The sequence below is a fragment of the Molossus molossus genome, unplaced genomic scaffold (genome assembly GCF_014108415.1).
Source record: "Molossus molossus isolate mMolMol1 unplaced genomic scaffold, mMolMol1.p scaffold_m16_p_17, whole genome shotgun sequence".
Taxonomy (NCBI): domain Eukaryota; kingdom Metazoa; phylum Chordata; class Mammalia; order Chiroptera; family Molossidae; genus Molossus; species Molossus molossus.
In genome coordinates, this window is record NW_023425352.1 from 68,086,980 (window position 1) to 68,152,063 (window position 65,084).

The following is a 65,084-nucleotide window of genomic DNA, read 5'->3' on the forward strand; positions in this document are numbered from 1 at the left end:
TTTTAGTTTTTCCCTGTTGAGTATGATGTTGGCTGTGGGTTTGTCGTATATGGCCTTTACTATGGTGAGGTATGTTACCTCTGTTTCCACTTTGCTAAGAATTTTTACCATAAATTCTTTTTACCATAAAAGGTGCTGAATTTTTCAAATGCCTTTTCTGCATCTATTGATATGATCATATGATTTTTACTCTTTATTTTGTTTATGTGGTGTATCACATTAATTGATATTTGCAGATATTGAACCAAACTTGCATCTCAGTAATAAATCCACATGCATATGGTGTGTGATCTTCTTAATGTATTACTAAATTTGTGGTGCTAATATTTTGTTGAGGATTTTTGCATCTATGTTTATCAGGATATTGGCCTATAATTTTTCTCCTCTTGAATTTTTTGGAATAGTTGGAGAAGGATAGCTGTTAATTTAAAAAAATATATTTGGTAAAATTCACCTGTTGGAGTGTTGTTTTTATTTTAATTTTAATTTTTTATTACTGATTTGTTATTTTTAGTAGTAATTGATCTGTTCAGATTTTCTGTTTCTTCTTGAGTCATTCTTGGAAGATTGTATATTTATAGAAATTTATTTATTTTGTCCGGATTGTTCAATTTGCTGGTATATAAGCATTTGTAGTGTTTTCCTATAATTCTTTGTATTTCTGTGGTGTCAGTTGTCACTTCTCTTTCATTTCTGACTTAATTTATTTGGGCCCTCTCTCTTTTTTCTTGATGATGTCTGGTTAAAGATTTATTAATCTTGTCAATCTTTTCAAAGAACCAGCTTTTCGTTTCATTGATCTTTTGTATTGTTTTTTTTAGACTCTATTTTATTTATTTCTGCTCTGATCTTTATTATTTTCTTCCTTCTACTCACTTTGGACTTTGTGTGTGTGTGTGTGTATGTGTGTGTATATATATATATATATATATTTTTTTTTTCCTATATCCTTTAGGTTAGATTATTTATTTTTAAATGTTTCTTATTTCTTGAAGTAAGCCTGTATTGCTACGAATTTCCCTCTTATGACTGCTTTTTCCATGCCCCATAGATTTGGGTAATTGTGTTTTTATTTTAATTTTTCTCAGCGTATCTTTTAATTTCTTCCTTAATCTCATAGTTACTCATTTATTGTTTAGTAGCATGTTTTTATCCCCTCCATGTGTTTGTGTGTGTGTGTTTTTTTCTTGTATTTGAATTCTAGTTTCATACCATTGTGGTCAGATAATATGCTTGATATGGTTTCAGTATTCTAAATTGACTGAGACTTGTTTTGTGGCCTAACATGAGGTCTATCCTACAAGAAATGTTAAAGGAAGGGACTCTTTTTTTAAAAAAAAATATTCCCTTGAGGATATTTTTCCATTTATCTTCAGATAGAGTGGGAGGGAGAAAGAGAGAAAAAGAAACATTCCTGTGAGATAGACACATCGATTGGTTGCCTCCCATACTACCCTGACCAGGGCTGGGGTCTGAACTGCAAATGAGGTATGTGCCCTTGACCGGAATCAAACCTGAGACTCTTTGGTCTGTGGCCGATGCTCCAACTGCTGAGACAAACTGGCCTGGGCTTAAAGGGACTCTTTAAGAAGAGGAAGAAGGGAAAAAACCCACCATAAATATGAATAATAAAATGGCAGTAACTATGTACCCATCAATAATCACTTTAAATGTAAATGGATTAAGTGCTGTAATCAAAAGACATATGGCAGCTAAATGTGCTCTAGAAAAAATGTATATTCTGCTGCTTTGGGGTGAAATTCTCTTAAAATATCAATTAAATCCATCTTGTCTAATGTGTCATTTAAGGCTACTGTTTCTTTGTTGATTTTCTGTCTGGAAGATCTATCCATTGATGACAATTGGGTCATAAAGTCCCTTTCTATGACCATATTACTATCGATCTCTCCCTTTATGTCTTTCAATATTTGCTTTATATATTTAAGTGCTCCTGTATTTGGTATATAAATGTTTACAAGGGTTATATCCTCTTGGTGGATTCACCCCTTTATCATTATGAAATGTCTTTTTTTGGTCTTTTATTATAGCCTTTGTTTTAAAAGTCTATTTTTGTCTGATATAAGCATTGCTACCTCAGCTTTTCTTTTTGATTTCCATTTATATGAAATATCTTTTTCCATTCCATTACTTCCTGTCTATGTGTATTGTTTGATCTGAAGTGGGTTTTTTGTAGACAGCAAATGTCTTGTTTAAAAGGTCTTGTTTACTTGTTATTTAGCTACTTTATATCTTTGGATATATTCCATTTCCATTTAAAGTGGTATTTGATAGGTACATAGTTATTGCCATTTTATTATTCATATTTATGTTATTGTTTTCCATTTTTCTTCTTAAAGAAGACTTTTTATTTTTCCCAATATTTTGTTCAGATAGAGTGGAAGGGAGAGAGAGAGAGGGAGAAACATTGACGCGAAAGGGACACATCCAGTGGTCGCCACCCACACAACTCAACCAGGGCCGGGGAAAAACTGCAATCGAGGTACATGCCTTTAGCGGGAACCGAACCCAGGTCTCTCCAGACTGCAGGCTGATGCTCTAACCACTGAGCCAAACTGGCCAGGGCAAAGAAGAACTTTTTTTTTTTTAAATGAGTTTTTTTTGTTTATTTTTTTTATCCTCACCCAAGGACATTTTACCAATTTTTGTACAGATAGAGTGGGAGGGAGAGAGAGAGAGAGAGAGAGAGAGAAACATCGACGTGAAAGGGACACATTGAGTGGCTGCCACCCGCACGACCAACCAGGGCCGGGGACAAACTGCAACCGAAGTACGTGCCCTTAGCGGGAACCGAACCCGGGTCTCTCTGGACCGCAGGCCAACGCTCTAACCGCTGAGCCAAACCGGCCAGGGCCAAAGAAGAACTTTTAATGTTTCTTGTAATACTAGTTTGGTGGTGATGAACTCCTTCAGGTTTTTTTGTTTGTTTTTTGATATGGGAAGCTCTTTATCACTCCTCCAATTTTAAGTAATAGCTTTTCTGGGTAGAGTAGTTTTGGTTGTAGGTCCTACTTTTCATTGCTTTAAACATTTTGTACCAGTCTCTACTGGCCTGCAAAGTCTCTGTTGAGAATTCAGCTGACAGTCTTATGAGAGCTCCCTAGTAGGGAAATAACTGCCTTTCTTTTGCTGCTTTTAAAATTCTCTCTTTGTCTTTAATCTTTGGCCTTTTAATTATGAAGTGTCTTGGTGTGGGCTTCTTTGGGTTCATTTATTTGGGACTCTCTGTGCTTCTTGGACTTGTATGTCTATTTTCTTTGCCAGGTTAGGAAAGTTTTCAGTCACTGTTTCTCAAATAGCTTTTCAATTTCTTGCTTTCTCTCTTCTCCTTCTGGTTCTCCTATGATGCAAATATTGTTACACTTGATGTTGTCCCAGAGGTCCTTTAAACTATTCTCGTTATTGTATATTTTTTCTTTTTGCTGTTCCACCTGGGTGTTCTCTGCTACTTTTTCCTCTAAATCACTGATTTGATCCTCTGCTTCATCTAATCTGCTTTTTGATTTCTTCTAGTGCATTTTAATTTCAATTCTTGTGTTCTTCATTTCTGACTGGTTTTATGGTTTCTGTCCTTTACTATACTTATTATCTCTTTTTTGAAGTTCTCACTAATTCTTTGAGTATCCTTATAATCAGTGGTTTGAATTCTGTATCTGGTAGAGTGCTTATCTCCCTTTTAAATAGAATTTTTTTCTGGAGTTGCCCTGTTTTTTATTTAGGACATATTTCCTGTCTCCTCATTTTGGCTGCCTCTCTGTGTTTGTTTCTATTAGATAGATTTGCTATGTCTCCTAGTCTTCAGATGGTTCTCCAGGTTGATTGTTCTATAATTTGTTGTAATTTTGAAAGTGATCATGGGAGAAAGTGCGCATTTACTCACTCCACCGTCTTGACCAGTGTAAAAGATTCATTTTAAAAAGTGAAAATATAATCTGTACAAAAGCTAACAGTATTTGCTTCTGGGAGATGCCTTGTCTCTTTGATGTCTCTCTTCAAAATAATACTAATATAGTGAGATAGGAGAGGAAAAGAACAAAACAAACGCACCTGCAGACTACGCAGACGGTGGCCAGGAGCTGCCTGAGAGGGGAAATGGGGCCGGCTCTATGCTGCCTGAGACGGGGAGCCCTCACCCTGGAAGCTGGAATTGAGGGAAGACCCTGGAGTCCTGAGTGGGTCTCAAATCAAGGAATGCAGTCTCCAACAAGAGCACTGTGTTCATTAGCTTGATGCCATAAATTACCGCAGACCTGGGGGCTTAAACAACAGACATTTATTTCTTCACAGGTCTGGAGGCCAGAAGTCCAAGACCAGAGTGCATCAGGGCCTGGTCCGAGGCCTCCCTCCTTGGCCTGTAGACAGCTGCTTTCACCCTGTCTTCACATGGTCGGCCCTCTCTGTGTGCGTGTCTCTGGTCAATTTTCCTCTTCCTTGTCATTACTCCAGACATTTTGCACTAGGGTTCACCCTAAAGACCTTATTTTAACTTAGTTATCGCTTTTTCTAAAAAAAAAAATAAAATTTTTTTCTTTATTGATTTTAGAGAGCAAGGGAGAAGGAGAGATAGAAACATTGATGAGAGGGAACATCGATTGGCCTCTCTTACATGCCCCTCACGAGGGACTGGGCCCATGTACGACCTCTTGGTGCATGGGTCGACACTCAACCACTGAGCCACACCAGCCAGGCTAACTTAGTTGTCTCTTTAAAGAGCTTATCGCTAAAGATGATTACATTCTGGCTTGTGGGTGTTAGCACCACAACACATGAATTTAAGAGGACATATATTAGTACAGGAGAAGCATAAATTACCATATGGATAAAGCATCCAAAACAAAGTTAAAAGACAAATGACAGACTGGAAGAAGTAAATATTTTCAACATTTATAATGTACAAATTTTTCTTATCCCAAATATATACAGAGTTTATATAATCAATAAGAAAAATGTAAACAACCTAACAGAAAAATAGACAAAGAACACAAATAGGAAACTTACTGAAAAGTAGTACAAAATAATCAACATATAAGAAGATTCTCAACTTCATTTATCAGTTTCATGCAAACTAAAACAAAATGAGATATTTTTCATCTATCAGATTGGCACAAATAAAAAGACTGATACTAAAAAATCTTGGCAAGGATGTAAGGAAGTGGGAACTCTTTTTTTTTTTTTTTTTTTTTTTAACCTCACCCGAGGATATTTTTCCATTTTTTTGTACAGATAGAGTTGGAGGGAGAGAGAAGGGAGGGAGAGAGAGAGAGAGAAACATCGACGTGAAGGGACACATCAAGTGGCTGCCACCCGCACGACAAACTGCAACCGAAGTACGTGCCCTTAGCGGGAACCGAACCCGGGTCTCTCTGGACCGCAGGCCGACGCTCTAACCGCTGAGCCAAACTGGCCAGGGCAGGAAGTGGGAACTCTTGAATGTGCACAGGGCCCTGGCCAGTGTGGCACAGTTGGCTGGGCATCATCCTGTGCACCAAAAGATTGCGGGTTCAATTCCTCGATCCCTGGTAGGGGGCATGCAGGAGATAGCTTTCACATCCATGTTTCTCTTTTTCTCTCTCTCTCTTTCTCTCCCTCAAAATCAATTTAAAAAATCTTAAAAAAGTAAATACTAACAAGGTAGCATAAATTGTAATGGTCTTACTGAAGACAGAACTTATAAAATTTAAAACATTCATTCCTTTAACCCAGTGTTAAACTTCTAGGAATCAATGTTAGCAAAATAGTTGCACATATGCTAAAAGATCTATACATAGGAGGACTTTTCTTTCTCCTGTAAATGTCCATTCAATGGACGAGAAGTTAAATACTATTGTACACATAAAATGAATACAATATACACATTAAACAAAATGAAGTAGTCCTACATGTACTGAGATTAAAATAAAGATCTTTAAGACAAAGAAGTCAATTCTGGAACTATATTCTAGTGGACCCATTTAATGCTTTTATTGGTGTGTATTTCTAAAGTAGACATAGGTAAATGCAAAGACAGATTTGTGAACATGTTCACCAAAGTGGCCAATAGTTATCTCTAGAGGGGGTCAAAGGTGACATTCAGGAGATGGAGGGAAATTGTTCACCTTTTGCTTTGTATCCTGTGTATTTTAAATTCTGTACATCCATAATAAATATAAATTTGTGTGATCTGACAAACACATGGAAGAAAAGAAAGGTGTCTACTTCTGAAGATCATTTGCAAATCTTCACAGTCACTGTCTTACCTTTTTAGTCTTCTGAGAATTGCAGCCATCCACCTGGGAGCCTTGATTGCCCCAAATGTTTGCTTTAATCAGTGTAATCAGCAGAGCATCAATTAGGCTGGAAGGCCTGACAGCCCTGCAGGTCCCCACAGCAGTGGCTCTATCCTTGGCTACCCTACCCAGCCCCTTCAGTGACTCAGCTTCCCTTCACTGGGTGTGGCTCTCTCCCTCCACAGCCCTGTGTTTTCTCCATGACTCTGAACACCACTTGAGCAAATGGGAGTCTCTGGAACCTTTTGATTTCCTAGGGCTTTGCTTCTGCCTGCTGCCCATGTCTCACTCTTAATCTTTCTTAAGTGGCTCATTAGGGGTTCCAACTAGTAAGCTTTCTTGTCCTTTTTCCTAACCTGCATCTCCTCCTTTCCCCCAGCTCCCTGAGTGGTTCCACCATCCCCCAAAGTCACTAAAACCAGAAATCTGTGAGTTATCATTGCCCCACCACCCTGCTTGGTTCACCACTAAACCCTGAAGAGTTAATTCCTAAATGTCTCTCAAATCTGTCTGTCTTTCTCTATCTCTACTGCCAGTGTATACCTGTTGTCTGGATATATTTTCGCTCTCACCTTTTACCACTCTGTCTTCCCTCCAGTTACCAGAGAAAGTTTCTGAACAGCAGGCCTGATCATTTTCTTCAGCAATTAAAATTTGCTGGTGTCCCATGCCTACTGAATAGAGTTCAAACTTCTTGACATGGTATAAAAAACTGGGTCCCACCTGGATGAGGTCACCAGTCCCTTGTACATATCCAGGCAGTTTCCATTCCCCTAGGCCTTCATACAACTCTGCCTTTGCATATGGTGCTTTTCTACTGGAGGTATTCAGTGCACATGTGTTATTTTTCCACCCCAGTATTCACTCCTATTTCTTGTGGTACCAGCATCCTTGAACCATCTGCCTTGCTACTCAATCCATGTGTTTCAGATGGGTGACTCCAGGCTCCTTCTCCCCCACTTCAGGCCAAGCCAGATCATTTAGCTTCTTTTTCTCTGGAATTTCAATTTTGAATATCATAAAAGCCTTGAAGAGACAGTCCATTTCTGGTGCAGCCCTGCTTCTTGAGAGTAATTCTTCAGTTTTCCTCTGATTCTGTAAGTTGTGCTATAGATAACCTTCCTATGAACGTTTTTGCTTGAGCTAGCCAGAAAATTTTCTTGTGCTTTTAATCAAAGAACTCCCAATGAACCCTATCTTTCTGCATCAGACAAACTCATTTATATTTATCCTCTGGGATCCAAGTTAAGTGTCCCTTTACTCATTCAATTATTTATTCAACAAATATTTACTGAAAACATACTATGAGAAATGCTGGGGATATAATTGTAAATTAAACAAGTATGGTTCTTGCCATATGGACTTTAAAATGTCTCAAAATAAACAACTTTTGGGTGGAGACTTTAGGTGCAGGGGGTAGAGTTAATCATATTCCTCTGTTCATGGCACCCTATCAGTATTGGTATGGGCAATCAATTAATTACCTCTACATCCCCCAATCTTTTCCTGCCACAGGCAACAATATTAATGTGCTTGATATTATTTGAATATTTTCTTGTGGAATGTATATTGTTTTGTAAGCATGTACTTTTAATTAACATGAAGAGTATGACATTGCATGTTTCTTTTGCTTTCCTAATTTTCTTCATTAAGCATGGTTGCATGCCTGAAGTATTTGAGATGAGATAAAGGGTCTTAGAAGCAAATGTAAAAATTTTGGCTTTTATTTTGGGTAATGAGAAGGCATTTGAGGGTTTTGAGCAGAGGGGCAACATGATTTGAATCAGTGTTTTACAGGGAAAAGTTTGCCTGCTGTGTTGAGACTAAAATTCAGGGATGCAAGTGTGGAACAAGGAGGCCAGTCAGAGGGTGGTCTGTGATTTGAACCACAGATGTATGTTCCTATATGTTCCTACATGAAGAACTCCTGTATATAAATGAGAACAAAAATCCAAGAGAAATACAACAGAAAAAGCCCCAAATTAAAAAGAGCATGAGGTGTAAATCATTGATAATCAGAGAAATGTATTAAAACAATAATATGACATTGCACCTGTTATTCTGGCAAATATTAGAAAGCTGGACACTGTCAACTGTTAGCTGAGTTATAAGGACTTGAACATCCTCTTGCAAGTTTCTGAAAATGTAGAACCAGGCAGCAATGTTACACCCATTAGTCCAATACTGTATACACTTACCCATGACGTAGCAATTCAGCTCCTAGTTATATATTCCAGAGACATTTCTGCACAGGTACAGGGAGGAAATGTACAGAAATGTGTTCATTGTAACATTGTTTGTAGCCACAGGGAAGTGAAAGCCGCCTATGTTTCCATAACTGGGACAATAAATGAATAAAATGTGTTTTAGGCTTTGTGATATCCCCACTTTATATGCATTATCTCATCTTTTCTTCAAGATAGTGGGACTTTTAATAGCATTCCGTTTTACAGACAACAAAACGGAAACTATTCTCCCGTCCACACAAACGGCTGCCTATTTTCTGGGACACCCTCCTGAGTGTTCGGACAGGGCCTGGGGCCCCGGGCTCAGCAGTCGGTCGGCCCGAGGGGATGGCCGGCCCTGCGGTCTGCAGGGTCCTCTGCGCTCCTGCCCGGGAGGCCTGGGGCCTGGGCCGTCAGCACCACGGACAGCGCCGCAGGCCCGGCAGGGGCGTGGTGTCCTTAGAGACGTCACGCGGCAGTCTCGGGACCGCCGGCGCCAAGTCACGTGACCCAGGTAACCGGCTGAGCGCCGCGCACCTGCGCTCGCCCTCTAGCCCTGCAGCCTCCGGACCACTCTGCCCGGGAACCCCCCGGCCGGGTGAGCGCGGCCGCCCCTCCCCCGGGCCCTTTCGCCCCTTCTTCTCCCGCGCCTTGGGAGCCTTCTGCTCCCGGTCCCCGGGTCCTGGGGAGCTGCTGCCCGCAGCCTTACAGGGCCCCGCGGGGAACCGGGACGCGGAGCGAGTGTGACCTTGGCTCCGGCCTTGGCGGATCGGGCCTCCTCCAGGACCCCCAGCCTTCGCTCAGCTCGGGCCTGCAGGCGTGCTTTGCGGAAAGGAGTGACGCTTAGGAAGGGGTTCAGCAGCAGCCAGGGTTCTCCAGCAGGCTGTCCACGCTGCCTTTTGCGGTCTGGTGCGGGGCCTGCCACTCTTAGTCCCTTCAAGGGGCAGGAACGGCGGAGAGCCACAAAAGATGGGGAGGGGCCCGCAGGCGGCTTCAAATCTCAGGACCTCGCGGGGCAGAGGCCTTACAGATGGTTTTAACCATTGTCTCCATTCACAGATGGGGAAACAGAGAGAAAAGACTGAGAACTGATTCAACTACTCCCAGGGATAGGGGAAGAGGAGGGATGGGTTTACTCAGAGGTCCCAGCAGGGTGCAATGACAATTAACCCGACCCCAGGGGTCCCATTCTGACACCCCTCCACCGTGGACCGCTCTGCAGCTCCTCCCTGCACAGGCCCTAGCTTATTGGCACAGGCCCCATCTACTTTTGCACTTTGCCCACCTTAGAACTTTAGCGCGGGCCCTTAATCCCTGCAAAGAAAATAAGTACACCCCCCTTTGCACTTGGCATCTGCCTCCGGGGCCTTCTCTTGGGTTCAGCAAACTAGAGTTGGGGTTTATTCCTGAGAAAAGCCCACCCAGTTCTCAGAATGTGAGTCCAGGCTCTGCTGCCCATCTTCAGTGCCTTGGGGAGGGCCCTGCCCCTCTTGGGATCTCTGTTAACTGATTTCTGTGTGGGGCAATGGCAGAGCAGTCCTCACCAGGACAGTGCAGACGGGCCTTGTGTGTGGGAGGATGAGTGATTGTTCTGGGGATGGTATGATCTCTTCTTGGAGACCCCATCCCCACCCCCGAGTGGCCCAGAGCAACCTGCCTGGTAGTGCCTGGGAGCTGGGCTGCAGGGGATGTGGAGGGTGCCCAGCGGACTTTGCTACTGCCTTGGCCTATGGAGGTAGGACCTGGCAGGGCGGGCAGGGTGCTGGCTCCAGTCACTGAGGTTGGCTTTGTCTCCAGCCCTGCTGCAAGGGGGCAGGGTGGCTGGCTGGCTGGCTGTCTTCCTGCCAGGCCGGGTGAAGGCCACAGCAGTGTCCAGTAGATGGTCCAGAGAGTTCCTTGTTTATAAAACACAGTGTTCCTGCACCAAACCAGGCTGGGTACAGCCAGGCTTTGTCACTGTCCCCTTGAGTTGTCCCATTCCTCTGAGGAAGTAGGGGCCAGGGCTGGCAGAGAGCACCCCTGGCTGCACCCTTTGGAAAATGCATGGTCGAAACGAAATCTGGGTTTATATCTTGACTCCACAGTGAGGAAGGGCGCAGGTCTGGAACCACACAGAGCCCTATCACTCGCCAGATTAGCCTTTCTGTGCCTCAGTTTCCCTGTTTGCAAGTGGGGCTGATCCTAGTGCCCACCTCACGAGGTTGTTGAGTTAAATGAGCACTGGACCTTCCCCCAAATCAGTGCTCACTGTGTGCTCTTATTTTTATTCCTATGATGGGTGGTCTTGTTGTTGGTTTCAGATGGTAGAGCTTTGTGGGTTGTTTGGATTCTTCTGATATCCCAGGCCAGTGGCTCCTGGGCCAGGGCAGCCCTGCATTTGCTCAGACCTCAGGGCCAGTCACAAGTAGAGCAGCGGTTGGGACTCCATGCCTTGATCCCGACCCTACAGTTGGAGAGGTGCTGCTCCAGGGAGAGCTAGCCCCTACTGGCCCTCGCTGTGGGGCCTGGCATCACTGGCTGGTGGGGCTGGGCATGTGGTCCGAAGCTTTAGGGGCTGAGCACATGGGAAGGCAGTTTGGGGCACTTGGCACTCAGGTTCCAGCTGATTCCCACCTCCTTCCTGTTCTGGAATATATTTTTTCTTTGTAATTTTCTTCTCTTTAGACTTACTACTGGTTTCCCGAGGAGCCCATTTCCCCTTGCTTGAGGAGATCATCTCCCCTTCTCTTTGGCTCATGTGAGTTTGGAGGGAGAGACGGAGATGGCAGGCTGGGAGGGCTGTACCCTGTCCTGCCTCGGGGCCTGACCGTTTGTAGAAGGCCCAGCCAGATTGTTCTGGTGACTTGGTTGAGCTGATGCAGTAGGAGAAGGGGCCCTGTTGGTTGAACATACCAGGCTGAAGGCCCATTGGCCTATTGGGAACCGGCTATGCCCCAGAGGCACATTTTCTGGGACTGGGGGGTACAGAGGGAACCAGGCTCCTCCTGCTTGTGCTGTCTCTGGTGGGGTGGCTCTGGTGCTGGGCCCTGCTCGCAGGCTGGGATTTTCTAGGCAGAAGAGTATTAACAGTATTCAGGGGGTGCTGTTCTATGTCCAGGCAGTGCTGGGCTGGGGCAGAGGAAGGGGCTCTGCTCACAGTTGTGGGGGTGGGGGAACAGAAGTCCAGTGTAGGAGGAGATGGCAAGGTCTGGGGCAGCAGGAGCCTCAGTGGGCTGTCAACCTCCAGCTTGCTCGGTAGGGGTCCCTGGGGGCTCTTAGGGATTGGAGGAGGCTCCTGGAGCTCCTGTCCTCCGGAGGGTGGAAGAAGCTCCCCACTGTTAGGATTTTCCCTGGGAAAGGACAGGTGACGTAATGGGGTGAGATGAGCTCCAGGCTCTCGTTCTCTCCATCCTGGGTGCGCTTCCAGCCTGTGCACCCCTGAGCTGTTAGCTCCTTTGAGTGATACTGATGTGAGTGTAAGGTCTGGGAGGGTACGAGAGCCAGAGCAGCTGCAGCTGAGATGGGCGTGCGCCTGCCTTCTGGTCTACCCTGCCCTGGTCCCTGGAGCCCTTCCCTTCTCCGAGCCTCAGTCCTCTTCCTGTGAAGAGGAGCAGTTCAGGCCATGTCATTGGCCTTTCGGCCTGGGTTTGGTGCTCTGGGTCAGAACTGCAGTTAGAGGAAGTTACTGGTCACTTTTGGTTATAATGACCAGAGACCCAGCTGTGCATGGGCCTCCTGAAATAGTGCAGCCCAGCCAGACCCCTTTTTCCCTGCCTTTTTACTGGCCAGGTATGGCACACCCAGCCCCTGGAGGACTCCCTGTCTAAGTTCCAGGGTGGCCAGCTGAGTGTCCTACTCTTTACTGGGGGTTGTGCATGCACATTCGCCACGACTCTGATGGGCTCCAGGGCCTGGGCTGGGTGCTCCCTGAGGCAGGGCCTGGGTCATACTTGTCTTTGCACCAGGTTCTGAGGGTTGGCAGGGAGGGAACACGGGTGGGATGGGTGGGGCACACCTGGGGCTCAGGGGTGCTGAAAGCTGTTGGCGGAATTTGTTGTGCTGAGATCTCCCACTAGGCAGTGAATCCAGGAGGGCTGGCAGACTCCTTCCTTCTCCTCTATATTGTCACTGCCTAGCCCAGAGCCACCTGCCTAGTAGGACCAACAAATGCCTGATGAGTGGCCGCCAGAGCCTCCTTTTGTCCTGGTCCGGTGGTTTATGCCTCTCCCTCTTTGCCTGTGTGCAGAATGAGTCAGCTGAGGTTGCTGACATCCCGGCTGGGGGCACAGGCCTCGAGGCTTCTGGCCCCACATGACGTCCAGATGTTTAGCTGGTGCAGCAGGTCGTCCGGGCCACGGGCCACCTTCCCGAGCAGTAAAGGTGGAGGCAGCTCCAGTTACCTGGAGGAGATGTACTTTGCCTGGTTGGAAAACCCCCAGAGTGTCCACAAGGTTGGCAACCCCACCCTGCCCACCGTGGGAGGGAAGCTCCGGGGCCAGAGCGGGAGTGGGGAGGAGCAGCGGGCTAGCTGAGTGCTCCTGGGCGGGTCTCTGTCTTGGGTCCTTCCTCACCCCTAAGTGGAAGCCTTGTCCACGTGTGCCGCAAGGTGGGAAAGGCTGCAGAGCTGCTTTGTTTACGACAGCAAGTCTTACTTTTCGTGAAGACTACGTAATCCACCAGAATCTAAGTGTATCATTATTTATTTAACCAGTTTCCTGTTGATCACTGCTTACATTGTTTTTATGTTGCCATTTTTATAAACAGCCCTGCATCTAGGCACACCTGGGCAAGTGCATCTGTAGAATAAGTTCAGAGCAGTGACTTGCTAATTCGAAAGGTAGATGCATTGAACATTTGAGGGCCTGCCTGCCCGGTTCCCCTCCACAAAGGCCGCTTCCAGCCCACTGTGTGTGACAGCATGATTCCCCTGGGGGTCCAAGCCCCTCTCACACTTGGGTCACAAGTTACAGCCCCCACCCCCCTGGGTCTCGAAGAGATCTTGGCTCTGGGTGGGGGGTCTGGACTGGTTTGAGGGGTCTTCTTGGCATGGCCCTGGGAAGGCTCAGAGCTGTGGTGAAGGAATACCTGACATCGCCCAGAGCCCAAAACAGGGCCACCCCCTCCTCCCAGGCCCTGACTTGGCTGTTTCCTTGCTTCTCCCCCTGCCCAGTCTTGGGACAGCTTCTTCCGGAAAGCCAGTGAGGAAGCCTGTGGCTCGCCTCAGCCACAGTCCCCGTCTGTTGGCCCTGAGAGCAGGCCTTGCGTCTCCAGCCGGACCAAGACCAGCAAGCTGGTGGAGGACCACCTGGCGGTGCAGTCCCTGATTCGCGCCTACCAGGTGAGCGGCTGGGCGGGCACAGGCTGGGAGGCTGACTGGCTGGGGGGTGTGGCCAGGGACTTGCTCAGCTCCGATGTCATCTCTTCAGAGGACCTTTCTCAGGTGGCTCTCACTCCTGCGACTTTGTCACATTACCGCGTCACTTACCAGCACCTGGCCTTTTCTGTGCTACTGATTTGTTTGTGGCCTTTCTGATGGCATGTTACCTGTCTCGCACACCACTGTGCCCCAAGTATGCAGAGGGGAACTTAGTACAAAAGCCGTTTCAGTAAATGTTGAATGAAAGTTGAGTTGATTGGCCCTTGTTAATACCTGTTTTTTTCTCTTGACTGGGCCTTCCAAGAGTGCAGGGCCTGGGGTGAAGCAGGCGCTTGGTGTTTATGGGGTGAGTGAAAGGTCAGCAAACAGTTCTCCCTTTACCAGCTGCTCTGCTCTGGAGACTTACGCTCTCCCTGGTGGGTTCCCAGGTCGGGCCCTGCCCTGCCAGAGAGCCCCGATGGCGGTCCATAGTCTTGGTCTTGGCTGAACAGGACTGATTGGAGAGCTGCCCTGGGTGGTCATCCAAAACTAGTGATAGTATCTGGGGTCTCTCTGGGGATGAGTGGCAGACGGTATTTGATAAGAAAGTTGTCTTACAGGCTTGCAGGAGGAAGGGCAAGGGCATCGTGGGGCCCTTGGCAGATACTCAGGGGAGGGAGCAGCCAGCTGCTCCGGAGTGGGGGTGGGAGGCAGATGGAGTGGGGGTGGGAGGCCTTAGCAGGTGGGAAGGGGCCCGGGCTTGGAGGAGGCTGCAAGCCCTGTGCTCGGAAGGGGGATGGGGAGTAGGACTGGGTTCGCTCTCTGGCCTGAGGACTCAGGGATAGTGGGACAGCTGGGAGCAAACAGCAGCACTGTAATTGTGTTTCTCTTGACTGGATGAAAGAAGCAGAAAATGGTCTTAACCATTGATTTTGAAAACAAAGAGCAAGGAACATGAAACTACGTCATATACAACATTGAGAGTACTGCCGAAGGGCCTCATCTTCTGCACAGTTTCCAGCTCGTGTTCTTCAGCCAAGACGAGGCTCCGGGGTCTTGCAGGCCAGTCTCCATCCGGGCAGCTGCTGTGTCTGCCCGAGGCTGTGCCTGACGGTGAGCACCGGGGTGGGTGGGGGCTGCAGCCCCTCCCAGCAAGTAGGAGGCAGAATTCAGATTTGACTGATCTGCACACACACCGAACTTATTATGGACATTTTCAAACTTAAAAGGTAGAAGAATTGTGTACTGAACCCCACACAACACAAGGCCAGTCTTAATTCATCCATCACCCACCTCTGGCTCCATGCACAGGCCACTGGTTATTTTGAAGCAAATCCCAGACATCATCTTTCTTTTTTTTCCATTGAGATTTTATTTAAATTCAAACTTATGTTTTCAAAATTGGACCCATATTGATACTTGTCTTCTAGATCATTTTTAACAACTGGATATAATTCACTATGTGCATATATCAAATTTGTTTACCCATCCTCTTGATACATATTTAGGCTCTTTCCAGTTTTTCACTGTTACAAACAAGCTGTAACGGGCATTCTTGTGCACCTCTCCTGTGCACAGGTGAGGCTTTCTCTAGGGTATCCACCTGTGTGGAACTGCCGGGTCACAGGGCCCAGCGCCTTCCCCCAGGTGACAGCGCCGCTCAGCAGCGGCTTACCACTTTCTGCCCCTTCTGCGCTGCAAGGGAGTTAGTTCTGCTCCCGTTCTCCAAACTGATGGTCTGATTTCAAGTTTTTATCAGTCTATGGATATGAAATGGTATCTCATGTTTGTTGTATTCCCTAAATTACAATAAAGTTGAGCAACTTTTTATGTCCTTTAGCCATTTGAACGCTTACATGGCTTGTTTATTTCCCCCCTCCCCCTATTAGGTTGTTTATCTTTTCTTACAGATCTTAGGGATTCTTTGTGGATTCTGGGTATAAATCCTTCTTTGGACATATGAATTACAAATATTTTTCTCCAGTAAAAAGGCTCTTATATTTTGTAGTACCTTCTGTTATACGGCAGTTTTAAATTTTATATGGCAAATATATGTCTTTTCTTTTTTGTTAAAGTTTTATAAAGTTTGCTTTATTTTTTTTTTAATCCTCACCCGAGGACATTTTTCCATTTTTGGTTCAGGTAGAGTAGGAGGTAGAGGGGGGGGGGGGAGAGAGAGAAAGAAACATCGATGTGAAAGGGACACATCGAGTGGCTGCCACCCGCATGACCAACCAGGGCCGGGGACAAACTGCAACCGCACCCTTAGCGGGAGGTACGCACCCTTAGCGGGAACTGAACTTGGGTCTCTCTGGACTGCAGACCGATGCTCTAACCGCTGAGCCAAACCAGCCAGGGCATAAAGTTTGCTTTTTAAAAATATCCTCACCCAAGGATATTTTTCTATTGATTTTTTGATAGGATAGAAGGGAGGGACAGAGAGAGAGAAACACCTATGTGAGAGAGACACATCAATTGGTTGCCTCCTGCCCAACCCTGACCCAGGCTGGAGATCGAACCACAATGGAGGTATGTGCCCTTAACCAGAATCAAACCCACGACTCTTGGGTCAGTGGGCTGATGCTTTAACCACTGACCCAAACCAACCAGGGCTAAAGTTTGCTTTTAAAAAAAATCTTTATTGTTCATAGTATTATAGATGTCCCTCTTTTTTTCCCCATTGAAACCCTCCTCCCCACTCCATCCCCCACCCCCTCCCTGCCTTCACCACAACTGTAGTCTGTGACCATAGGTTATGCATATAGGCACATAAGTTCTTTGGTTTATCTCTTCCCGCCTTTCCTCTTCCCAATGAGCTTTGTCATTCTGTTCCCTGCTTCCATGTCTCTAGATCTGTTTTGTTAGTCAGCTTATTTTGTTTGTTATATTCCACAAATAACTGAGACCATGTGGTACTTGCCTTTCTCTGACTGGCTTATTTCACTTAGTATAATACTCTCCAGGTCCCTCCATGTTGTCTCAAAGGATAAGAGAGCTTTCTTTATTATAGCTGCATAGTATTCCATTGTTTAAATGTACCACAGCCTTTTTATCCACTCATCTTTTGATGGACACTTGGGCTGTTTCCAGATCTTAGCTATTGTAAATAGTGCTTCTATGAACATAGAGGTGCGTATATTTTTTCTGATTGGTGTTTTAGGATTCTTAGGATATATTCCTAGAAGTGGGACCAAGTGGGTCAATGGAAGTTCCATTTTCAATTTTTTGAGGAAACACTATCTTGTTTCCCATAGTGGCTGCACCAGTCTGCATTCCCACCAGCAGAATGCTGGAGTCCCCTTTTCTCCACACCCTCGCCAACACTTATTGTTTGATGATTTGTTGATGGCGGCCATTCTGGCAGATGTGAAGTGATACCTCACAGTCGTTTTAATTTGCATCTCTCTAATGATTAGTGACATTGAGCATTTTTTTGTATGTCTTTTGGCTATTTGTTTGTTTGTTTAATTAATTAATTTATTTTTTATTAATTTGTTTTTGTTGCAGATGTTTCTCATTTTTCCCCCATTTACACCCTTCTCCCCTCCCCCCCACCCCATCCCCAGCTTTGTTGTCTATGTTCATTGGTCATGCATGTAAGTTCTGTGGTTTATCTCTTGTCCCCCTACACCCCCTCCCCTGAGGCTTGTCAGTCTGTACCCCACCTCTATGTCTCTGGGTTAATTTTGTTCAGCAGTTTGTTTATTTTATTATATTCCACAAATAACTGAGATCATGTGATATTTGTCTTTCTCTGCTTGGCTTGTTTAGTTTAGCATAATACTTTCCAGGTCCTTGGAGAACTGTCTATTCAGGTGTCTGCCCATTTTTTAATTGAATTGTTTCTTTTTTTGTTGAGTTGTATGAGTACTCTATATGCTTAGCAAATTAAGCCCTTATCTGATGTACCATTGGCAAATACATTCTGCTATCCAGTGAGTTCCCTTTTCATTTTGATTCTGGTTTCTTTGGCTATGCAGAAGCTTTTTAGTTGGATGTAGTCCCGTGTATTAATTTTTTTCTTTATTTCTCTTTCCCTAGGTGATGTATCAGTGAAAATTCTGTTACGTGTGCTGAGATTTTGCTGCCTACATTTTCTTCTAGGATTTTTATGGTTTCACGAGTTACATTTAAGTCTTTTACCATTTTGAGTTTATTCTTCTGTATGGTGTAAGTTGGTCTAATTTCATTTATTTTGCATGTAGCTGTCCAATTTTCCCAACACCATTTATTAAAGAGGCTGTCTTTACTCCATTGTATGGTCTTACCTCCTTTGTCAAATATTAATTGAGCATAGTATCTTGGGTTGATTTCTGGGTTCTCTGTTCTGGTCCACTGATATATATATATACTTGTTCTTATGCCAGTACCAGGCCGTTTTGATTATGATGGCTTTGTAATATAACCTGATATCTGGCACTGTGATCCATAGCAACTTTCTTTTCAAGGTTGCTATGGCTGTTTGGGGACCTTTTGGGTTTCATATAAACTTTTGGAGTATTTTTCTAGAACTGTGAAATATACTATTGGTATTTCATTAGGGATTACATTGAATCTATGGATTGCTTTGGGTAGTATGGACATTTTAATGATGTTGATTCTTCCAATCCATGAGTATGGTATATGCTTCCGCTTTTTTAATATCTTCATTCAATGTCCTATAGCTTTCTGAGAACAGATCTTTTACCTCCTTAGTTAAGTTTATTCTTAAATATCTAAATTTTTTGTTGCAATGGTAAATGGAATTGTTTTTAAGTTTCTCTTTCTGAGTGTTCATTATTGGTGTATAAAAATTGGATGTTGATTTTGTATCCTGCTACTTTGCCAAATTCATTTATTAAAACTAGTAGTTTTTTAGTGGAGTCTTTAGGGTTTTTTTATGTACAATATTATGTCATCTGCAAATAAAGCCAGTTTCACTTTGTCCTTTCCAATTTGGATACCTTTGATTTTTTTTTTTTTTTTTTTCTTGTCTGATCACTGTGGCTAAGACTTCCAGTACTACGTTGAATAGGAGTGGCGAGAATGGACATTCCTGTCTTGTTCCTGTTCTTAAGGGAAATGCTTTTAGTTTTTGCCCATTGAGTATGCTGTTGGCTGTAGGTTTGTCAGTTAGGCCTTTATTATGTTGAAGTATGATTCTTCTATTCCCATTTTGCTGAGAGTTTTTATCAAAAATGGGTGCTGTCAAATGCTTTTTCAGCATCTACTGATAATGAGCATATGATTTTTATCTTTCATTTTGTTTATGTTATATATCACATTTATTGACGTGTGAATATTGTGTCAGCCTTGCATCCCTGGCATAAATACCACTGAGTTGTGGTGAATGATTTTTTAAAATATATTGCTGGATTCAGTTTGCTAATATATATATATATATATTTTGGTTAATCCTTACCTGAGGATATTTTACCATTGATTTTTAGATAGAGTGGGAGGAAGCAGGGAAGAGAGAGAGAGAGAGAGAGAGAGAGAGAGAGAGAAATATCAATGTGTGGAGAGACACATCAATTGGTTGCTTCCCTCACTACTCCGACCAGTGCTGGGCTTGAACTTATACCTGATAACCCTTCAGTTTGAGGGTGAGCCAAACCAGCCAGGGACTAATTTGCTAATAATTTTTTGAGGATTTTGGCATCTATGTTCATCAGGGATACTGGCTTATAATTTTTTTCTTTGTAGTGTATTTATCTGGTTTGGGAATTAGGATTATGCTGGCCTCATGGAATTCTTCCTTACTCCTGAATTTTTTGGAATAGTTTGAGGAGAATAGGTGTTAGTTCTTCTTTGAATGTTTGGTAAAACTCCCCTGTGAAGCTGTCCAGACCAGGGCTTTTGTTTGATGGAAGTTTATTAATTACTGCTTCAGTTTCCTTAGTTGTTATTGGTCTGTTCAGGTTTTCTGATTCTTTCTGGTTGAGTTTTGGAAGACTATGATTTTAGGAATTTGTCTATTTCACCTAGGTTGTTCAATTTGTTGGCATATAATTGTTCATAGTATTTTCTTACAATCCTTTGTATTTCTGTGGTCTCAGTTATTACTTCACCTTTTTTGTTTCTGATTTTATTTATTTGGGTCCTCCCTCTTTGTTTCTGGCTAAAGGTTGATCAATTTTGTTTATCTTTTCAAAGAACCAGTACTTAGTTTCATTAATCTTTTGTATTTTTTTTTTTAGTCTCTAGGCCATTTATCTCCACTCTGGTCTTTATTATTTCCTTCCACTACTTACTTTGGGTTTTTCTTTTTGTTCTCTAATTAAGTTGTAGAGTTAGATAGTTTATTAGAATTTTTTCTTGTTTCTTGAAGTAGGCCTGTAATGCTATGAACTTCACTCTCAGGACTGCTTTTGCTGTGTCATAGATTATGTTATGTGTTCATTTTCATTAGTTTCTAGGAAGTTTTTTATTTCTTCCTTGATCTCATTTGTAACCCATTCATTAGTAACATGCTATTTAGCTTTCACATGTCTGAATGTTTTTGTGTGTTTTTATAGTAATTGATTTCTAGTTTCATGCCATTGTGATCCGAGAAGATGCTTGATATGATTTCAGTTTTCTTAAACTTGTAGAGACTTAGTTTGTGTCCTAACATGTGGTCTATCTTTAAGAATGTCCCATGTGCACTTGAAAAGAATGTATATTCTGCATATTAGGGTGAAATGTTCTATAAATATCAGTTAAATCTGTGTGATCTAGTGCATTGTTTAGGACCTCTGTTTCTTTGTTAACTTTTTGTCTAGAAGATTTATCCAGTGATGTCAATAGGGTGATAAGGTCCCTTACTATGACTGTATTGCTATCGATCTCTCCCTTAAAGTCCATCAAGAATTTTTTTATATACTTAGGTGCTCTTGTATTGGGTGCATATATGTTAACAGGAGTTATATCCTCTTGTTGGACTGATCCTTTTAGTATTATGGAATGCCCCTCTTTGTCTCTTGTTATGGCCTTTATTTTGAAGTCTATTTTGTCAGATATGAGTATTGCTACCTCATCCTTTTTTTCAGATCCATTTGCATGAAATATTTTTTTTCCATCCCTTCACTTTCAGTCTGTGTGCTTTTGTTGTGAGGTGGGTCTCTTGTAGACAGCATATATATGGGTCATATATTATTATCCATTCAAAACTCTATGCCTTTTGATTAGAGCATTTAGCTCATTTACATTTCAGGTTATTGATAGGTACTTATTTACTGTCATTTTTTTCTTTATAACTATGTTCCTCTCTCTCTTGATTTCTTCTTCTTAAAGCACTCCATTTAACATTTCCTGCAATGCTATGTGTCCTGACCAGGAATCAAACCGGTGACATCTTAGTGCATGGGTCAGTGCTCAATCCACTAAGCCACACCGGCTGGACAGACATCATATTTCTTTAATTGAGCATTTCAACATATGTTTTTAGAGATAAAAGCTCTTTAGAAAATATACCATGGTAGCATTATCACACTTAAAAAGAATAACAGTAATTTTTCATGTCATTAAATAATCAGTTGGTATTGATGTTTGCGTCTTTGGCTTATGATTTCTTTTTACTACTTGTTTGGATCAGAATCCAAATAAAGCCACAGGTTGTGATAAGTTGATATGGCCCTTAAGTCTCTTATACTCTGGGTTCCTCTCTATTTCTTTGTGTTCCCTGACTTTTTTTTTTTTTTTTTTTTTTAAGAAACCATGTTGTTTGTCCTGTAGTATTTTCCTTTGTCTGGATTTTGCTGATTGCATCCCCATGCTGTCACTCCATCTGTCCCTTTGTCCCATGTAATTGTAAATTGGTAGTTAGATCTAGAAGCTTTATTCAGTGTAGATGGTACTTCATCAGTTAGCAACTCTGGATGATTACTTCCTGGATACAGTAATTTGTTAGGGGGATAAAAATGGTGATATGCCAATTCAGTCTTTCTTTGTTTATTACCTGGAATATTTCTATCAAGAGAAACAGCCCTTTGTCAACTCCATCTATTCCTGAGGTACAAATTGTATAGGAAAGGCAGGATCAATGCTTGACTTTTCTTTTTATTGATAAATTTTCAAAATTATGAGGTGGTTCCCTACCATCCTTCAAAGATGCCAGTGAAGGTTTTTAATCTTTTCTTCAGTGTGATATGAATGCATGAATTTAAACATATTTGATGAGTTTCAATTTGTTAAGATATTATCCTTATCATTGCTCAGATGTGTGCTTCCGCTCAGCCCCGCTGTGTTTGAGCACCCCTAACCTATCTGTCATGATAAGGTGCTCCGAGCGCATGGGTGCATTTCGCTCAGCCCGGGGACCAGCCGGCTCTGCAGGCAGTGCTAGCAATTCACTGCTGGGCTTTGGTTGAGGCTTCTGGACCCTCTCAGTGGTTGTAGCCAGGACGTATGTATTGTTTTTTAAAAGATAACAAACATACTTTATGGGTTTATACTGATGCTTCTATATGTGTCAAATGTGGGACTTAGGGTTTATCCTTGACCTCATTAATTTTATGTCACCATATCTTTTCATATATATATATATTTTAATCCTCACCCAAGGATATTTTTTTCATTGATTTTTAGAGAAAGTGGAAGAAAGGGGGGTGTGGAGAGAGAGAGAGAGACATCAATGTGTGAGACAGAACATTGATTGGTTGCCTCCTGGGGTTGGGGATCAAACCTGCAACCCAGGTGCATGCCTTTGATCAGGAATCGAACCTGTGACCCTTTGGTGTGTGGGCCAACGCTCTAACCACTGAACTATGCCGGCCAGGGCACCATTTCTTTTTAAAGATGTCAAAAACAGGTTCTCCCAGATATAGTGACTTACTGGATTTTCTTACAACCCACACATAACAGTCTTAGAATACAATTCTAACACCACCACTACTGATTGATAGTAGAAATGAATTTATGAACCTTTCCTTGCAGTTCTGTTTGTCTTTAGGGAAGATTCTATTAGTCAGTTGGGATAGTTCCTCTCCCTGAGTTATGCTACCAAATGGATGCATTAATTCATTGATGTGTCTTACTTTCCACTTTAACACTTAATTTTTTTTCATAGTGACATAAAATATTTACAAGCTTCCAAAATCAAATCTCCAAAGCAAGATATCCCTAGAAGTCTAGCTTCTAGTCCTGCCACTCTGCCTTACCCCATCGATAATACTTTCCCATATTGTGTCGTTTTCTTATTTTACAGTTTGTTCTTCTGATGCATGTATGTGTTTATATGTAGACTGCCATATCCAGACGCTCGTGCTTGCTGTAGCTCCCCTTCCACAGACAAGGGACGGTCCGCACACACTTCCTGTGGCTTGTCGTGGAGATGACCTCCCAGCGGCTGGCACGTCATGCCTCGCCGCACTGCTCCGTGGGGCCTTCCCGGCCCCGCGCCTGTCCCGCTAGAGGACGCCTGAGGAGTTCCTGGGGTGCTGGACTTCGAGCAGAACTGCAGTGACTGCCTCTGGTTGCACACTGTCCTGTTCTGAAAGCTGCACGTTGTGCCTTTAGGCAGAGCTGAGCTCCTGCCCCTCAGGGGCCAAGGCGGGGCCTTCTCGGGACCTGTGCAGCGGTCGGCTGCTGGAGACGTGGAAATTCTGAAGTGGGAAGTGAGGGGCCGGGTCCCAGAACCTTGCTCTTGGTGAGGGTCTCTCCAGCTGTATCCTAGCCCCGCCTTATCCTTTTTCCTTTCTCTCAGATTCGGGGCCACCATGTGGCCCAACTGGACCCCCTGGGCATTCTGGATGCAGATCTGGACTCCTTTGTACCTTCAGACTTAATCACAACCATCGATAAATTGGGTGAGAGTTGGTACCCTTCCCTGTCACCCTGGTGACACCAGAGCCAGTCGGGGCCTATGCACGGGTCCTAGGGCCCCCCAGGCAGCCCAGGAAGACCCTTGCCCTCCACGGCACAGTGTCCCTGCGAGGGATGTCTCCCTGCGTTCCCTAGCTGGCGTGCCATGTTCAGAAGCTTGTCCAGGGAGCTTGTCCAGGCCCACCCTCAAGGCTGCATGCTGGGCTGGACTCTCATTTCGTGTTCCCTGCAGAGGTTCCCTGAGCTTAGGCTGGACCTGGTGGGAGGGTGACGGGGTGCTGTTGGGAGGTCTGGGGATACTGCTGGGCCCCACCTGGACCAGAGCCCTCTGTCCTCCTCTGCCTCCTGGGCTCTGCCATGTGGCTCCTCAGCCTTCTATGACCTGCGGGAGGCTGACCTGGATAAGGAGTTCCAGTTGCCCACAACTACCTTCATCGGAGGCTCTGAGCAGACCCTCTCTCTGCGGGAAATCATTCGGCGCCTGGAGGTGAGGGCAGGCAGGTGTGTCGGGCCGCCTGCTGGAGCTGCTAGAACTGCTGGAGCTGCTAGAACTGCTGCTGGAGGGGGGGTGCTGCTGGAGGGGGGGTGCTGCTGGAGGGGGGGTGCTGCTGGAGGGGGGGTGCTGCTGGAGGGGGGGTGCTGCTGGAGGGGGGATGCTGCTGGAGGGGAGTGCTGCTGGAGGGGGGAGCTGCTGGTGCTGCTGGAGGGGGCTGCTGCTGGAGCTCCTGGGGGGGAGGTACTGCCTTGCTTGCTCCGCTCTAGAGTCTGGGGCCTCTGTCTCTTCCTGGCTGCCCCCAGAGCACCTACTGCCAGCACATTGGTCTGGAGTTCATGTTCATCAACGATGTGGAGCAGTGCCAGTGGATTCGGCAGAAGTTCGAGACCCCTGGCGTGATGCAGTTCTCCAGCGAGGAGAAACGGACGCTGCTGGCCCGGCTGGTGCGCTCCATGAGGTCAGGCCCTCAGCACCAGCCTGGACGGCCCGAGTGGCTGGGGGCACCTGCTCCAGGGCTGTCGGAGACGCCCCAGGCCCTGGCTAGGAAACAAGCAGGGAAGGAAGGCAGGACTGGGTGGGCCTCACCCCTGGGAGCATGGGCCAGGTGCACAGGCGGTGTTGGGCAGGTGGGCAGGGAGGGGCTCCAGGAGAGCGTGGCAGCAGAGGTACACTGAGCAAGGAAAAAGTGACAGGGTGGCTGTGGGAATTTTGGGGCTGAAAGATGTCCTGTGTGGAGTGAGCACAGCAGGGCCTCCCTGGGACTGCGGCAGCCCGGAGGAGCGCCCCCGAGCAGTGTGGGTGGACGTGGGGGTGGGAGCCTGGGCAGTGCCTCTGCTGCAGGAGGGCAGCGGCTGAGGGCAGGGGCGTGGCCCTGAGCAGTGTGGGTGGACGTGGGGGTGGGAGCCTGGGCAGTGCCTCTGCTGCAGGAGGGCAGCGGCTGAGGGCAGGGGCGTGGCCCTGAGCAGTGTGGGTGGACGTGGGGGTGGGAGCCTGGGCAGTGCCTCTGCTGCAGGAGGGCAGCGGCTGAGGGCAGGGGCGTGGCCCGGAGCAGTGTGACTGGGATGGGGACAGGGTGGTAGCTGGGAATGGGTGTAGGCAGAGATTTTTGGTTAAGACTCCTAGCCTCCCTCAGACCTGCGCCCCTTGCTGGTGGGGACATCGCGGTGTCTGGCAGGTTGTGGACGATGCGGAGGGAGGTGATTCTGCAAACTCCTCTGTGCGGGGCACCTGCTCTGAGCCATCAGGACTAGCCCCCGTCACCTGCGCCTCAGCCTCGCCCCCGTCTCTCCAAGCAGGTTCGAAGACTTCCTGGCCCGGAAGTGGTCCTCGGAGAAGCGGTTCGGCCTGGAGGGCTGTGAGGTCATGATCCCTGCCCTCAAGACCATCATCGACAAATCCAGCGAGATGGGCATTGAGAACGTCATCCTGGGGATGCCACACAGGTGGGCCCTCCACTGCCCTCCACAGCCTGCTCCTTCTCCCCGGCGTAGACTGAGGGGGAGGGGAGCTGAACACCAGAGAGGGGTGCTCGTGGGACGGGCGGGGAGAGGCAGAGTGGCCTACAAAGTTCTCCAGGTCCCTGGGCCCTGGCTTGCTCATCACAGAAGAGCCGCGCCCTTTGCCAGAACCACATGGAGCCCGGGACTGAGCAGACCATGTGGCCACTGTTCCCAGGAGGGTCAGGATTTCAGAAAAGGGTTGTATTGTGCTTCTTGAGTTTCCTGTGGACAGGAGATGTGGTGGCATGTCCTAGGGGAGCGGGCAGAGCCTGAGCAGGTGGCCCTGGTTGGCACCCCCTGGAGGAGTGTCTCTGGGGGTCCCTTCCCCTGGCTGCAGGCTGACTACATGTTTCCCTGTGGCCTGGATAGAGACTTGGAAGACTGGCTGGCAGTCAGGCAGTTACTGAGCTGGAGCCTGAGGTCTGATAGGATTTCAGCCCGGGGACGCACAAAGGTGGCCAGGGTTCATGCTGAATGGGCTGCAAGGGGGTGTGCTGAACAGTCGGGGGCAAAGCCCCATGTTTCCTGTGCCCATTCCAGTTTCCATGGTTGGGCCAGCCCCAGACCGCATCAGCAGGAGGGGTGTTCAGCACCCAGATGTAGTGTGGAGGGGCCCATCCTTGGGCTGGCTGCCAATAGCCGGGAATTTGCCCACTACAGGCTCCATGTGCTGAGGGACGTGCCCAGTGCCTGGGCAGAGGGTCAGGCAGAGCAGGCCCCACGGTCTGAGGTGGCATGGGCCCATGTGCCTTCAGGGGGCCTGTGGCAGAGGAGGGCACTGATGGTCAGATCAGCTCTGGGACTGTGGTGTGCTGGGCAGACTCGGCCTGGGGGGGCTCTGGGAGCCGGGCGGTGTTCTGGTCCAGCCACCGGAGTTGCTGAGGGCCCTTTGAGGTTTTGCCTGTGGCCCCACAGCTCCCATGACCCCACAGGACAGCAGAGAGGCCCCCTGCATGAGGGCGGCCTGTCCCGTCACACGGCCTTGTGAGGCTGGAAGTCGAACCAGGGTGTGTGAGCCTGGGGCTGGCATCTGTTGGTGGGCTTTGGGGACCGAGTTCTGAGTTCTGGGCTGTGCCTCCGTTGGCTGGTGCCCTGAATAAACTGCCCCCTGATGGGAAGGTCAGGCTGGACTGGAGGATCCCTGATCCCTGGCTGCTTTCCTGACTGCCCACCCTCAGACCTCAGCCCCTCTGCGCAGCCCCTCTGCTAACTCCTGGTCGTAGGGTCAGTCCAGTTCCTTCTTCCCTGTCCTGCCCCAGTGTGCTGCTGGGCTAGGATGGGGGTCGTGTGGCAGCCACTGTGATGCATTAGCAAAGTAGGGTAAAGGCACTGGGTTGGGTCAGCTTTTGGGTGAGGAGGTGGGTACTCTGCCCTGTGGCTGGTGGCTCCCTGCTCCTGAGGCAGAGATGCACAGGGGTGTCTGGGGAACCGGCTGCCGGGACCACTCACAGGCCTGTAGGCTGACAGGATGAGGGGCTTGGCCCCACTTGGCCCCACTGGGGAGGGGTTCTCAGTCTGATAGGCCCCGGGTGGCAGGGCGCCCGTGCTGCTGGGAGCTGGCCTCCGTGCCAGGTGAGAGCCCGCCCCCTCGCTCCAGGGGCAGGCTGAACGTGCTGGCGAACGTCATCCGCAAGGACCTGGAGCAGATCTTCTGCCAGTTTGACCCCAAGCTGGAGGCCGCGGATGAGGTGGGTACCAAGCCCAGGTCTCAGCCCCGGGAGAGCTGGGTGTTTGGGCGGTGGACGGGGAGGAACTGGGCTCGGACAGACCTTGACGTGGACGGACGTGCAGACGAGTGGGAGAATACGTGCCGTGGTCTCCTACAGTGGCAGGAGCCCCTGCGTGGTCTGGGCCAGCCTCCCTGTTTCGGGCTGGGGCTATGGGCCCAGAGGTCCAGGGAAGTCCTGAAGGTGTTCGCCTTGGCTTGGGCTGTCCCTCTGCCCAGAGTTCTGTCCACCAGCCCAGAAGGGCCCCAGTCATTGTTTGCCCAGGACAGCCTTGGGGGATCAGCACACTTTCCTGTGCCCACTGATGAGCAGAGGGGAACATTTTTCTGCTCACACTCCCTGACATACACGTCACGCATGCCTCACACCACGCATGCTGGGCCCCAGTCCCGATGGCCCTCCTCTTTCCGTGCCTCCAGCGCTGCCCTCCCTCCTTTCGGTGGCTCCCGGCCCTCCCGGCGGTGAGCCTGTCACTCCCTCCTCTGGGCCCTTTGCCCTCAGACCACCTCTGCTCTAGCCTTCTCCAGCCTGTGTGTGTGTGCGCACACGTGTGTGCGTGTTTGTGTGTGTGTGTACCAAGGCTGGTCGGGTGCGTGAGGGCAGGGACCCATCCCCGAAGCCCTAGCACCCAGCACCCAGCACGGAGCACGGGTGCTTGGCTTGTTTTAATGAATCACAGGAAATGACTGCTCTGCGGTCCCGGCACGCTGGGCCAGAGCAGGACAGGAGGCCCCAGGGCTGGCCCAGCCCGGAATCTCCCTCTGCCCCATCCGCTTGGCTCGGGCGCCTTCCTCCGGCTCAGTGAGCTCTTCGGTGCCGTGGGCGTAACAGCACCTGCCCGGGCGGCCGAGGAAGCGGAGATGATGTGCGTAGCCCCTAGACAAAGGACACTTGCAGAATGTATTCACTAGTTTTTCATTTAACTAAAAAATAGGAGCGCTGTTAAAAACAAGCAAACATACAATGAGCGTGTTTCCCTGGTGAGCCCCTTCCTGCTCCCAGGCCCTCTGGCCTGTTGGTTAAGTTGTGCTCTTCCAGAACTGTCCATGCAGGTCCAAGCACACCTGTTTGTCCTGGAGCCTTTGTGAAAGGCGGGGGCAGCTCGTGCAAGCCTCGCTCACTCACTTAACGTGTCGTTACTAGTTGTCACTTTCGTAGCCCAGGAGCGCCCTGAGCTCTGGTGTCAGCGTGGCTGGCTCCGCCCCTGCTGGTGGCCTGAGGCTGTGGAATGGGTGTCTGCACAGGTGTGTGGGTGCAGTGTCGGGGGCGTGAGGTGCTGTGGCTGGAGCTGAGGGTTTGCAGACATTAGCGAGGCCACCCACGACAGCGTGATTGGTACAGAAATGATTGCATTTTAATAGATTTCCTTGCACTGAATTTGATTATCTTCTCATGTTTTTATATTTCTTTCTCTGTAAATTCTTTTCCATGGCTTTTGGACATCTTTCGATGGGGTTTTGGGCTATATCTCCCTGATGTCTAGGAGGTGCTTTACATACTGAGGGAATTCGCCCTTTGCCTGCATTTGTCTTAGGGATGTTTTTTCAGCTTGAGTTTTTTCCTCCTAATGTTGTCCACGGATTTGCTTCCCACATGACATGTTTATTAGATCTTAGCTGTCTCGTCTTTTATAGCTTCTGAGGCTTGTCCATTGTTTAGAAAGGCTTCCCCTGCTCCAAGATCATAGAACATCCCATTTTCCTCTGATACGTGGCTTCATCGCGTGGCGGAAGGAGTTAGGAGGGCCCAGCTCTGGTGTTTGCCCAGAGGTCCCACACCTTGGAGCCGTCCTCCATGCCTCCGCTGCCACAGCCGCTGGCCTCACCCCGTCCCACCCTCGTCCTCGACGACCAGAGGGCGGTGTGAAGTGCAGAGGGCTCCGATGAGGCGGCGGCTGGCCTGGCCGCTCAGCCTTTCTCAGGCCCACCTGGAGTGCTGGGAGGGGGCCGTGGGTCAGGGGCAGCACAAGCCTTTGCAGGAGCAGAGTCCTGGATGGTTTCAGCCACACTCTGGCTTGCACTTGTCTGCCCGTCTGTGTCCCTGTCTGAGGTGTTCATCTCCATCCACCCCAACCCCAGGGCTCCGGAGATGTCAAGTATCACCTGGGCATGTACCATGAGCGGATCAACCGGGTCACGAACAGAAACATCACTCTGTCACTGGTGGCCAACCCCTCCCACCTGGAGGCTGTGGACCCCGTGGTGCAGGGGAAGACCAAGGCCGAGCAGTTCTACCGTGGGGACAGCCAGGGCAAGAAGGTGAGCGCACCGGGCCCTGGTCTCCGCAGTGCCCGGGTGAGGGCGGAGGACACAGGCGGGTCTGGGGCTCCGGTTGGCTCACGCTCCGCTCTGTAGGTCATGTCCATTCTGGTCCACGGGGATGCTGCCTTCGCTGGCCAGGGTGTGGTCTATGAGACCTTCCACCTGAGCGACCTGCCCTCGTACACCACCAACGGCACCGTGCACGTTGTCGTCAACAACCAGGTGAGCGTCTGGCCGCATGCCAGGCCATGTCAGCGCCGCCCATTGCTAAGCCCGGCAGCACTGAGAGACGAGGGAGAACGTTCTGGTTCTGATCCCCCTGCTTTGCCACGTCCCGGCGTGTGACCTCGGGCAAGTGCCTGTTCTTCCCAGCCTCGTTCCCGGGGCATAAGAGATCTGTCCTTCCCTCCGTCCGTGGAGAAGGTTGTAAGGACAGGAGCGCAGAGGTGCCAGCGCGGGGCCGACACGGACGGGCTGCCTTCAGCTCCACGTGCGCAGTGGTCAGAACGGCTCTCGGGCCTTTGCTCCGGGCGCCCCCTGCAGCTCCCCGGAGCCCAGCGCCCGGGAGCTGCCTTACTTCACTGAGTCATCTGGTCTTCACCGCCCGGCCTGGGAGGTCGCAGCTCAGTGAGACCTTCTAACAGATGAGGAAACTGAAGCTGTGAGAACTTCAGTGCCTCGCCCGAGATCATCCAGGTGGTGACCTGTGCGCTGGGGCTCACCCAGGCCTGCGCTCTCACCACCTCGCAAAATGACTGCAGAGACAGCGGCCATCCCCGTGGGACCTGCTGCTCTGTTTGACTGGGGGCCGCTCACCAGTTACCCCTTCATGTCCCACATGCCTCCTGGGCACACCTGACAGGCCTCCAGCCAAGCCCTCCCAGCCTCCTCGACCCACAGGGCCAGCTCTAAGTAACAGGCACTGCCGGTTTCTCCTGCTTCTGCAGATTGGCTTCACCACGGACCCCCGAATGGCCCGCTCCTCACCGTACCCCACTGATGTGGCCCGTGTGGTCAACGCGCCCATCTTCCACGTGAACGCAGATGACCCGGAGGCCGTGATCTATGTGTGCAGTGTGGCGGCCGAGTGGAGGAACACCTTCAACAAAGATGTGGTTGTGGACCTGGTGGGTGTGGACTGCGGTTTGGTGCTCCCAAGAGCAAAGGCTTCTGGGTGGCACAGTCAGAGAGGTGGAGTGGGGGCTTTCAGGGGCTTTGAAGCGTGTGTGCCCAGTTGTGCAGTGACCACACCTGTGTTGCCCGGGGACGGACTGAGCCCCTGTCCCTGCTGCCCCTACAGGTCTGTTACCGCCGGCGCGGCCATAACGAGATGGACGAGCCCATGTTCACGCAGCCGCTCATGTACAAGCAGATCCACAAGCAGGTGCCCGTGCTGAAGAAGTACGCGGACAAGCTCATCGCCGAGGGCACCGTCACCTTGCAGGAGTTCGAGGTGTGTGGGCCGGTGGGCGGGCCTGGTGAGCAGCTGGGATCACTCCGTGGAGCCCGGAGCCGGGCAGTTGCTGATGTTGCCAGCCCAGTGACGGGAACTGGTGACTGAAGGAGTAGCCAGCATGGCCCTGCCCCCAGCAGCCAGGACAGAACCGGCCTGGTGGGAGGCAGCGAACGCTGCAGTGGGGAGCACAGCCTCAGGCGGGAGTCCGGGGGGCTTCCTGCTGGAGGTGGCCCAGAGATGGGATTGTCCCCTTGGGCGTCTGTGGACATGTTGGTCCCGCCGCCTCGAAGGGGCTCTGAGAGCAAGGGCGACATCTTTGCCGAGCTCCCCGCCGTCCCTTGCTGAGCGGGAGCCCCTGACCCTGCGACTGGTCTCTGGCCGCGGGTCCCTGCAGGCCAGCACACAGTTCTAGGGCGCGGTGGGGGGCCAGTCACCGGGCAGGTCGACCCAGCTTCTGGCTGCTCAGAGCATGGCCGCCTCCACCCACACCCCCCTGCGCTTTCAGGAAGAAATCGCCAAGTACGACCGGATCTGTGAGGAGGCGTACGGCAGGTCCAAGGACAAAAAGATCCTGCATATAAAGCACTGGCTGGACTCCCCCTGGCCTGGTGAGCGCGGGCCGAGAGGGCTCTCCTGCCGTGGGCTCGGGCCCTGGGCCCCGGGCCGTGCGGGGCTGATTCGCCCTGAGCCCCTGTGACCAGCTGGTCTCTGGGGAGAAAGGGCAGAGCCAGGGCTGGTGGACGCCGAGGCGGAGAGTGGGCAGCCGCTCAGGACCTCCTGGGGCAGAGCGGCTGAGACACTGGGCGGAGTGGCTCTCGCAAGGGCCCTGGGAGGCGTGAAGTGGGTGTAGGCGCTGCGGCTGTGGCTGTCGGATGTGGCCGTCCTGAGACGGGCTCAGTCTCCAAGCGCCTGCTGGGGTCCGGGAAGAGGGGGCTGTGAAGCAGGCTGACGGGGGATCTGAGGCCCCACCACCATGCGAAGTCCACACACTCTCTCCTCAGGCTTCTTCAACGTGGACGGGGAGCCCAAGAGCATGACCTGCCCAACTACGGGCATTCCCGAGGACATGCTGACCCACATCGGCAATGTGGCAAGCTCTGTGCCCCTGGAGGACTTTAAAATCCACACGGGTGAGGTCGCTGTGCAGGCTCCCAGACCCGACATCCTGCCCCAGCGGCGGTGGCACCAGGTCCGGGAAGCCTGGCCTGCGTCCCACTTTGTCGCTGGTCGGCTGAGCGCCTGGTGCCTCGTTTACACCCTGTGCGGTGCCCTTGATAGGAGCTCCCATCAGTGGGCTGATGTGGACGCCACCGTCCCAGCTGGGCTCTGGAGACCAGATGGACTGCGTCCCGGGGTCAGGCCGGGGAGCAGGGAAGCAGGCTCCCGTGGACGGAGTGGTGGGCCTGCCATGTGAGGGCAGGATGCTGGGCTTGCCGGCAGCGGGATGGATGACAGGTGACCCAGTGGCTCCGGGTGAGCCTGGGCTCGTGGGTGTCGCTGGCTCTTGGCCGCAGCCTCTGCTGGAGCAGCTGAAAGTCCCCACGGCGGTAGTCGCAGTGCAGGGGCCAGGTGTCCTGAGTGCCTGCTCCGTACGCACGGCAGGTCTGTGCAGATGTGGGGCCGAGGGGTGCACGGCCCGGCCCGGGTGCCTGGGCCCCAGTGCAGGCACCGCTGCAGCCGTGTGATAGTGAGCAAAGGACTCCTCCTCCTGAGTCTGTCTCCTCGTGTGGGGAGTTGGGACAGTCTGCCCCGTGGGGTGGTCAGGAGTGTACCCCACTCTGCACGCAGGGTGTGCACAGTGCCGGCGCTTGCCCACTGGCCCTGCCCCTTCCCACAGGGACGGAGGCCAGTGGGCGCTGTGGGCTCAGGCCAGCCCGTTGGACCGGCGGGGTGGCGGTGCTGGAGGAGGGTGCCGGCCAGGGCCCTGCTCAGGCAGAAGTGTATACTGTACATCCACACCTGGCCCTGGTCCCTCGAGCTCGGCTGCCGTGGGCAGGGGCCAAGCCCCGGGTCCCACAGGCTGACCCTTCCCTCCCTTAGGCCTCTCTCGAATCTTGCGGGGCCGAGAGGACATGACCAGGCGGCGGACGGTAGACTGGGCACTGGCGGAGTACATGGCCTTCGGCTCCCTGCTCCAGGAGGGCGTGCACGTGCGGCTCAGCGGGCAGGATGTGGAAAGGGGCACGTTCAGGTGAGGGCAGGCTCGCCCGGCAGCCTCGTGCACGTCGCCTGGTCCGCGGGGAGCCTGCCGGGAGCTGGGGCGTCAGCTGCGCCGGCGTCGCCCGCTCATTCGAGGGTCTGGAGCTGGTCGTCTCCATGGACCTTTCTGCGGGGCCCAGGGGGCCATTGTTTGGCCGGGGTGATCACTGCTAACTCCATCAGCACCTCCCAGCCCCAGCCCTGGGGCCAGGCCATCAGGGGGGCCCTGGGCCACTCTGACCCCCAGGGGACAAGCCTCGGGTCCCTGGGTCCGCACGGTGGGGACGCTGCCAGGCCCGCCCCCATGTGCTTGTTCCCACCGAGCCTTCATCCCAGGTGGTGGTCCCCGTCACATCCTCTCCTTGGCGTCCTGGGTGGTTTCGATCCCAGTTTGGACGCTGCCATGTCACCGAGTCATGGAGTCAAGGTGCCATGGCGTCCAGATCCGACAGGCCGTCCTTCTTGGGTGCCAGTTGCTGGTCACTCTGGCCTGTTCCCATGAGGGGCACTGGGGTGGCCCCATTGCACCCTGAGTTGCATGGCGGTCCCCACTGGGTGTGGGTTCAGCCAGGCGGCGCCCCTCATTGTGTAGTTTGGGCCTCCTGTGAACCTGGCAGCGCAGGCGAGGAGGTGAGGGTAGCAGGGTGGGCAGGGAGGCAGTGGCCCAGCGGTGTGGCCGCTCAGGGTCGCAGGCTCCACCCAGCACTTGAGGGGTGGACAGGGCAGGGCTCGTGGGCCCTCCTAAGGTGGAAGCTGAGACTCGGGTCTGTGCGGTGTGTGTGCTGCTGGGAGGAGGGCTGCCTGGAGGAGGGAGCAGATCCTCTGGCTTTCCCGGGCCTGGTCACCGCCCTGCGGGGCGGCTGGCTTTCTGGCAGTGATGAGGGTGAGCGGAGCCGGGCCGCCTGCCCCATCCCTCCCTGGTCTGTTTCTCTCCAGCCACCGGCACCACGTTCTCCACGACCAGGAAGTTGACCGGAGGACTTGTGTCCCCATGAATCACCTGTGGCCGGACCAGGCCCCGTACACCGTGTGCAACAGCTCCCTCTCGGAGTATGGCGTCCTGGGTGGGTTGCCTGCGGCCTCGGCGGGCCCGGGGTGCTGGAGAGCAAAGGGGGCTCACATCCTGGGGTGTCCTGTCTTTGTCGTGGTGACATGGACTGGGCCTGTGGCTGAGAGGCTCAGAGGCCCCTGCGGTGGCCTGGGGCCTGGCACAGGCCTAAGGGATGATGTTTGGCTGTTCCTGCCTGAGGCCCTGGGACTTGAAGTCCTGTCCCATCTGGCCCCTCAGAGAGGCCAGTTGAGGGCCCTGCTTGCATGGGGGGGGTCCTTTGGATACCAGAGCCCTGTTCCTGGGCACCAGCCCCAGTGGGGCCCGAAACCCCAGAGAGTCCACTGTGGACATGGCCACCACCCGGCCCTGAGCTTGGCCCTGAGCCTGGCCCGACTCTCGCCCTCCCCGCCCTACACTGCTTCCAGCTGCCCTTCTCGAGGTCCCCTCTCCAGGCCGGGGCCCCCCAGAGCATACCCTGCATTCCTGTCCCTCGGCTTGATCTAGGCCGGGCTGCATCCCCCCTCACTGCCTCCTCCTAGAGGCAGGGTCCCCCAGAAACCTGTTCTGCCCTGGCCCTCAGCAGCCCTGCCCCTCAACAGCCCTGCACATATTTTGGGGGCTACTCTTGGTAGATGGCCCCTGCTTCCTTCCCAGGGCGTCTCTGGACGTGGCTCCTGGCCTGGATCAGGCTGAAGCTAGCCACACGTGCAGTGAGGGCTGAGGGTGGCCTCTCCAGCATTAGTTCCCAGGAAGGGAGATCCTTGGTCCCAGGGGCCCCAGGGAGCCCCCAGGCTCCCCCGCCTGCTGGAGGGCTGGGTGGGGCACGCAGCGGGCGTGAGGAAGGGCTGGGCTTGACGAGCCCCTGGCAGTGTGACAGGTGGGCAGGCTGTCTCGGGTCCTCTGTGCAGGCTTCGAGCTGGGCTATGCCATGGCCAGCCCCAACGCCCTGGTGCTCTGGGAGGCGCAGTTTGGCGACTTCCACAACACGGCCCAGTGCATCATCGACCAGTTCATCAGCACCGGCCAGGCCAAGTGGGTGCGACACAACGGCATCGTGCTGCTGCTGCCCCACGGCATGGAGGGCATGGTGAGGGGCCGGGCGGGAGAGGTGGGTGGCCCCTCGGCTTGTGCAGGCCTGGGCGCTATCCTGCTGCAGTGTCTGCATCTGCACCCCTAAAGCACATGGGTCTGCTTGGGGGCTGCAGCGGTCTGTGTTGCCGCTGCTGAGGATGACGTAGGCACTGCTGGTCACTGGCAACAGCTGTGTGCCGGCGCTACTTCAACCGCCTCCAGGCGTTAACTCAGCCAGTGGGTTGGATCTGAACCGGATCTGTGCAGAGATATGCAGGCCAGCGGGGGCGGGGCGGGCCAGAGCAGAGACCCCCCCCCCCACCGGCTCACACAGCCAGACCAGGTGGCAGATGGGCTGGCTGTCCCTGCCCTGCTGCAGCACTGAGCCGGGTGGTCAGCTGGGCAACCAGGCCGGTCTTTCCCTGCCCTGGGTGGCTGGGCTGCAGTGGACGTCCCTGAGGGCTGTTCGGCTTGGGCCGGTCACCAGTGAGGAGCTGGTCACCTCTGTCATCGCCACATGGCTGCAGAGCCAGAGCTTGCTGTGCCGAGCACTCGATGTGCCCTGTGAGCTGCAGAGTCCTCAGGACAGGCCTGGGCGCCATCCCGCTGCTGTGTCACACCTGAAGGGAGGGCGTGGTCTGCCAGGGTCACCAGCTGGGGGGTCGGGGTGGCCTGGCTGGTGCCCGTGGCACTGTACCCGTGGAGAATCCCACTCAGGGGCAGACGGTGGCCATGGGGCAGGCCACCCCGCTGCCCAGGGAGGAGTTTGCAGGTCACCGTGGGGCTGTCCGCACTCGTGAAGTAGAGCACCCACTGGGCAAGGGCGGGAGGAAGAGCCGACTCTGGGTTCGAACCTGCCCCTTCTGGCTGATAGATCGTGGGGTGGTTTCTCCATCTCTTTGCCCCTCACCTTCATCTGTAAAGTAAGGAAACCAGTGCCAATGTCATGGGGCTGCTTTTCAGGGAGTATGTGTGGGGTCGTGGAGCGGGGCCTCAACACAGCAGCACTCACTGGGCAGCAGCCTCTGCGGGTCAGAACATTCTGGAGAAAGTGCCTCTGCCTGGCCTCTTCCTCCCACCCTCCCACCCCACGCGTTCATGGTGCTGGCTCTGGTTCACCCCCGGCCCTTCCCCCACCCTCCCGGCCCTTCCCCCACCCTCCCGGCCCTTCCCCCACCCTCCCGGCCCTTCCCCCACCCTCCGGCCCTTCCCCCACCCTCCCGGCCCTTCCCCCACCCTCCCGGCCCTTCCCCCACCCTCCCGGCCCTTCCCCCACCCTCCCGGCCCTTCCCCGTGGTCCTGGCTCCAGAGTGAGGGCATGTTCTCTGAGAAGCCATCCACACTCTTTCCCGAGAACGGGGTCCCTGCAAGGCCAGGAGTCTGTCCTGTGTGATGTCCCCCTCCCCTCGGGCCAACCTGCACCTTCTGGCCTTTGCTGTAGGGGCCGGAGCACTCCTCAGCGAGGCCTGAGAGGTTCCTGCAGATGAGCAATGATGACTCAGATGCCTACCCCGTGAGTGCCGCCCACCCTGCCCTGGGACAGGGCCTGGGCACCACGGGCCACCTCCCAGCTCACCCTGTCCTCCCAGGCGTTCTCCGAGGACTTTGAGGTGAGGCAGCTGTACGACTGCAACTGGATCGTGGTCAACTGCTCCACGCCAGCCAGCTACTTCCACGTGCTGCGCCGGCAGGTCCTGCTGCCCTTCCGCAAGCCCGTGAGTCGCCTGCCCTGGGGTCACCGTTGCAGTGAGGAGCCAGTGGGGGCTGGTCTGGGGCAGTGGCAGCAGGGCACATGCTTCCCTTCCAGCTGATCATCTTCACACCCAAGTCCCTGCTGAGGCACCCGGAGGCCAAGTCCAGCTTCGACGAGATGGTGTCTGGTATGTACCGGGCATGCTGGGAGCAGCTGATGTGAGGCTGGGGCCGGGGCCGGGCCTCTGCTCCCGGGACTTCGCCCTCACCTCTGTCTGTGGCTCTGTGGGCCCCGCCCGTGGCTGCGTTGGGAGGTTGGCCAGGTGGCCAGCTGCACTGGGCCAGGCAAGGCCACTTGGCGGAACACCAGGGCCCGAGGAGTGCGCTGGCCCCAGGGCGGGCCGGCTGTGCCCGGGAGCTCAGAGGCGGTCTGCCTCGTTTGTGGGAGGCTGGATCTTATTCATTCGTACTTTCTTCCCCACTCATGAGCATCACTGCCCTTGGGGACAGCGTCCCCTCCAGGAGCTCTCAGCCTCGTTCACCTGGAGTCGGGGTCCATCAGATCAAGCCCCTGAAGGGGCAGGTGTGGAACTGAGCTGTGAGCCCGTAGAGAATCGGGGTGAGGTGTGGGGCCCCGAGGCCTGGCAGAGTAGAGTGCCCTAGGAAAGGGTCTGGCCAGGAAGGGTCTCAGCAGCGAGGACAGGTGTGTTCCGACCTGTGTGTGTTTGGGTGTCCCTCTGGTGGGGGCAGGTTGCCGAGCCACCAGGTCAGAGCTCTGGCCTTGGGGCTGGGCTGCCCGAGCTGGACACCCATGCTGGCTTCTCTCCCGCGGGGCCTGGCAGCCTGTGCCCGCCTGCTCACCGTCCTCACCTGGGCTGCGGGGACACCACAGTAACTTTCTCAGGTTTTCCCAGCGTGCTTGGCCCGGCGCCTGGCACACAGTGTGCACTCAGGAAGGGAAGACGGTCAGGACTGAGGAGATGGGGCTTGGTCGGCCGAGGGAGGGAGGACCGTGCAGCGGTCTCCGGAGACAGCTGCTCCACGTTGAGCTTGGTGCTTGGATAGCTAGCGTGCAGGTGATGGGTGGGCTTGGATGGGCAGCTCTGGTTCAGGTACGAGCTCATCATGTAGGGACGTGACATCACCTCAGCCCCCGCCAGGGCCTTTTCCCATCATACCCCCCATCACCTTGAATGTTAACGCTCCCAGGACTCTGCCCTTGGCTCCGCCCGTCTCCACTTCTTTCCCTGTGACATCTCAAGTTGCATCTGTCCTCTTCTCCATTGTTTGGCTCAGGAGGTACCCAGTGCAGCCACAGATCTCAGCCTGGGGCTAGGCTCAGGGGCGGGGAGAGCCTGCGGGTGCGGGGGTGCGGGCCTGGTTCCCTAGCTGCTCCAGCCCCCTGGGAGCCGGTGCCTCTACCTGCCCTGTCGTCTCCCAGGGACCAGCTTCCAGCGCGTGATTCCTGAGGATGGGGCCCCGGCTCGGGCCCCGGAGCGGGTGCGGAGGCTCATCTTCTGCACGGGAAAGGTGTACTACGACCTGGTGAAGGAGCGGAGTAGCCAGGGCCTGGAGGAGCAAGTGGCCATTACACGCCTGGAGCAGGTACGCCTGCTCAGAGCGAGGGAGGTCAGCTGGCCAGCCGCCTGGCTCTGGCAGTGTACCGGGCCTGTCAGATCTGGGGCCCTCTCCCCGGGCTATGCTGCCCCTTCTCCTGTCTCCCCAGATCTCTCCATTCCCCTTCGACCTGATCAAGCAAGAGGCGGAGAAGTACCCGGGTGCAGAGCTGGTTTGGTGCCAGGAGGAGCACAAGAACATGGGCTACTATGACTACATCAATCCACGCTTCATGACCATCCTGCGCCGGGCACGGCCCATATGGTACAGGCTGGGTGCTGGTGATGCCAGCCACCTGCCCTTTGCCTCTGCAGGGCCTGGGGCCTGGGGCCCGGGGCCCGTCCTGGCTTAGCCTTTCCCGTTTGTTGTGTCACCCAAAACTGGTCACTGCCCTTGTCTGGGCCACACTGAAACCATAGTACCTACTGGCTCTGTGACTGCCGGTGACAGGTCAGCTTCCCCATCAGGGTCCCCATCAGTACCACCTGATGGAGGAAAACCTTCGCTTTGGTTCTGCAGCCAGAACTGAACTAGAGGACGACCTGCAGGTCAGTTCCTTTGTGTCGGGAGCCCCAGACTCTTCAGCTCCGCAGCAGGACAGTGATAGGCTCAGCCGCCCTGGGGCAGTGGCAGGCCAGGCCGGCCCTCCCCCATCTCCACTCATCTCCCCTCCCTCATCCCCTCTCATCTCCCCTCCCCTAGGTATGTTGGCCGTGACCCAGCGGCTGCTCCAGCCACAGGAAACAGGAACACTCACCTGGTGTCTCTGAAGAAGTTTCTGGATACTGCCTTCAATCTCCGGGCCTTTGAGGGCAAGACCTTTTAGAGCTGGGCAGGGCCTGCCTGGGTCTCCGTGGGGTTGGCTGGGGCTGCAGAGGGCTGGTGAGGGACGGGGCAGTCCTGCACGGGGTCTGTCAGAGGCCCCAGGAGAGCACACGCTCAGCAGTGACAGGCTGCGGGCAGGCTCCGCTGGCTTTGGTCTGATGCCACCTTGGGCTCCGTGTTCATTTCAGAATCGGTTAGGACCGAGAGCCAGAGGGGGTGATAAAGGGGATGTGGTTCTGGCGCGTTTCCCCAGCGGTCCTGGTCTTGCCGGGATTCTTGTGTGGCTGTTTCCTTCTGTGTCTGTGGACAGCCCCCAGGAGCCCGTGTCTTCGGTCTCTCCCCTCCTGGTAGATCTGGCTGCCAGTCACGCTGTCCTTGTTCATCTGTATCTTTTGTGCTCTTAGAAATAGAGGTTTCAGCAATAGCAGCCAGATGAAGCAGAACTGTGCCAGATGATTTACACTGTTTTATGGGGTGCGTCCTATTGAGTGTGAAATACGGCCCAGCCCATGTGCACCGAACTAGAAAACCAAATGGCAGAAATAAAAAATGCTTAAGAGAGAGTTTCTGTTTTCATTTCCTGTTATAAAACGGGGGGAAAGTCAGATGGTTTAGAGAGGGTATGAAATGGGAAGAAGAGAAAACTGAACATGCAGGGGATAAAGTGTCTCTGCCTCCGCTGGTCAAGTTTTCCTCTGAGCACGCGGCGGTGTTTGCAAAGCTGGTGTCTCCGCGGGTCAGCCTTTCATTGCTTTGGCTCCTCTGAGATGCTGGGGAGGCTGGCACAGCGGGGATGTTTTGCTTTCTGCAAATCATTTCTTCGTTTATCCCCTTCTCAGAGCTTCCTCCGTCAGTGGTGGGGCCCGGGTGCGAGGCAGGCGTCCTGCAGGCTGGGACCCGGGTGCGAGGCGGGCGTCCTGCAGGCTGGGGCCCGGGTGCGAGGCGGGCGTCCTGCAGGCTGGGGCCCGGGTGCGAGGCGGGCGTCCTGCAGGCTGGGGCCCGGGTGCGAGGCGGGCGTCCTGCAGGCTGGGGCCCGGGTGCGAGGCGGGCGTCCTGCAGGCTGGGGCCCGGGTGCGAGGCGGGCGTCCTGCAGGCTGGGGCCCGGGTGCGAGGCGGGCGTCCTGCAGGCTGGGGCCCGGGTGCGAGGCAGGCGTCCTGCAGGGAGACGTGTGAACAGTTGATTCACGGAGTCGCAGGTGATGTTGGAGGAAGTGCAGAGGCCGTGGGAGTACAGGAGGGCGCCCTGGAGGAGGTGGTATTTGAAGGAAGGAGTCTCACAGGAGAACACGGGAGACAGCCTTCCGCAGAGCAGACCCAGACACCGGCCATGGGTTGGGGCAGGGCAGCCGGAAGGAAAAGTCAGCCTGAAGTTGGAATGAGTGTTATGTACCATCAAACACAAGCGGTCGCAAACACAGCCGGTCGGGGTACCCTCCGATCACACTGCAGGAGCGTTCTAAGTGACGTGAGGGGGAAATAATCACAGCTGCCTGTATAGTGTGTTTGTTGTGTCCTGGGTCCTCCGCTGGGCGTCCTGCATGTGTTGCTAAATAACATTTAACCTTCACTGTGGCTGCATGCTGGGAATATGCCCATTTTTGTAGATGAGGCAATGAAGGTTCACATGCAGTTACTTGTCTAGGGTGACTCGCCAACGGGATTGGCCTCTGTCCCTAAGACCACAGTGCTCCCGTGGGGAAATCAGCTCTTGTTGTCGGGCATCCCTGGCCTCCACGCCTGGGCCCTGCCTGGCAGTGGGCGGGGACACAGGGCGCCCTCAGCCCTGCAGTTGGAGGCGGGCACACCCTGTTGGTCGCACACATGGCCCCTTCCTCACTCAGGAGGAAGGCTGCAGACGGGCTGGTGGGGCCCAGGTGCCAAGATCAAACAAGAAAACCAACCGCACGAAAAGAGCGGCGAACTCTACAGACGTAAGAACTACTCCGGAAGGGGATGGAGCTGTGGGCCAAACAGACTCAAACTGTGATACGCTGGAGAGGGCAAGGAGGACGCTTGCTACTATGAAACAATCACAAACTAAAAACATGAAGCAGATACAGAAAATACCAAAGATTGCCAAAATAAACCCTCAAAAATGGGCCGAATAGCAGAATGGACATGGCTGAAATGTAAAATAATCGATTTGGTCAAGGCCTAGGACTTCGAAGTACAACAAAGCACAAAGTATATTTTTAAAAATTGTTTAAAGAGACACGGGGTCCCTAGTTCTGACATGCGCAGAAGTCCCCGGGGGGGGGGGGAAACGGGGGATTCTTGGTGGTGGAAACGTTCCATCTTTTGACTGTATCTGTCAGTATCCTGGTTGTGATACTGTACTATAGCTTTGCAAGATGGTATCATTGGGGGAAACTGGACAAAGGCTACATGAGAAGTATTTCTTATAACTGCATGTAAATGTACGATTAAAATAAAAACTTGAATGAAAAGTGAATTGTTTGCTCCCTGCTACTGAGTTGTAAGAGCTCCTTATATAATCTGGATACTAATCTTTTATCAGATGTATACTTTATAAATATTGTCAGTCTATGGCTTGTATTTTAATTTTCTCTAGGAGGAAATATTTTTATTCTAATAAAGTCCACTTTATCATTTTTAATAGTTTGCATTTCTTACATCCTAAGTATGAAAATGGTTGCCAGCCTGGCTGGTGTGGCTCAGTGGGTTGGACATTGTCCTGTGCACCGAAGCTTCCAGTTTGACTTCTGCTCAGGGCATGTGCCTGGGCTGCAGGCTCGATCCCCGGAAGGGGCGTCAGGAGGCGGCCGGTGCTGGTTGGTGTTTCGCTCTCACATCGGTGTTTCTCTCTCCCTCTCCCTTTCTCTTTCTGAAAATCAGTTAAAATATTTTTTAAAATCATTGCTTAACCTAATGACACAAAGATTTTCTTCTGTATTGATAGTTCTAGATCTTGAGATTATATCTATAACATACTTTGGGTTATTTTACATGTGGTATGAGGTAAGGGTGAAAATCTAGTATTTTCTATATGATACCTAATTGATTCCATCTTATTAAAAAGACTGTCCTTTATTCATTGAATAAACTTGGCATCTTTTGTGTGTATAGCAAATTATATAGCATTAAAAATATGAAAAGAGCCCTGGCCGTTTTGGCTCAGTAGTTAGATCATTGGCCTGTGGACCAAAGAGTCTCAGGTTCATTCTGGTCATCAGCATGTACCTTGGTTGCAGTTCAGACCTTGGCCCTGGTGGGGGTCATGTGGGAGCCAGCCACTCAATATGTCTCACATCTGTGTTTCTCTCTCTTTTTCTCTCTCTTGCTCCCCCCTCTTCCCACTCTATCTGAAGATAAATGGAAAAATATCCTCAGGTGAGGATTAAAAAAAAATATATATATATATTTATATTGTGTGTATGATATATATTATATATATATCCATTTAAAAATATGAAAAGATATATAAGACCTGTACACTGAATATATAAAATATTACTGAGATCAATGAGATCTAAAAAATGGAGAGTTACACTATGTTCATAAATTAGAAAGTTTAATGTTAAGAATCAATTCTCCTTAAATTGATCTACTATACAATCCCTGCCCAAATTACCTTAAACTGTTTTGTAGAAATTGACAGGTGTTGATTTTAATATTTATGTGTAAATACTTAGTTAAAACAACTATGAAAGGAACCACTCAGAAGACTTACACTACATAATTTCAAGATTTATTATAAAATCACAATAAAGGCTTGCTGGGATTTTATTAGGATTGTGTTGAATCCACATACTAATTTCAGGAGAAATACTTCCCAATCCATTAATATGTTCTATATTTCCATTTACTTATATCTTTAAATTCCACTAGGCAATGTTTTGTAGTTTTTTAGTGTATAGTTATAACACATAATTACTAAATTTATGTGTACCTTTGTAGCCATTATAAATGGCATTAAATTTTTTTCTTTATTGATTTTAGAGAGAGAGGAAGGGAGAAAGAAACATAAATGAGAGAGAACATCGATTGGCCACCTCCTGCCTGCCCCCCACTGGGGATCGGGCCCACAGCCCCAGCATGTGCCCTGACCAGGAATCGAACCAGCTACTTCTTGATGCATGGGTCAAAGCTCAACCACTGAGCCACACCAGCCAGGCAATAAATGGTATTTTTAAATTTTAAATTTCTAATTTTTTATTCTGAACATATTAGATTGCAATTTATTTATTTTTTCCTTTTTTTTGGTACGTGCTCCTAGTGGGAACTGAACCCGGGACTCTCTGGTCCTCAGGCCGAAGCTCCAACCCCTGAGCCAAACTGGCCAGGGCAGAATGTAATTTATTTTTACATGTGACCAAGCTTACTAGTTCTAATGGCTGTTAAAAAATGAATCCTCTTGAATTTTCTATAAAATAATTGTCTCCAAATAGTTTTATCCTTTACACTCTTTATGCATTTTACTTATTTTTCTTGCCTTGTTTTACTGGCTAGAACCTCCTCTAATATGTTGAATAGAAGTTGTCTTGTTTCTGTTCTTAGGGAGAAAGCATTTATTCTTTCATCATTAAGCAAGAGGGTAACCCAAGTTTTGTCTTGGATGCTCTGTATCAGATTGAGCAAAATTTTTTTGTATTCCTATTTGCTGAGAGTTTTTAAGAGTTTTTATAGGATTTTAGCAATATTTCCCCCATCTATTGATATGATCATATAGTTTTCTTAATCTATTAATATGATAGATTATATTGCTGGACTTTTGAATATTAAAGAACTCCACATCCCTAGAATAAACCCACTTGGTCATGATATATTGATGAACTTGATTTGTAAAAATTTTGGTTAAGATTTTTGCATCTATATATAGGGATATTGTTCTGTAGCTTTTTCTCTTATAATGTCTTTGTGGGTTTTGATATGTTGAGAAGTGTTTCGTCTCCTATTTTCTGGAAGAGGTTGTACAGACATGATATGAATTCTTCCTTAAATGTTTGGTAGTGTCAACCAGTGAAGATACCAGGCCTTGGAGTTTTCTTTACAGGAAAGTTTTAAACTATGAATTCCATTTCTGTAATAAATTCAGAGCTAGTCATCGTATCTACTTTCTCCTGAGCGAGCTTTGGTAGTTTGTGTCTATTATGGGCTGAGTATTGTCTCCCGAAATTCTAATGTTGAGGTCCTAACCCTCAGTTCTTCATAATGTGACTACATTCAGAGATAGGGCTTTAAACAGATAATTAAGTGAAAATGAGGACATTGGGGAGGGAGGGGTCCTAATCCAATATGACTGATGTCTTTATAAAAAGAGGAGATGAGGACATGGGCACGCACAGAAGAAAGACCATCCGAAGACACAGAAGAAGATGGTCACCTACAGGCCAAGAAGAGAGGCATCAAGAAACTGACCTTGTTACACCTTGATCTTGGATTCTAGCCCACAGAATTGTGAGAAAAACAGTTTCTATTGATTCAGCCACCTGGTTTATGGCAGCCCTAGTAAAGTAATACAGAGTCTTCCAAAGAATGTATCCATTTTGCTAAGTTGTTGAATTTTGTAGCATAAAATTGTATTGGAAATGCAAGTCAAAATTAGAAGAGCTTCCACCTCATACTCATTAGGATAGCTACTATCAAAAAAATAGAAAGCAAACAGAAAATGTTGGTAGGAATGTGGAGAAGTTGGAACCCTGAGGCACTTTCGACAGGAATGTAAAATGGTACAGCCACTGGAAAACAGTATGGCAGATCCTCAGAAAATTGAAAATAGAGTTAACCAGCAATTCCACTTTTGGGTACATACTCAAAGCAATTGAAATCTGGGTGTCAGAGTTATTTGTGTACCCATTTTTGTAGGAGCATTATTTGTAATAGCTAAAGTGTCCATTGATTGGCAAATGAACCAAATGTGGTATATAAGTGCAATGGAATATTCAACCTTAAAAAAGAAGGAAATTCTGACATGTTCATTTTATTTTATTTTTTTTAATTAATTTATTTTTGTGATAGATGTTTCTCCTTTTCCCCCATTGACATCTTCTCCTGCCCCCCCACCCCAGCATTGTTGTCCATGTCCATTGATTATGCTTATATACATAAGTTTTTTTGTTTATCTCTTCCCTCCCCCACTTCCCGCTCCCGTCCTCTGAAGTTTGTCAGTCTGAACCCTACTTCTATGTCTCTGGATCTATTCTGTTCATCACCTTATTTTGTTCATTATATCCCACAAATAAGTGAGATCACGTGAGACTTGTCTTTCTCTGACTGGCTTATTTTGCTTAGGATAATACTCTCCAGGTCCCTCCATGTCGTCTCAGAGGATAAGAGATCTTTATTTCTTACAGCTGCATAGTATTGCATTGTGTATACGTACCACAGCTTTTTTATCCATTCATCTATTTATTTATTTATTTAATCCTCACCCGAGGACATTTTTGCATTTATCTTCAGATAGAGCGGGAGGGAGAGAGGAAGAGAGAGAAACATCGATGTGAGAGAGATACATTGAGTAGTTGCCACTCACATAACCTCAACTGGGGCCGGGGATAAACTGCAACTGAGGTACATGCGCTTAGTGGGAACTGAACCCGGGCATCTCTGGTCTGCAGGCCAATGCTCTAACCGCTGAGCCAAACTGGCCAGGGCTCCACAATCTATTGAGCTGTTTCCAGATCTTAGCAGTTGTAAATAGTGCTGCTACAAACATGGCGGTACATATATTCTTTCTGATTGGTGTTTCAGGCTTCTTAGGGTATATTCCTAGAAGTGGGGTCACTGGGTCAAATGGCAGTTCAATTTTTAACTTTTTGAGGTAACACCATCTTGTTTTCCACAGTGGCTGCACCAGTCTGCATTCCCACCAGCAGTGTACGAGAGTCCCCTTTTCTCCACACCCTCGCCAGCACTTGTTGTTTTATGATTTATTGATGGTGGCCATTCTGACAGGTGTGAGGTGATACTTCATAGTCATTTTTTTAAAATTTTTTTATTCACCTCATAGTCATTTTAATTTGCATCTTTCTGATGGTTAGTGATGTTGAGCATTTTTTCATATATCTCTTGGCCATTTGTATGTCTTCTTTGGAGGTGTCTGTGTAGGTCCTCTGCCCATTTTTTAATTGGATTGTTTATCTTTCTTTCGTTGAGTTGTATGAGCACTCTATATATTTTGGAAATTAGCCCCTTATCTGATGTGTCGTTGGCAATTATGCTCTCCCATACAGTGGGTTTCCTTTCCATTTTGATTCTAATTTCTTTTGACATGTTTTAATGTGGTGAACCTTAAGGACCTTATGCTAAGTAAAATAAACCATTCACAACAGTATAAACACTGTATGATTCCACTTACATGAGATCCTTAGAGTAGGTAAAGTCATAGAGACAAAGTAGAATGGCGGCTGCCCAGTGTGCGGAGGGGATGGGAGGGGGCAGCGTTCTTCTTCAATGGGTATCCAGCGGTTCTCAACCTGTGGGTCGCGACCTCTTTGGGGGTCCAACGACCCTTTCACAGGGGTCGCCTAAGACATAACAGTAGCAAAATTCCGGTTATGAAGTAGAAACAAAAATAATTTTATGGTTATTTATGGTCCTCACCACGACAGGAGGAACTGTATTAAATGGTCATGGCATTAGGAAGGTTGAGAACCACTGGTAGAGTTTCAGTTTTGCAAGATGAAGAGTTTTGTAGATAGATGGTAGTGATGTACAGTATTGCAAACGTACTACTACTGCACTGTACCCTTAAACACGGGTAAGACTGTGAAGCTTGTTATGTGTAGCATACCACAGTCAAAGACGTTGTTTGCAGTATTGCCTCTATTTTCCCAGTGTTTGCCGCCCCTGTGCTATTGTCTTCTTTGATTCCTGATTATGACAATTTGTGTCTTCTTTCTTTTTTTTCCTGATAATTCTGACTAAAATTGTTCAATTAAAAAATATTTTCAAGGCCTTGGTCAGTTTGGCTCAGCGGTTAGAGCGTCGGCCTGCGGTCCGGAGAGACCCGGGTTCGGTTCCCACTAAGGGCATGTACCTCGGTTGCAGTTTGTCCCCGGCCCTGGTTGGTCGTGCGGGTGGCAGCCACTCGATGTGTCCCTTTCACATCGATGTTTCTCTCTCTCTCTCTGCCTCCTGCTCTATCTGAACAGAGAATGAAAAAGTGTCCTCGGGTGAGGATAAAAAAAAAAAAAAAATTTTCAAGGAACGCCTTTGGTTTTATTGATTTTCTCTCTTTTCTTTTTCTATGTCATTGACTTCTGCTCTTATCTCTATTTTCTTCTCATTTTTAAGATTCATTTGCTTTTTTAAAAAGTTTCTTCAGCCCTGGCCAGTTTGGCTCAGCAGTTAGAGCGTCGGCCTGCGGTCCAGAGAGACCCGGGTTCGGTTCCCGCTAAGGGCACGTACTTCTGTTGCAGTTTGTCCCTGGCCCTGGTTGGTCGTGCGGGTGGCGGCCACTCGATGTGTCCCTTCACGTCGATGTTTCTCTCTCTCTCTCCCTCTCTCCCCCTCCCACTCTATCTGTACAAAAAATGGAAAAATGTCCTCGGGTGAGGATAAATAAATAAATACATAAAAAGTTTCTTCAGGTAGATGTTTGGATCACTGATATTTAGACCTTTATTGTTTTCTAATATAAATAATTGTGTACATTTCCCTAAGGAATGCTTTAATTGCAGTCCACAAATTTTAATAGATTATATTTTCATGGAAAATATTTTCTAATTCACTTATGGTTTCTTATTTAGGAACATATGGGTTAATTTCCAAATATTGGGTATTTTTTCATAGCTTTCTCTTATTGATATTTGGTTTAGTTCTGTTTTGGTTACAGAACATGTCTCTTTCAAATGTACTGAGATTCATGTCATGTGCCCAAATATAGTCTATCTTGGTGATGTCCCATGTAAACCTGAATGTTTCTTCTGCTGTTGTTGTGTGGACTTTTTCACAAATACCAATTAGGACTGGTTGCTTGGTAAGACTTTTAAATTCTTACTGATTTGGGGGATCTATTTTACCAACTAATGAATGAGTTTCAGCATGTCCAAATACAATTCTGGTTCAGTCTGTTTTTTCCTTTCAGTTTTTCCTTCATATGTTTTGAAGCTTTGTTCTTAGATACATACACATTTAGATTTGTTATTATTTTTTTATTAACTGATCCATTTGTCACATGGTATCTTTCTTTATTGTTGCTAATATTCCTATTTCAGAATTCTGCTTTGTGTGATACTAATACAGCTATTCCCACTATCTTTTGTTTTGTGTCTGAATGGTATATATTTTCTGGTCTTTTATTTTTAAGCTGTCTTGTATAATTATGTATTTAAAATGTTTTTTCTTGAAGATAACATATAGTTGGACCTCTATATTTTATCTAATCTGATGTTCTCTGCTTATGAATTGGATTGTTTGAATTGGATTGTTTAGATCTTCACCCAGTAGAGTAGCCGGTAGCCACATGTAGCTATTTAAGTTTAAAATAATTAAAAGTAAACAAAATGTTTGTTTTGTTTGGCTCAGCGGTTGGAGCATTGGCCCGTGGACCAGAGAGTCCCGGGTTCAGTTCCCGCTAAGGGCACGCACCTCGGTTGTAGTTTGTTCCCAGCCCTGTTTGGGGTTGTGTGGGTGGCAGGTAGTTGATTTGTCTCTCTCACATTGATGTTTCTCTCTCTCTCTCTCAAAAAAAAAAAAAAAAAAAGTAAACAAAATGAAAATTCTATTCCCCAGTTACATAGCCACATTTCTTCTTTTTTTAAAATGAAATTGAACATGCTATATTTTTAATATGTCATAATATTTTAAGATAATAAAACATCTGAATCATTATATTTACTTACTATTCCTTCACAGAGTAAGCAAAATTAGTGTTTGTAACATTTCTATTTGCATGAACATATAACCTTTAAACATTGTCTAAAACATTGTATGTTAAAGTATCTATAATATTTATTTAACTTTTAAAGTAATTACTTTCCATATTATTAAAATGTGCCCAAATATAATTTCTTTTTTTATGAATTTGTTTTTGTTACAGATGTTTCTCCTTTTCCCCCCATTGACACCCTCCTTCCCATCCCCCCTGTCCCACCCCCAGCTTTGTTGTCTATGTTCATTGGTTATTCATACATGCATATAAGTTCTTTGGTTTATCTTCCCCCATAACACACAACACCCCCTCTTCTGAGGGTTGTCAGTCTGTACCCTACCTCTATGTCTCTGGGTCAATTTTTTTCCATCAGTTTGTTTAGTTCATTATATTCCACAAATAAGTGAGATCATGTGATATTTGTCTTTCTCTGCTTGGCTTGTTTTGCTTAGGATAATACTCTCCAGGTCCCTCCATGTCATCTAAAATGATAAGAGATCTTTCTTACAGCTGCATAGTGTTCCATTGTGTACATATACCATAGATTTTTTTATCCACTCATCTACTGATGGACACTTGGGTTGTTTCCAGATCTTAGCTATTGTAAATAATGCTGCTACATAGCCACATTTCAAGTGCTCAGTAGCCACCTGTGGGTAGTGGCTATGATATTGGATGGCACAGAATCAGAACATTTTCATCAGCATAGAAAGTTCTGTTGGGCAGCACTGGCAGGCCGTTTGGTTTAAGGGGTTGGCTCAGGCCTGTCGTCTTGCTATTCTGCTCTTCCCCCTTTCTTCTTCTTCTACCGTACTTTGGATTAAGTATTTTTTAACATTCCATTTTATCTTCACCATTAACTTACTGCTCATACCTTTTCACTTTTATTTTTGTGAGCAGTACCTTTAGGTTTTACCATATACATCTTTATCAGTCTACCATCAAAGAGTATTGTAACACATCATGCATAGTCTAATTATCTTACTACACTATACTTCTACTTTCCCCTCTTATTCTTTGTGCTGATCCAGTCAAACATTTTTCACCATCTATCACCACCTTTCATCTAGGAAGGACATGGGTTGCCGAGGAGGAAAGTCTAGGGTCTCTCTGTTATCAGACCCTAAAATCTACCCTCTCTACTGAATGCACTTCTTGTTTTTCACTTATACCATAAGTAAAAATAATTATATATTTTTCAATTATAGTTGACATACAGTATTATATTAGTTCCAGGTGTGCAACCCAGCGATTTGACATTATATAACTTACTAAGTGATCACCTTCACAAATCTAGTACCCATCTGACACCATGCATAGTTATTACAGTGTTATTGACTATACTCCCTAGGCTGTACATTACATCCCCATGACTATAACTACCAATTTGTACTTCTTAATCCCTCCACCTTTTTCACTCACCCCCTCTAATGCCCCTCCCATCTGGAAAACTTCAAAATGCTCTCTGTGTCTATGAGTCTGTTTTGATTCCACTTGTTTATTTTGTTTTAGATTCCACATATAAGTAAAATCATCTGGCGTTTGTCTTTCTCTGTCTGACTTATTTCACTTAGCACAATACCCCAGGTCCATCTGTGTTGTTGCAGATGAGATTTCATTCTTTCTTATGGCTGAGTCATGTTCCATTGTATATCTGCACCTCTTTAACCACTCATCTATTGATGGACACTTAGGTTGCTTCCACATCTTGACTATTGTAAATAATTCTGCAATGAACATGTGGTTGCATATATGTCTTTTCCATTTAGTGCTCAGAGTTTCTTTGAATAAATACCCAGAAGTGGAATTGCTGGGTTCTTCTTTTTCTCTTGTTATATAGCTTTTATTTTAAAGACTGTTTTGTCTGGTATAAATATTGCTACCCCAGCTTTATTTTTCTCATTTTCATTTGCATGAAATATATTTTTCCATCCACTTACTTTTAATCTGTGTGTGTCTTTCGATCTGAAGTGGGCCTCTTGTAGGTGGCGTATGTTTCCGTTCAGCCACTGTCTTTTGATTGGAACATTTAATCCACTTACAGTTAAAATAATTATTGATAGGTATGTAGTTATTGCCATTTTATTATTATTTTTTCTTCTTAAAGAATTCCTTTCATCATTTCTTATAATACTGGTTTGTTTGGTGGTGATGGACTCCTTCAGTTTTGTTTTTTTGTGTGTTTTTTTGCTGGCTTATTTTGAGTAGATGTTTTAGGCCTCTTGTTTTGTTTTCTCTGTTCTCTTTTCCGCCTTGTCCATCAGTTTTTCGTTTTTACAGTTGTCTTTCACTAAGCCACATCTACTCCCTCCTGGGACTGAGCATATCATGGAGTTTTACAGATCCTATTATTTGGTAATGCTAGAGAAATCCTAGGCTCAGACAAGAAGCCAGCAGGCAGTCTTGATTAATTTTAGGTTCTTTGTCCAGCCTTCTCTTGAGATCCAGAACCCCAAACAAACTGGTGCTCCAGGCAGGGGATCAGAGTTTGCTTCAGACTTGTCTCCTACCAGGGAATCCAAATCCCAACACCTGATGTGAAGCAGAGAAATTGGAGCCCATCTCCACCTCACATGGAAGATTTTTGGTCCTCTTACCTGTAAAAAAGCCAAGCTCCCAGGAGTATTGCCTGTTTGAACTACAGTGCTCAGTCAGTAGGCTTATGGCTTCTTTGTCATCTGTAGTGCTGTTATTACTATCCTGTTTCTGGCTCCAAACATATTTATCTTTCTTTGTGAGCTGACTGTATCTTAGAGTGCTCCTCTTTAACATTTTTTCTGTCATTGTTATGTATTTGGAGCAGAGGGCAGTGCTGAAACAGGAAGACATCCTGAAGGGTGTCTTACTTAGAGTTCTTTCATTGCAAGCCACACAGATGACCTCTGGGAGGGGCTCATGGGGTAGGGTGGGGGATGCCCCACGAATAGATCTGGGCAGCAGGAACCGATGGAGAGCCTGGTTCATGCTAATCTGGGATCTAGTTCCTAGATTCCTAATCATGTTCAGTCATTTTGTCACTATCTTTGAGAGTCAAATTCCATGAAAGAATGTCTGATTGGCATTTCTTGGGCCATTCATATTTTTATTAGGGTTTGATTGATAGTCTACCCAAGACTATGTGCAATGAATGGAGAAGGAATCCCTAAATAAAATTGGGGTGTTGTTTTCAGAAGATAGGAATTTGAACATTGGGCAGAAAAACTACATATGCCCATTCTAGATGTGCCATCACTAATTAGGTGTGAGAACAATAACAACTATATTTGTCAGGTACTTTCAAGCAATTACTATGTGTCGGTCACTGTTCTTGGTCTCTCCCATCCAATAGCACCTCTAAATCCTTACCATACCCCACGAGACATGTATTACTTTCGTGTTACCCATTAAGATGCTGAGGCTCAGAAAGGTTGAGTAACTTTTATAAGGTAACACAGCTGGGAGTCACATCCTATTGGCCAGGGTCCTTAGCCTGAGCCACTGAGCCACACTGCCTCTGGACTCAAGTGCTCCTTTCCCAGGTTGACTGAGAATTAAGTAAGGAGGTGCAGGGGGCCACCTGCCATGGTGCTCGGGCCCGGGATTGTTCAGTGTCTGACCGGGTTGATCATCATGGATCTGACGGACTCATTGGGTTTTCTCCATATGTGGGGGGTGAGAAGAGATGTTGTAAGCTATTTTTTCTTTGAAACCCCAAGGAAACTTTCATACTAAGAGGGGATTCTCCACAATTAGAGGCCAGACACATTATCTGCCTCCCCGAGCTGTTTGTCATCTCTCCTTCCAGCTGAAATGCAAAATGAAAACACCCTGTGGTCACTGTCTTCTCAGGACTGCTGGACCCAAAGAAAGGCCAAAGAAGCCATGCTGCTGCTTATTGCAGAGGATCATAAAAACCACACTTTATAATTTTCCGGATGAGAAATGTAATATATGTCCTTTGAGTGAAAATGAGACACCCTGAAAAGTGCGAAAAGAGCCACAGCCACTCCTTGGGCTCCAGCAGAGGGAGAGCAGAAAGGACTGGAACTGTGTGGGAATACTAGGGATTTAGAAGGTGCTCAGAGATTTTGCTGAGTTGCGGCCATGCAGGCCAGTGCCTTCTTACTCCTTCCCAGGTCTCCTGGGAGAGGCAGCCCCTCCTTCGGAGATTCACCCTCATCCAGGTGGGCCATTAAAATGTAAATTGAGGCTCATTAACAACCAGCATCTGCCCCACCCTTGGGAAATCCTCTTATGCAGGACACCTGAGGGAGTTTTTCATTTAAATGAGAATCTAAGGATCTTCAAGTAACCATGACTAATAGCCTCCAGACAGAAAGCTAGAGAATAAACAAACTGTTCTTGGGCTTGCAAAGCTACCCAGGAAAGTAAGATGTGACAGTGGTGTTTAACATGGGCCCACCCAGGCTCATCCAAACCCAGTAGAGGGAGCCACAAACAGCAGAACACCAATACCCACAGGGAAAATTTGGCAGGGTCCAAAACTCACTGAAATAGCCAAAATGGTAAAACAAAGAAACAAATTCCAAATGAAAGAACAAGAGAATTCTACCAAAAGTGAGATTAATGAAATGCAGTTAAGCAATTATCAGAGGTAGAATTCAGAGCCATGATCTTGAGGAAGCTCAACAGCATGAGTAAGGACATCAACACCATGAGTAAAGACAAAGAAACATTGAAAATCAACCAACTGGAAATGAAAAACCACGAAGAAATGAAGAATGAAATAGCAGAAACAGAGAACATATTGGAAGGACTAAACAGAAGACTAGAGGAAGCTGAGGATGGGATCAGTGAATGAGAAGACAGGGTAGAAAAAAATCAACCAATCAGAAAACTAAAAGGAAAAAAACAATTAAAAAACAGGAAGTCATCCTAAGAGAACTGTGGGACAACTGGAAACGTAATAACATTCGCATCATAGGAGTCCCCAAAGAAGAAGAAAATGAGCAAGGGTTAGAGAATATATTTGAAGAAATAGTGACAGAAAACTTCCCCAATTTGGTGAAAAAAGAAGGCATTCAAGTTCAAGAAGCACAGAGAGCCCCAAGTAAGAAGAACCCAAACAGGCACACGCCAGGACACATAGTAATTAAAATGACAAAAATTAAAGACGAAGAGAATTCTAAGGCAGCAAAAAATAAGCAACAGGTTACCTACAAAGGAACCCCAATAAGGCTCTGAGCTGACTTCTCAACAGAAACATTACAGGCAAGAAGGGAATGGCATGAAGTAATCAACGACATGAAAAACAAGGATCTTAATCCAAGACTATTCTACCCAGCAAGGCTATTATTCAAAATAGAAGATCAAATAAAGAGCTTCACAGACAAAAAAAGGCTAAGGGAATACATTAGCACCAAACCAGCACTGCAAGAAATGTTTAAAGGACAGCTGTGATTAGTAGAAGAAATAGGAAGAAATATATAACCACACTGAACAAAAATGGCAATAAATAAGTACATATCAACAATCACCTTAAACGTCAATGGATTGAATGCTCTGATAAAAAGACACAGAGTAGGTGATTGGATAAGAAAGCATGACTCATATATATGATGTTTACAAGAGACTCACCTCACAACAAAAGACTCACATAAGTTGAAAGTGAAGGGATGGAAAAAAAATCTTCCAAGCAAACGGAAAGAAAAAAAAAGCCAGGGTAGCAATACTCATATCTGATAAAGTAGATTTCAAAATGAAGGCCATAACTTGAGACAAAGAAGGTCACTATATAATATTGTAAGGATTTATCCAATAGGAAGGCTTAACCTTGGTAAACCTATATGCACCCAATATAGGAGCACCAAAATATATTAAAAATCTTCTGGAGGACTTTAAAAGAGAAATCAACAGCAATACAATCATAGCAGGGGACTCACCCTGCTGATATCACTGGATAGATCCTCTAGACTGGATATGATCCTCTGGATCATATGGATTTAATAGATATCTACAGAGAATTACACCCCAAAACTACAGAATTCACATTCTTCTCAAGTGCACATGGGACATTCTCAAAGATAGACCACATGATAGGACACAAACTAAGTCTCTACAAGTTCATGAAGACTGAAATCATATCAAGCATCTTCTCAGATCACAATGGCATGAAACTAGAAATCAATTGCAACAAGAACATGCAAAGACATTTGAGCACATGGAGGTTAAACAGCACGTTATTAAACAATGAATGGGTTACTGAGGAAATTAAGGAAGAGATTAAAAACTTCCTGGAAACCAATGAAAATGAACACACAGCAACACAAAATCTATGGGATGTAGCGAAAGCAGTTCTGAGAGGGAAGTTCATAGTACTACAGGCCTACCTCAGGAAACAAGAAAAATTTCTAATAGACTATCTAACCTCACAACTTAAAGAACTAGAAAGCAAACAAAAAGAAAACCCCAGAGCAAGTAGAAGGAAGGAAATAGTAAAGATCAGAGCAGAAATAAATGACATAGAGACCAAAAAAACAATTCAAAGGATCAATGAAACAAAGAGCTGGTTTTTCAGAAAGATAAACAAGATTGATGGACCCTTTGCTACACTCACCAAGAAACAAAGAGAGAGAACCCAAATACACAAAATCAGAAATGAAAGAGAAGTAACAACTGACACCACAGAAATACAAAGGATTGTTAACAACTACTATGAACAATTATATGGCAACAAATTTGAAAATCTAAGAGAAATATACAAATTTCTAGATACACATAGTCTCCCAAAACTGGACCTAAAAGAGATAGAAAACTTAAACAGACCAATAACAACTAAGAAAATTGAAGATGTAATCAAGACTCTCCCAGCAAACAAAAGCCCAGGCCGGACGGCTTCACCGGGGAATTTACCGAACATTCAAGGAAGAACTAACACCCATTCTCCTCAAACTATTTCAAAAATTTCAAGAAGAAGGACTTCCAAACTCATTTTATGAGGCCAGCGTAATTCTAATTCCAAAACCAGAAAAAGACATTACAAAGAAAGAAAACTACAGGCCAATATCCCTGATGACCATAGATGCCAAAATACTGAACAAAATACTAGCAAATCGGATCTGGCAATACATTAAAAAAAATTATTCACCATGACCAATTTGGATTCATCTCAGGGATGCAAGGCTGGTACAATATTTGTAAATCAATAAATGTGATATACCACATAAACAAAATGAAAGATAAAAACCACATAATCATATCAATAGATACTGAAAAAGCATTCAACAAAATCCAGCACCCAAATCTGATAAGAACGCTCAGCAATTTGGGAAAAGAGGGATCATATCTAGACATAATAAAGGCCATATATGAAAGGCCTACAGCCAACATCATACTCAATGGGCAAAAACTAAAAGCATTTCCCTTAAAAACAGGAACAAGACAGGGATGCCCACTTTTCCACTCTTATTTAACATAGTATTGGAAGTCTTAACCACAGCAATCAGGCATGAAGAAAATATAAAAGATATCCAAATCGTAAATGAGGAAGTAAAACTGTCATATTTTGCAGATGACATGATATTATATATAGAAAACCCTAAAGATTCCATCAAAAATCTACTAGACTTAATAAATGAATTTGGCAAAGTAGCAGGATGCAAAATTAATGTCAAGAAATCAACAGCATTCTTATACATCGATGATAAATGCACAGAAACAGAAACTAAAAAAAACAATCTCATTTACCATCACAGCAAGAAAATTAAGATACCTAGGAATAAACTTAACCAAAGAATTAAAGGACCTATACACAGAAAACTACAGGACATTGAAAAAAGAAATAAAGGAAGATATAAAAAAGTGGAAGCACATACCTTGTTCATGAATTGGAAGAATTAACATCATTAAAATGTCCATAGTATCCAAAGCAATCTATAAATTTAATGCACTCCCCATCAAAATACCAATGACATACTTCACAGTACTAGAACAAATACTTCAAAAGTTCATATGGAACCAAAAAGACCCCGAATAGCCACAGAAATTTTGAAAAAGAAGGATAAAGTAGGTGAGATCACAATACCAAATATCAGGTTATATTACAAAGCTACTGTAATCAAAACAACCTGGTACTGGCACAAAAACAGGCATATAGACCAGTGGAACAGAACAGAGAACCTGGAAATTTATCTAAGACATTATGCTCAATTATTATTTGACAAAGGTGGCAAGAGCACACAACAGAGTAATGAAATCCTCTTTAATAAATGGTGTTGGGAAAATTGGACAGCTACATGCAAAAAAAATGAAACTAGACCATCAACTGACACCATACACAAGAAGAAACTCAAAATAAATAAAAGACTTAAAAGTAAGTTGTGAATCCATAAAAATTCTAGAAGAAAATGTAGGCAACAAAATTTTGGACATCATATACAGCAGAATTTTCACTGATACATCACCAAAAGCAACAGAAACAAAAAATAAGAAATAAACACATGAAACTACATCAAACTCAAAAGCTTCTGCACAGCAAAAGAAACAACCATCAAAATGGAAAGTGATCCCACTGTATGGGAGAGCATAATTGCCAATGCTACATCAGATAAGGGGTAAATTTCCCAAATATATGGAGTGCTTATACAACTCAACAAAAGGAAGACAAAGAACCCAAATAAAAAATGGGCAGAGGACCTAAATAGACACCTCTCCAAATAGGGCATAGAAATGGCCAAGAGACATGTGAAGAAATGCTCAACATCACTAATCATCAGAGAGATGCAAATTAAAACAACATTTAAGTATCACTCACACCCGTCAGAATGGCCGCCATCAACAAATCATCAAACAAGTGTTGGCGAGGGTGTGGAGAAAAGGGGACTCTAGTACACTGCTGGTGGGAATGCAGACTGGTGCAGCCACTGTGGAAAACACTATGGTGTTACCTCAAAAAATTAAAAATTGAACTGCCATTTGACCCAGTGATCTCACTTCTAGAAATATACCCTAAGAAGCCTGAAACACCAATCAGAAAGAATATATGTACCCCCATGTTCATAGCAGCACTATTTACAATAGCTAAGATCTGGAAACAGCCCGTGTCCATCAGTAGACGAATGGATAAAAAAGTTGTGGTACATATACAGAATGGAGTACTATGCAGCTGTAAGAAAGAAAGCTCTCTTATCCTTTGAGATGACATGGAGGGACCTGGAAAGTATTATCCTAAGAGAAACAAGCCAAGCAGAGAAAGACAAATATCACATGATCTCACTTTTTGTGGAATATAGTGAACCTAACAGTCTGAGGAACAGGGTAGACCCAGAGATGTGGAAGTAGGGTACAGACTGACAATCTTCAGAAGCGGGAGGGGTGATGAGGGAAGAGATAAACCAAAGAACTTGTGTGCATGTACCCATAACCGATGGACACGGACAACAGTGCTGGGGATAGAGTGGGGGGGGGGGGGGGAAAGAGGGTGACAATGGGAAGAAAAGGAGAAACATCTGTAACAAAAATGAATTAATAATGTATGAACCAGGATGACACAGACCAGGGCGATGCACCGCAGACCGTCTTGAGCAGTGTGAGGTCCATATCAGAATGGACTGTGCTGCCTGCATGTGGAGGACTTTTCAGCCTCCTCCCCCAGATTTCTTTGTTCTGCTCCCCCCATAAAAACCGCTGTCTGCCCTGAGACGTTAAGATGGGCTTTGGGATGACAGATTTTTCCAGCTGCCGAAGAACGGAGGCAGACATTTTTCTCCAGCAGGTCACCTGACTCCTAAAGGGAGGCCCTGGGAAACTCAGCAGCAACTGTACTGGGCCCTTTTCTCCCGGCGCGCAAGCGCTCTGGTGGGCACGAACACGCCGCACGCCGTGAGCAAGGCTGGCCGGAGCCGCGGCTGCTCTCCGAGCCCTCAGCTGCTGACCTGGGTGCAGGCTGAGGCGGGCCCCCGATGCACACGATCACGTGGCTGCTGCTTGAGCTGCTCCATGGCCCTGTCAGAGGTCAGAGGCACGTGGATACGTGGTGCCTGGCGTTTGTGCAGAGCCCTTGGGGGAGCGAAGCTTGCAGGAGACCAGAGGATGGCGTCCACTGTTCTGCTGGGGCAGAGGAGATGAGGAAAGATTATACCAGGATGAGCCAGTTGAGTTGGGCGGCATTTTACCCGGTGAAAGTAGAGCATGCCAGGAGGGCACAGGCCTGTAAAGTGAAGGGCCTGCTCTGCTCACTAGGGCTGTGGAGGAGACAGTGACAGCTGCAGACATTCCTGCTCCAGTCTGGGGTCTGAATCACCCGCCCACTGCTGCTCAGGCCATAGAGGTCTCGGCTGCCTGCTGAAGAGTTCAGACTCCACCCTGAAGCCCTGCAGGGGTGTCTCAGACTCTGGCAGATCCAGGCGGAAGAGGAACTGTTTCAGGAGAAACCAGGGACTCCGAGAGTTGCCAGGAAGGCTGGAGAAGCAGGCTGGATAAAAGATGGGGACAAAAGCTCTAAAGCCAGAGGAACAGTCCAGGTCAGACCACAAAACCAGGCCTGGAGGAGCGCATGGTCATGGCTGCAGGAGGAGCAGCCGCAGCAGCAGCCTCACGGTGCCAGGTGCCTTGGCCGCCTGCAGACCGGGGTGTAGCTGCCACAGCAGCAGCCGCAGAACGTGTCGTTCGTTCTCTTGCCATCCTTGTGCCAGGAGCTCTGCAGTCAAGGTCTGGGCAGGCACATCCAGTTGACCAAGTGGGGGTGCCTTGACCAAGCTTCCACCAAGACCTCTAATGTGGGGAGGTCCCCCCAAATAACATCATCATGGAGAGCCAAGAATCCAATGCACAGGGATGAAACAGATCCAATTTATTTATACTTTAGAAAGATTATTTTAACAGCAGTGTAGAGAGTGGTTTTCGGAGAGAATGGAGACAGAGTGACGAGAGGAATACAGTGAAACTGTCTAGGCAAGAGGTGCCGAAATCCTGAACTAGGGCAGCAGCACTGGTCAGATTAACGACAGGAACAAGAGAAGATGGTGAAGGAGTAATTGCTGTCTCCAACTTTCCAAATTGATTACAACTTTGACGTGGGCAGACAGTCGGAGGCATAGGGCTGGGGAGCAGATGTGCTGGGCTTATCTCAGGTTGTCCACGGGACAGCCAGCTGGAGATGTCCCGGGCATGTGGGACAGCTGTCGTTTCTGGAAACTCAGCATCTGTTCTTCCTTTTTCTGGAAACGGACTCTCCATCATCCTTTTGGGAAACTAACCTCTTTGCCACACTTCCTCCTTTTGGTTCCAAGAGGATTGAGTTCCCCTCCTCTCAAGTCCAGAAGTAAGCATGTCATCCAGGCCCGACCCAACCAGGTCCCAGTGATTGGCTCGGAAATGGACACATGACTTGGGCGGGCCCTGGGACCTCTGCTGGGACTGATGGAAAGAGAACTTTCTTTCTACTGGGCTGCTGAGCTGCTGAACAGCCTGGAGCTGCTGGTGGCCCTCTTGTCACTACTTCGGGTGAACGTGCCTGAGAATGAACCCACCCAGAGGAAGCCAGTCCCCAGAGGTGGAGGCGGAGCCCTGCTGTCACCGACCGATCCTGGATACACCAACCTTGAAGCGGCACCTGGACTTTTCAGTTAAACGAACCAACTTATTTTATTTTATTTTCTTAAACCTGACTAAACCACTGGGATTGGGAAGTTAGAATTTAGCGAGGAAATCGGGGCTGGAGAAGACGTCGAGAGAAGTCCAGCTGAAGCTGTGGGTGACTTCAGAGTGTGCAGGGGGGGAGGACACAGCCACAGAGTGAGCCCAGAAACGCAGCGGCGAACTCGGACCCTGTGTGCGCAGTGCTGAGGTTTGTACAAACCGAGAAAGTTTTATGTAAGACAGTTGAAGCCAAATAAGACTAGTGTTTTCTTTTTTATTTCTACAGAAAACCACTGAGATAATATCAGATGTTTGGGAAGCATTTTTCAAAACAAGGAAAACAGGTGTTTCTGAGAACAGCTGTGAGAAGGTGCACTAGTCGAAGGTGCTCAGCTCCAGGGCGCAGCAATCAGCAAGTGGGTTCAGATAGTTTCCCTTTGCGAATGTGGTATTCAGCACATTTAACTCATTTAACCCATTTCCTCAGTGATACTGAATCCTTAATGAATCTATAAATGGCCAGAATATTTTAAAGATAAGAATCAATCAAGCCTTAGAGGTCTGAGTCGCCTTTGAGGTTCTTTAGGCCCCTACTTAATGTTGGTGAACTCCGGAATGTGTTGCGGAAGCCCGGTTTAGTCCACATGCTCACATTGGCTGCTATTGTTGCCATCCACTGTTGAAGCAGACCCAGGAGGCAGATTGGGGAAAATTACAAAAGCAGCTTGAGTCCCATCCCAGCAATGGGAAGGGATGGAGCTGGAATCTTTGGCTTGGGGTCCCATGGACGAGGGCTCTGCTCCTAGGCTGGGCCGCTGCCCACCAGGGTCAGAGAACCTGGTCGAGCCCTTCACTGAGACTCAGTCTTCCTACCAGTTAAATAGAAAAAGCACTGTGTAGGGCTGTGTAAGGGTCATTTGAAGACTAGCTGAGACCAGGCACATCAAGAGATCCTAACAGCGTACGGCACGTCGCAAGGGGCGTGGTAGGTGTCAGTAAAGGAGCTCAGTTTTTGTCTTTTCTTATCTCTTAGTGTACACTGACAAACTAGCAAGTGCTTATTATAAAAATTAACAGCATGTAAATGTATATAAAGCAAAAAGGAAAGTTTCCCTTCTACCATGTGCCTTCTCTCAGGGAACCATGGGCAAGGCTCCTCACATGTTTTTACTTGTGCAAATGTGTGAATGCGTACACCACACATTGTTCAGATTTATGGGGTGCGATGTCCTTACAGACCAGCAATGAGGGCTACATATAGATAGTGTCTGGTTCTTTTGAAAGTTGTTCAAATAGTTTGGAGGGAGAGGCAACCAACTGTTTTCAGTAACAGTTTTACATTCACATGTTGTAAAACTCACCCTTTTAAAGTGTACAATTCAAATTTTTAAGTATATTCATGGACTTGTACAAGCATCATCACTATTAATTACAAAACATCTCATCGTGTCAAAAGAAACCCCATACTCTGTCACCTCTCAGTCCTCCATCCCCCGCAGCCTAGGCAACCACTAGTCTCTCTGTCTCTCTCTATTTGCCTATTTGGACATTTCACATGAATGGAATCATAGGATGCGTGGTCTTTTATAATTGGCTTACTTCACTTAGACACTGTGTTCAAGGTCCACCACACTGTAGCATGTATTGGTAACTTCGTTTCTTTTAATTGCTTAACAATGTTGTCTCATTGGGTAGACCACGTTTTATCTACTTAACAGTTGATGAACGTTTGGATAGTTTTCAACTTGTGCTGTAAACATCATGCACAGCTGTTTGTATCAACATCTGTTTCCATTCCTCGGGGGTATAGACCTAGGAGTGGGATTTCTGAGCAATTGTAGGTTTTATTTTCTCAGGAACTGTTAGTTCTCCAAAGTAGCGGCCCCTCGGCACCTCGGCACCCCTCCAACAGCAGAGTGTGAGGGCTCTAACTGCCCTGTCCACACTGAAAGCTGTTGTTGACTTTCTGATGGTGGCCATCCTGAGGGGTGTGAAGGGCATCTCACTATGGTTTTGATTTGTAGTTTTCTGATGACTAATGATGTTGAGCATCTTTCCATGTGCTTGTCGTCTTTTGTATATATTCTTTGGAGAAATGTCTATTTGGATCTTTTGTCCACTTTATTATTATTTTTTTAATCCTCACCCGAGGACATTTTTCCATTTTTTTGTACAGATAGAGTGGGAGGGAGAGAGAGGAAGGGAGAGAGAGAGAGAAACATCGACGTGAAGGGACACATCGAGTGGCTGCCACCCGCACGACCAACCAGGGCCGGGGACAAACTGCAACCGAAGTACGTGCCCTTAGCGGGAACCGAACCCGGGTCTCTCCGGACCGCAGGCCGACGCTCTAACCGCTGAGCCAAACTGGCCAGGGCTTTTGTCCATTTTAAATTGGTTATTTGTCTTTTTATTGTAGAGTTGTAAGAATTCCTAATGTATTCTAGATACAAGTCCTTTAACAGATATATGATTTTATTATTCTGGAGGTTGTATTTTCACTTTCTTGATGGAATTCTTTGAAGGACAAATGTTTTTAATTTTGATGAAGCCCATTTATTTTGTTCTTTAGCTGCACAAGCAACTAAACAGTTTGGGTGTTAAATCTAAGAAAACATTGCCTTCTCCAGGGCCATGAAGATTCCCCCCTATGTTTTCTTCTAAAATTTTTATAGTTTTGGTTCTTACACACAGGTCTTTCATCCATTTTGAACTGTTTTTTTTTTAATTCTCACCTGAGGATATTTTTCCATTTATCTTTAGATAAGAGTGGGAGGGAGATAGATATAGATAGAGGTAGAGAGAGAGAGAAATATCCATGTGAGAGAGACACATTGACTGGTTGCCTCCCGTGTAACCCCAACCAGGGCCAGAACCGAACTGCAACCGAGGTTCATGCCCTTGATCGGAATCGAACCCATGACTCTTTGGTCCGCGGGCTGATGCTCTAACCACTAAGCCAAACCGGCCAGGGCCAAATTACTTTTTGAATGTGGTGTGAGCTAAGGATCAAACTTCACTCTTCTGCATTGGGCTACCCAGTGCTCCCAGCACCATTTCTTGAGAAAACAGACTTTTGGATCTTTCTCCGCATACTGGAATCTCTCTCCAGTCCAGTGTTTTAGTTGTTTCTTGTGTTTCATGTCTTCAGTGACCCTCTGCTATGCTTTTTAGAAGTGAAAAGGGTGCAGAGTGAAAAGGTCTTCTTGTCACCGCTGTCCCTCTGTTCCCTGGGACTCCCAATCTAGGGGTGGCTACTTCCTGTTTCTTGGTATTTTACGAAGATTCGATGTATATGCATAGGTTCCTTCTTCTTTTTTCACCAACTGTAACATAGTATATATACTCTTCTATAGCATGCTTTTTTGACTTAAAAATATATCTTGGAGAGAGTTCCAGAACAATATACTCCAAAGATCTCTCTCAGCCTCTTTACAGGACACACTCAGGACTCCACTGCATGACTGAAGGTGGTTCACTGAACCGTCCCTTGTTAGCAGTTAAGGGGCATTTTCCAATCTTTGATTACAAGCCATGCTGTACAGAATTTTTGTACACATACAAATTTATATGAATAGATATAAATCTTTATGATAAGAGAAATCTATTGAATCAAAAGATTTATGTTTTTAATATTTAACAAATACTGCCAGGTTGCTCTGCAGACATGTAATCTCTTTATACCGCCGTCAGCAACGCAAGAGTGCCCGTTCCCACCTCCTCGCTAACATCGTGTGCTCTCTAAATTTTAGAAATATTTGTACTGATTTTTAGAGAGAGAGAGAGAAACATTGAGGTGAGAGCAGAACATTGATCGAGCCTATAACCCAGGCAAGTGCCTGGATCGAGAATCGAACCAGCAGCCTTTCAGTGCCCGGGATGATGCCTAGCAACTGAGCCACGCCAGCCAGGCGGTCTTGGTTTATGATTCGGCATCTCAGTTTCAGTTTCAGGGATCTTGCTAGGAGTGAGGTTAAACACCTTTTCTTATGTTTAAGGACCATTTATATTTCCTTTTGTGTCAATTGTCTCTTCACGTCCTGTGCCTTTTTTCTTTTGGGTTGCTTTTTCTGACTGATTATGAGAGCTCTGTATAGATTAAAGATATGAGCAGAAAGTGCTTTTTCTGATCTGTATTTTAACGTTTCATG

General features: G+C 48.0%; 1 protein-coding gene across 2 annotated transcripts; it reads left to right on the forward strand.

The window, feature by feature from the left end:
• The first annotated feature begins 9,050 nt into the window (after nt 1–9,050).
• OGDHL (oxoglutarate dehydrogenase L) lies at nt 9,051–40,074 on the forward strand. 2 transcript variants are annotated; one of them, XM_036265106.1, is made up of 24 exons: nt 9,051–9,107; nt 11,174–11,246; nt 12,735–12,939; nt 13,659–13,826; nt 23,509–23,611; nt 23,999–24,114; nt 24,426–24,580; nt 25,419–25,565; nt 27,220–27,310; nt 29,428–29,607; nt 29,704–29,832; nt 30,558–30,737; nt 30,911–31,063; nt 31,572–31,674; nt 32,068–32,196; nt 33,107–33,257; nt 34,202–34,329; nt 35,225–35,403; nt 36,829–36,900; nt 36,977–37,102; nt 37,195–37,267; nt 38,521–38,684; nt 38,806–38,960; nt 39,399–40,074. In XM_036265106.1, exons 3-24 carry the CDS (start codon nt 12,736–12,738, stop codon nt 39,520–39,522), a joined length of 3,030 nt encoding a protein of 1,009 aa, XP_036120999.1. In that variant the 5' UTR covers nt 9,051–9,107; nt 11,174–11,246; nt 12,735; the 3' UTR covers nt 39,523–40,074. The 2 variants fall into 2 exon arrangements, with proteins under 2 accessions (XP_036120999.1, XP_036121000.1); XM_036265107.1 differs by lacking the exons at nt 9,051–9,107; nt 12,735–12,939 and having other exon boundaries at nt 11,222–11,246.
• The last annotated feature ends 25,010 nt before the right edge of the window (nt 40,075–65,084 follow it).

Excerpts from the sequence above, each read along its gene's own strand:
- OGDHL (XM_036265106.1), top strand. The coding sequence starts at position 12,736 with ATGAGTCAGCTGAGGTTGCTGACATCCCGGCTGGGGGCACAGGCCTCG. Across the intron at positions 24,115-24,425 it reads AAATCATTCGGCGCCTGGAG|AGCACCTACTGCCAGCACAT; the intron begins GTGAGGGCAGGC and ends GGCTGCCCCCAG. Across the intron at positions 29,833-30,557 it reads ACGTTGTCGTCAACAACCAG|ATTGGCTTCACCACGGACCC; the intron begins GTGAGCGTCTGG and ends CTGCTTCTGCAG.